The 58,699-nt window shown below is 42.9% G+C and overlaps 2 protein-coding genes across 2 annotated transcripts; both read right to left on the reverse strand.

The window, feature by feature from the left end:
* Positions 1-1,936: 1,936 nt before the first annotated feature.
* LOC119178449 (uncharacterized) lies at positions 1,937-15,124 on the reverse strand. Its single transcript, XM_037429654.2, has 5 exons — positions 14,953-15,124; positions 13,570-13,721; positions 5,024-5,091; positions 3,430-3,516; positions 1,937-2,220 (listed from the first exon to the last, which is right to left on the reverse strand). Exons 1-5 carry the CDS (start codon positions 15,067-15,069, stop codon positions 2,084-2,086), a joined length of 561 nt encoding a protein of 186 aa, XP_037285551.2. The 5' UTR covers positions 15,070-15,124; the 3' UTR covers positions 1,937-2,083.
* Positions 15,125-32,817: 17,693 nt separating this feature from the next.
* Positions 32,818-52,171, reverse strand: LOC119178381 (uncharacterized). Its single transcript, XM_075871939.1, has 5 exons — positions 51,497-52,171; positions 44,885-45,036; positions 39,428-39,495; positions 36,360-36,443; positions 32,818-33,039 (listed from the first exon to the last, which is right to left on the reverse strand). Exons 2-5 carry the CDS (start codon positions 44,911-44,913, stop codon positions 32,903-32,905), a joined length of 318 nt encoding a protein of 105 aa, XP_075728054.1. The 5' UTR covers positions 44,914-45,036; positions 51,497-52,171; the 3' UTR covers positions 32,818-32,902.
* Positions 52,172-58,699: the final 6,528 nt, after the last annotated feature.

Raw genomic sequence — 58,699 nt, forward strand, 5'->3', positions numbered from 1 at the left:
CAATTTCTCGTGAGATTACTTCCACAACTAAGCGAAATATTATACTCACAAGGCAGAATGCCCACTTTTGTCGGGAACTGCTGTGTTGTTTTTTCGTTGAGTGCTCTCATACTTCTCAAGTTGGAATAATGATGAAAAATTGTCAACTTGCCTAAAATTGAGTTTTCAACGACACATTTTATTTTCTTTCTACAAAGCAAATTTCAAAAGCGTTGTTCTGGTTCTGAAATTGGCATTATAATAAATGTGATTGATATCGGGAATTCTGATGAGCGCAGCACGGAAAGGGTTTTGCACAGCATCAAAACGCAGTCCTGGCACGGCCTTATCAGGGGATGATGATGCAGTTAAGAACCAACAATATACGTGGTAATGGTATTGTAGCTATAGTAGTTGCGTAGGCATAGGGGTATACCACATAATGGGAAGAAAACAGCACGAAAGAGAACAGTGATGCTTTAGAGAAACTGACGGAGTTTGATTAGGCTCTGTGAAACCTGGGCTAATCTGTTTACTTTTGGTTGTTATACCTTAGCTAGAGGATGCAGGTTCTGGGATGCTTCTAGCTTATTGCTAGTCCTTAGATTAGTGATAATAACTTGTTTATATTTTGATTCTCTGTGCATATAGGTTTTAGCTAATCCACAGAAAGTGGCAGACAAGGCACGGTTCTGCGAATTTCAGCAACAGCAAATAGCACTGAAACCAAGCGTCTACACACGCCATATTTACGGGCGCAATATGTCGTTGACACAGGCCTTTCGTTGCTTCGGTTTGTTTTCGCAGCCGCTGTTGCCTTGTCCGTTACCTGGTATTCTCTCGTTTTACGTACATGGGATCTTCGGTTTTCCACCATGCCTTGGCAAACATTTGTTGGGCAGTACCTTTTCATTTTTATTCCTTGGGCCAATGGTGAGCCCTCGGAGTTGCACAGAAGGAGATGTTGATGCACGTTGATTTGGGATTTCCACAATTTCTCTGACGTATACCATTTATCATGATGACGTTCTTTTCTAAGCCATAATATAGCACAAACTCGTCAAGATGAAGATGACTCACAAAGAAAAATGTTGGGCTAGCTCTTGACTTCATTTTTTATTGGACAAAAGGTGGGTTGTGGGACTTACTTCGTTTTTGTGGTGTGTATCATCCTTGCTACGTACCCATTTCAGGTGTTGATAATTTGCATTATTACATATCTACATTGCAATTCTATATGATAACATTTCCAATCCTTTTCTCGGTATTATTGCCTGTTTGATATCAATAATAATGTGTCAAACACGAGAAAACGAGTCCTTAAGTAAGTATACAGTTTCACACACACACACACACACACACACACACACACACACACACACACACACACACACACACACACACACACACACACACACACATATATATATATATATATATATATATATATATATATATATATATATATATATATATATATATATATATATATATATATATATATATATATATATATATATATATATATATATGATTCTAAATAGAAAGAAATTCTGTGTGTCCGGTGCTAATATAATTAGGAATAAAGGAGCACACTTACGAAAATTTGATAATTGTTTACTCTACGTTTCGGCCGTGGCACGGCCTTCGTCAGGATTAACAGAAATACGAGTACCTCATACTCGTATTTCTGTTAATCCTGACGAAGGCCGTGCCACGGCCGAAACGTAGAGTAAACAATTATCAAATTTTCGTAAGTGTGCTCCTTTATTCCTAATTATATATATATATATATATATATATATATATATATATATATATATATATATATATATATATATATATATATAATAGTGTACACACTATGTGGATCATACATGGCGGAGACGGCGATGGGGCAAATCCACATAACTGGCAATGATATATTGAATGTCTTTCGACGCACGAGAATACTCTCTTTAGTGTTCTCGACACCTGAGCTTTTATTGGAAACAAAACTCTGACATTATACAAACTTTGTGCCACTGCTCCTGTAAAGCAGAGGTTATGCGCTGAAATATACTCCTGATTAGGAGTGTTAGAATCAGTTTTTTCTAAAGAACACTTAGCGATTATCCTCCAATTGACTGCAGGTGTCTTCGTCATATGCCACCACTTCGACTCCGCAGTGCTGTCGAAATTGGTCAACGCATGTCTCAGGAACGTTGCTCTTGGATTCTTCGGTAACCCACAGCATGCACTCTGCAAGGACGTGGTGATGAAGCTAATTAATGCGATAGGAATAAACACACATTCAGTTTTTCAACGTGGATTTCTGGGCTAGATGGTTATGTGCGTCAAAATGTGGCATAGCGCTGAAACACTGCAGGATAAGCCCTGATATATCACTGTACGTATACTTTCAAATTAACAGTTGAACTAAGTAACAGTATCAGTAGATCCACACACAAAAGGTCAAATCACCACACATGAAAACCTATCGCGTAAAGAAAAGTCTACTTGATTACAGTCATAACCTCCGACGCTGAGACGACGCTGACGCTGACGATCACCAAGGAGCGATATCTCGCACATGTTCTCTCCGCCATGGAACGTTTTGAATGAGGGCGTGCAAGCGGCGTGCTTCGAGCAGTGCCAGTACAAGGTACGTACTGCCAAAAAAACTGGATATACGCTATTAAAGATTGTCCGAAATTATTTTTTGAAAAAAAAAGGCCCCATATCTGCATGTTTCACTGCAAGTATCGCTGAAAGACGATAGCCTTGCGCCTGGAGAGAGTGAAAAAAAAAACGTTTATTTGATGTTCTGTGTGAAAAACATCGGTGAATATTATTCTGACGGCACTGCGTTAAAGAGTCTAGATTCGTGCGGTGAAGGCGAACAAGCTCATGGAGGCACGTTAGACACGAGCGCTATCTAGCACCTATCTTTGAAAGCAAAGAAAGACGTGTGCGCCGGTTTCGGAGACGATAAGGTGTAGAACGCAAAGCGACGGGCATGTGCCACCACGGCGTCGTCTTAGCAAAGCATTGGAAACACTTGCCTTTTTGTGCATTGCGTTGCAATGTCAGCGCAGCGTGATAAACGCAATGGTCCTTAAAATTACATATGTATGCCTTCTATAGTGTAAATCCACACATACAAAACATTGACATGTTTTTATGGTGCCTCAGATATGCGCAATATTTGCTTTTTGACAATCGCACAAGTATGAACGCTGAAAATTTACAATTGTTGGTAGGTGCTGCAGGTGGAGATGGCCGTTTGGAGTATCCCTTGGTGCCGCTTGGTGTACCATTACGGCGGAAAAACAGACAAATGCACAAAAAGACAGACCAAAATAATTGCGTCACAGTACTCCAAGAAAGGCTATAGTCTTTAAAGGCAAGCTCGCATGGAAGCGACAGATGATCAGGACAAAACGCTGCTTCGCGTTATCGTATTCTTACCTTCTCTTCCTGCGTATGGGAGTTGCAAGAGAGCGCATGCATGGTAATCTGTGTAGAGCGTCTTCAGAAGGTGCTCCGTTCCGTCAGCTGAAAATCGAAAGAAATTTCATAAAAGGAGTTTTATTGCAGTCAAAGATTATTTCTTTCATGACAAAAATGCATGTTAAATGGTAATTGCTTATGCACGCAGGCACAGTCGTTAAATAGCCGGGGAATATAAGATAAGAATCGCAAACCGAAACGGGAAACTTCTGACGCAGCTGTAGACTCTTATCTGCGAAACTTCTGCACCTCGATATTATTTCACTCGAGCTTGCTTTCGTTATGGGTATAATGACCTATTGTTCAGAAGATGGCTTGTGGCCGCACATGGCGCTGTCCAGAGCCAGGAAGATTATCACCACCATTTTTTTACACTACACGTATGTTGTCAAAGCCTATCACGAGCGTGGCATAAGACTGTCCGGCTTACTGCTTACATCATGATAGAGGTATGTGATAGACAAGTTTTGTTTGGCAAATAACAAGGAGATTTTTGTTTCTAAAATACCTTGCACAGTACGTACCGCTAATGTTGCCGAAAATTAACGCTATAGATTCTAAAGACCGCCGAGTATCGGTTGTTGTGAAAATGAAAGTTAAATATGGGTTTAGAACGTTCCCTGCGAGACTTGTGGGCGTCAACGTTGAGGGAATGACACGAATTATGCTCAAAATAAAAAATGAATAGGTAAATTTGATGGAATGAATAGAAGGGGCAATGTCCGTGATGGAAGTACGTATGTAGAGCCGTGGTGAACACAGCATAAGATAGTTTCATGTTTAAAAATATAAATCAAAATGAAGCCACGACATGCTTCTCACAGTGGCCTTCCTTCAATCCCTGGCTTTTCTGAAGTAACGATGACAAGTGAACATTTCTTAAAGGCAGCATCAGAGGCCTTTGGCTGCCATGGTCGTAAAACCCTCTGAGGCCATAACTGAGTAAACCTATGGTGGAACCTCCGCCTTCCCATTCTTATATAAATAGCAGTAAAGGGCTTCCCACTGCTTCTCTTGTTTGCACGTATACCTTGTTCGCAAACCCTGATTAAGACCGTTAGATTGTATACGAGGGACTATTGGTCAGCTACCAGCTCGTATTAGGTTTACGTGCTGCGTGACGCCAAACACGCTCAAAAAGAGTGTGCCACACTCACCTTCATGGCTACAGGTGGCACTGACTGACACTCCCACGTTTAAATTCACATATAAACCCAAAGGAGTGGCTGAGGGGTGGCCGCCGTGGTAGCTCACTGGTAGAGCATCGAACGCGTTATTCGAAGGTCGCATGTTTGGTTTCTGCTCACGGCAAGCTGTCTTTTCACCCACTTTTCTTTCTTCATATTTACATTACAATCGGTCTAATAACTTGCCCCATACATTCCTTGGCATTATTCTCTGTTGAATCTCATTATTATTGTGTCAAAAAACACGGAAAGACGAGCCCTTAGCTATATATATATATATACAACGTGTAGGCCTTGCGCCCAGCCTTCGTCGTTTTTCATGTAACTTTGTTGAGTTAGATTATAATGGCACGTTCGGTACTTACTATCATCCAGTGTGAATATGGCCTGATCGGGCGTGGGTCCCGGCTTGAAATGAAATGTGATCTCCCTTCTGAAATCAAAGTTACCAAATTTGCAAGAGTTGAATTTGGCCTTGTTGACGGTGTTTAGTTCAGAAAGTTTATACAAAGAAAGCAAAAAGGTAAGTACGCTAGGGTGACCTTTCAAAGGTTGTTGTATGTCGAGGCTCTTGAGTGTGTCTCATTCGAATAGACGTTAAACTTTCATGCACTAGGATAGCGGAAAGTTACATACACCTTCTAGATAAATGCAGCATCCGCTGCCGGATATACCAAAAACAGGAAACTTGTCATCATGAAAGGTAAATTTGTTTAAAGAAGGCTGCATCAGTGAAACCTGACGTCATATAAAAAGGATAAGACATTGCTTTGTCGGAGAACAAATCGAAATTGAGGAAGTAATACTTCATGTGAGCAGCCCACCATCAAAACAATCCTACATATTTACAAGAACGTGCAACTGTCTTGCTCGATTACATAGTTTTATGACATCTGTGGTATACGTTCGTCATTTCCGCGGAAGCACTGAAATAAAACATTGCACCTTATTCTTTTTCCAGGTTTCATCAATTTGTACGTAGACACAAAACTTAACGCCGTGTAATGAACTTTCTAACTTCCCTGCAATAGGCACCCTTGCTAAGCCATGGATGAACTGGAGAGAGAGAGAAAGAGAGAAACATGTATTGAAAAAGCAAAAGAGAGGTGCAGCTTTTTTGAGGCTCCATAGTGGGTGGAATCCTTATTCTGGGACCCTATTGGTGACACTCACTAGCCTAGCCCTCTGGACCTGGGTTCTTTTGGCCTGAAGGTCCGAGCAACCCAACAGGATCACCTCCCACTCCTCCAGAGTTGGGTAAAGGTTGGAGGGAAGGGCTGAGTGGAGCGGGCAAGCCCAAATGGTGTGGTAGGTGTACGCTACCTGCCCACAGCATTGACAGTTGCCAGTGAAGAAGAAATGAAATTGTCGCATGATTTCTGAGCAAATTGAAGTATTGGTGAAAAGGCTCATCAATAAGCGTTCGTTTGGCTTCCCCAGCCCCTTTGCAGGAGGTGGGTATTGACGATGCTGATTCCAGTGATAGGTCGTAATATTTCTGAATATCAGCAGATAGCCACCTTTGGGTTGAAGGTACTCAGGATCTAAGCGGGACACCCGGTGAACCAGGGCTCGGGATGCCGTGTTCGCGGCTTCATTCCTCATTAAGGTTTTGGTGTCTTGGAGTCTAGACTAGGCAACGAGGGATAGGGTCGATTGTCCGGTTGCTAAGTTCTGTAAATTGTTTCCGCAAGTGTGGGATCCAGCCAGCTTTATATTCGACATGCCCCCCGAAAATCTGATAGAATACATTGAGATCGATGGTCAGAGGCAGCTAGGGCAATAGCTACCTCTTCTGCTTATGTTGTGCTAGGAGCTTTGAAAGTCAGTCTGTATACTTGCTTTTCTTCGTGAATTACCTGGTTGCAACAACGCCCCGAGGTCAAGTCCTGCCATATCCACGTAAAAGACTCCGTGTTTATTACCATAGTGATGTTGCATGGAGACTGCCCTCGCCTGGTAACGACCACTATGGTTTTCCTATCCATGTTTGTGGCGAGGGGTCGAACTCAGATGGCACGTCTGCAGAGTTGGGGCACTCGGACACCCTCCTGAGTGTGAAAGTCGTGTTTCAAGAGAAGCCGGTACAGCAGATGGCACCCCGACTTTGCCTGTGTTATACGCATGTTTTGGTTCGTGAGGTGTGCTTTCTTAAGCTCCTGAAAGGTGTTCAATATTCCCAGCGTGAGAAGTCTCGTGTTAGAAGTTGCAACAGGTAGGCCAATAGCCCTCTTAATCACTTCGCAGATGATTTCTCCGACTTTCTCTGCATCATGCTTCCACAAGTAGAGATAGGAGAATCGAGAATAGAATATGGCTGATTACGAAGGCATGAGCTAGCCACACTGCATGCTAGCTTCGTAACACACCTTTCTTGTTGGAGATGCGTCGGACCATTCGGCCCACTCGGTCACCAAACTTGCGAAGCTTTTGTAGTGTTGTGGCAAGTCTCCTTTGATTGTGGATGGAGAGGTCTAGAATTCAAATCTCTTCTGCCTTGTGTATGGGGCCACTAGCAAATGAGAGGCGCGCGGCCATTCCATTTTAGGGCCTTTGAAATACGCGGTTTGCACTGTCTGCAGCTCATATGCATGGTGTCGCTGTGACTTTGCTGCTCCTAAAGTTCCTGTGTATTCTGTACCTGCAGGTAGCAGAGTTACGCGTTGGTCTCGCTAGCAACCACAGCTACGTGGTGACGTCGCACTCCGTTTTCGCAGGTGACATTCCCACCGTGTGGCCGATTAACGTGTCCGGCATGTCGAAGAACACCGATAAACTTTGACCGTCGAAGACTTTACTGTTAATTCAGTTCACTCCAACGGTCGCGTCAAGAGATACGAAAATTGGCACTCAGCTTCCACGGAATGCATGATTGCTAGCGATGTTTGGAAAAAAAGATTCGCAAATCTGCTAACTAACGGTAGCATATACAAGTAGCCGTTGCGTTCGCCACTTCCATGCAGGGAATGTTAGGTGTGCCTGCACTTGTCTTTAAATTTCTATGTGATTTGTATCGTTTTAACCGTAAGTAACAAGACGACAAGTATAGGGAGCTGCATAGGGGCCGAATGGTCCGACGCATCTCCAACAAGAAAGTTGTGTTACGAAGCTAGCATGCAGTGTGGCTAGCTCATGCCTTCGTAATCAGCCATATTTTATTCTCGATTCTCCTATCTCTACTTGTGGAAGCATGATGCAGAGAAAGTCGAAGAAATCATCTGCGAAGTGATTAAGAGGGCTATTGCATTTACGTTGAGGGAGCTGCATTGTGCTATAGCATCATGTCCTCAAAACTCGGCCTCTGGACCGGACGGCATTACGTACAATATGCTAAAGAACCTTAGGCCCACAGGCACAACTATTCTCTTAGATATTTACAATAATCTATGGACGCAAGAAATAGTACCCGAGTCTCGGAAGTCTGCTCGCATCATTCCGATCTTAAAACCGGCTAAGACACCCTTGAACCTTGAATCCTTCCGTCCAATCAGTCTGACAAGCTGTTTATGTAAGGTAATGGAAAAAATGATTGATGCGCGACTTCAATGGTGGTGCAACAGAACTGGTGTATTCTCCAACTACTTGACAGGTTTTAGGAAACAGAGATGCACAATGGATGCAATACTGGACTTAGTAACGTATGTGGAGCATGAACGCGCCTGTGGTAGTTTGACGGTCGCAGTGTTCTTGGACATCAAAAGGGCATTTGACACAGTCAGTCACACTCATGTTCTGCTGAGTATGTTGGAACACGGACTGTCCGGCAGGTCTTTGCGGTGGGTATCCAAATTTTTATCAGGTCGTAAAATATTCATTCAGACGAGCGAAAGAAAAAGTGCAGAACACGACGTCAGACAGGGAGTGCCACAAGGAAGCGTACTCAGCCCTCTTATTTAGCTAAAAGACTGCCTTCCAGGTTGAAATACTCCTTATATACAGATGATGTGTGCATTTGGGCATCTGGCACGGACATACGGTTAATTCAGATTGCATTGCAAGACGGAATAAATATTATCAACAACTTTTTAAAAGAAAGAGGAATGATTCTATCGCACGCAAAGACAGCTGTATTGCCCTTCACCCGTAAGATGTTAAAGAACTTCAATCTCAATTTAGAAGAAGAACCACTAATGATTGTGACACAGCATCGGTTTCTCGGAGTAATACTTGATAGGCAGCTATCATGGGCACCTCATATAAAGAAACTCGAAAATGAGGTGAATACGCTAGTGAATATACTCCGCAGAATTGCTGGGACATCATGGGGCAGATCTGTATCATCCATGCTCGCTGTTCACAATGCTTTAATACGACAAAAAGTTGCATATTCTGCAGCAGTGTTACACGGCCTTTCCCGCACTTCAGAGGAGCGACTTCAAAGACTATTAGCTAGGGGACTGCGCGTCTGCATAGGTGTTCCACGAGTGACTTCCAGCAGCCTTGTCATAGCAGAGACTCGACAACCACCCTTTCCAGTCATGAGAACAATTGAAGCATGCCGCCATTTTTTTTCGCTTACAGACGCAACACAGGGACCACCCATTGGCACTGGAGATTTTACTAAGAGATAAAAGCAATGCTCATAAAAATGTACAGAGTAATGTACATATATTACCCAGACATGAATTTTGGAGCTCTGAAATGAACTATCCTCCATGGCTGCTTGTTATACCAAGCATTGAATTCTCAGTGGATGGCATTATCAGAAAGAGAGACATGTTCATCCAAGCTGCTCAACAACTAGCGCTTTATCAGATACATATGCGGTATCCAGGGTACATACATGTTTACACAGATGGCTCAAGTACTACAACGTCTTCAACATCGGCATTTATCATACCACAGCTCAATATTCAGGAATCGTTTAAATTATGCCGCATGACGTCATCTACTACATCTGAGCTTTTCGCTACTCCGTATGGTCTAAAGTTTGTAAACTCGGTAGCAGACGCTAGAAAATGGGTACTTTTCAGTGACTCACAGGCCGCATTAAGATCACTCTCCAGTGCAAACAGGACAGTAATAAGTGATAGTATGACATACGAAACGCTGAAGGAGCTCACTAAAGCAAAGAAGGCGCAACATGAGATCAAATTCCAGGGGATACCTGGCCACTGCAACATTCCTGGAAAAACAGCTGCCGATGAAGCAGCACACGACAAGCACATCGTAAAGACGTTACTGTTTCTTTACCAATTTCGAAAAATGAATTGCGTAGTATTATAAAGAATACAACTTTCAGAATGAGCAGAACTGCTTGGTTTGACCAAAGTACAAAGAGCTGCAATTTATATCGCATCGATCTGTTTATTGAATTCAAAATTACGCTGGCATTAGATAGAAGGATGGCAACTCTAATTCACCGATTGAGGCTAGGCACTGCATGCACAAAACATTTTTTGCACAAAATCGACAAAGCTGAAACTCCCGAATGCGATTGTGGATTTATAGATGAAGATGTCTGTCACCTTCTCATAGACTGTCCACATCATGACACGCCGAGACGCCGTCTTAAAAGCGAACTGTTCGCATTGGACCACAGACCATTTAGCATGAAAAAAATTCTGGGCCCGTGGCCAACTGGAGTTTTACAGTCCCACGCTTTAGAAGCATTAACACGTTTTTTACAAGAGAGCGGGATTGCTGACAAGTATTAACAAAGAACAAGCTTTCATTTGTAACACATGTACTTATTATGTACAGTATCATGTGACACCCATCACGTGTGTGTTGTGAAATGAATGACGTGTCGACTATTATGTACATACGAGCGAATGCATCTTTATATGGACTAGACGTGTGCTTTGCTGTTTTGTGCTGGTGAACCGAATATTAACGAGGGACATTTCCAGAGACTTCTGACATTGACTTTCGAACATTTACTTACCATTGTGATATGTCCGTATAAGTTTGTCTTTGCATACCTGTGCCTGAGTTTTCTATTTTCCATGCACTGCTTTGTATGTTTTGCTTCAAGATACGTGTTCAAGTTTCAATCAACGGCTAAGGAGTAGCCGGTGCCATAATGGTGCGCCAACATCTCCTTATATATCATATCAATAAAAAAAACGACAAGCATAAGTTCGCGTCATGGCTTTGAAATTGAATGCAGAAACATGCGTTCGCATAACACAGGCATTCCAAACACTAATACGATCATGCTGTACATTTGGAGGCAAGAAACTTTTATTTGCAATAAAAGGTACATATTAACCACGCCCATCGTCTTGCGGCGAATATATGCGTTTAGACAAGTTTTCTTGGGCGTTCATAAACACTGGAATTAGAAGCACGAAAACGATGGTGCAGTACTGATGGGAAGCTGTTCGCAATCATCGCCCACATAGCGTGTCCCTTTTCGTAGGATAATTTTTGTCGACACGGCATCATGAAGTGTGAGGCACACGGGACGACTTTATGCTCTCCCATAGTAGAGTACCGGGTACTCAAAATTGTAAACCACTCATTTAAAACCAAAACTTTTATTTACAATAAAAACCTATATTACCCTGGCCCCTCCTCTTGAGGGCGAATATATGCGCTGAGAGAAAATTTTTTGGGCGTTCATTAACACAATCACAAGAAAGGAAATGGAAGAAGGCGCAGCTACCAACTCATTCACTTGCAGAAAAAGATGCAAATATTCTGCTCACCGCCTCAGCAAAAAACAAGTTCGCATCAATGGTGGTCAGATAACACAAGATTTTTTGCAAGTTTATGCAATGATACAGATGTTTACGTAATACTACGCATGCCACTTTTTCTGCCAATACAAAGCGCTTTCATCTATGCTCTGGATGTTTGCTTTTTTTAACTGGTGACTGCGATGGCGCATCCGGCATATCGTCGCATGCCTTTTCTCTGCATGTGAAGCTATCTCGGCCGGCTGTAAACATTCCCCCGTGGTAAGCAAGCCTGATTGCCCTGATCAGCGCCTTCTCGTAAGCTATAATCAGGTGTCGTGGGCTTCGTTGGCGTGCTGCAAGTTCACCAGGTGTCATCAACATTCATCAACATCACCGAGACTCCAGTAGTGGCAGCGATGGCGCATCCGGCATATTATCTGACGCATTTTCTCAGCATACGCAGGTTAGTTTCGTGAAACTTTACGCACAATTTTAGTCGTTAGCTGTCGTTGCCATCACGATTTTGTTTCCCTGTACTTTTGTTTTCATAGTTGTTCGGTTGCCGTTTTACTTCCGAAATGCTACCAAACTTGGAACTTGCGAAGTGAATACTTGAGGGTAAATTAGAGAATAAAAGCAGCAAATTCACTGAAAGATTCTCAGTAAATTTTTGTGAAAGCTTCAGTAGGCTGGTCTTGATGCTGTAGAGCTGAACAAACAAGGTAAAAATTAGGAAACAAGTATGAGTGCTTCCAATGGCATCAATGAAATCTGCGTGATGAAAAGCCGAACCTTATAACAGATACCGAAAAACTCATGTCAGAGAACAAAGCTCTGTCGGGAAGGGTCGCTGAGCTCAATTATTACTCTTGAATGAACATTGTTGAAGTCAGAGCGTTCCCTGCACCTAAGGGGAGAACTGCATCGAAGTCATGCAAACCATTGGCACTAAAATTAGTGCCTGGTAATGGCGACTGATTTCGATGTCAGACACCGAGACTTTAATAAAGTTGAAGACAAGAAAATATTGTAGCAGGTTTCTGTTCGTTAGCAAAAAAGTATGAATTTGTCAGTAAGGCACAAAAAACTAAACTTCTTCTAAGTGACATGGGCACTCTTCTCGAAGGAACTGGCTTTGAAAAAAAAACACAAATGGCATTTTTTGTGGATAAGCAACGGCCGAATCAAAGTTAAAACGCTTAGAAAACCAAAGTGGACCGAATAGCCGAGGAAGTGGGCGTCACGAAAAGTAAGTAATCTCATTTAGGTTTGTGTCTGATTTATTCCCATCCTTCCATCATGGCTTCATATTACGCAACGAGCGAGTTAAACGACTTTATTTCAGAGTAATTGCTCTGTTATTTATTTCAATGCGCAAAGCCACCGTGGACTTTATGATGAATTTCATAGTTTGCTTTTGATTTCTATCCTTTTCTATCCTTTCTTTTACTTTTTCAATTACTGACGTCTCAAAAACCTGGCTTAGCTACGTTGAGTAGAACTTCTACTGACTCCCCTCCTACAAATCTGAATTTACCTACCGTTTCTTAGGAATCATAGTGGAGCTGATATCAACATCTTGCCTGATAAACCGTACAGATGTACACACGACCTGACGCGGAATATCCATAATTGTGAATCAGTTTGGTTGGAACTTTATAGCAACTTTCTGGACATATACAACAGAAATTTCGTTTTGAACGTGACGCCAAACATGCTCATAAAGAGTGTTACACACTCGCCGCCATGGCTACTGGTAGAGCTGACTTACACTCTCACGTTGAATTCACATATATACCCAATAAAGTGACTGGAGGGGATAGCTGATGACGTAGCTCAGTTGGCAGAGCATCGAACGCGTTACTCGAAGGTCGCAGGCTTGGTTCCTGCCTATGGCAAGTCATTTTTTCACCCACTCTTCTTTCTTCGCATTTTTATTACCATTCTATCTATAGATAATAACTTCTTCTATACTTTGCTTGGCATTATTGTCTGTTGGATATCAGTAATATTGTGTCAGACATGAAAAAATTGAGCCCTTAAATATACACTTGTTTGCTTAGTATATATATATATATATATATATATATATATATATATATATATATATATATATATATATATATATATATATATATATATATATATATATATATATATATATATATATATATATATTATAAATTCTAGTAATTCTTTGTGCGGGGCCCGTCTTCGTTTCCAAGTGAATGTGTTTGACCGGGTTATTATCGCTATAGATAGATATTAAACAATTTTACGCATACTTTTCTTTTCCATTAAGGCCTTTCAGTTGCCACACGTACGTGGCGCTGGGCGCGTCTTTGTCGAATTCCGTTCGCCTCGCGGTCAAGCAGTCAAGGTCTCCGTCCTGGTCAACGTCGAGCATTGCGATGCCGTACTCATGCTGCTCAAAGATCTGCAGTTTTAATAAAAGTGGGTAATCAATATTTCATTAGTTAGAGCGCTTCGTATACTCCATACATTGCTGACGCAGCTGCTGCTGCTCTTCAGGGGTTCTTCGTAATTTTTGCTATGTGGAGCAAACATTGACAAGTTGACGCTCAGCATGTCTTATCACCAGTTAGGTGTAATTTTAGTGAAGTGTTTTACGTACTATAAAAGCTGTGTCCTTTAGAGCGAAGACCATGAAGTATCTCTGCGGTGAATGCTGGACGAATGGCCCTCAATGCCAAGCACGAATGGTCCAGAATTGCCTTGGGCAGATTATCAGTTTCACCAAAATGTAAAAGCAACATTTGGGGGAGTTAGAAATTGCGTGGCTGTATAAGAAGTGAAGCTATCAGTGAATTGAATAATTATGTAACCTTGCATAGCTCTGAAAAAAGTGGATATAGGGAATTACGGCAGCTGCAAAGAGCAAAGCACCCACTACGTCATTATTAATTATCCATTGATATAAGCAAGGTAGCTGCTACACCTCTTTACATTATGCGCACTTTTTTATGCGGTGTAGATGACGATGATGACAAGTTATGGCTGTATGGTCATTGTATTGTGGTATAAGCCCTAAAGGACTATATAATTAGTAAGTCCACATTGTGTGACGCCCAGTCGTTATTTCATGCTCCGACTTCACTATATTTCATATGGTGACATGACTCTTGTGCAACTAAGTACATCGTAGTTTTGACATGTAAAATACATAAATACATCGTAGTTTTGACACGTAAAATTATAATACGTAACATTGATATACACGCTCAATGCGTCTGATCGACTTTTGGCAGTTTATTTCAGCAGCCATGAGCAATCGGAGTCTCTCTTTTCCGACAAGAGTGACTATCACACCGACTTGAGAAAAAGTGCGTTTGCTGCTTCGATGCTACAAAAGTTGTCGTAGTATACGGTATTTCAGCTTGTGAGTATACGCCATTTCGCAGGTTTGCCATTTTAAGGTAGCAACACACACGCATGACGCCTTCACTATGTTTCTTTATACCTTATGAATCCATGAACTGGTGGCACTCTATCGAACGCATTCACCGTTTTATTGTATTGCTTCCAAGAGCAGTGCAATTGAAATCAACCTATATTGCCAAAGCCGCGTTACGGCGCTAGTTCTGTGCAGAAAACTCCGAAACGAAACGAATGTTTGTCTTACTGCTGGCAAGCAGCGCTATACGTACCTTGAAGGTGTTTAGGACTTCTTCTCTTGACAGTTCTAATGCTTGAGCGCGAGCACAAGCTAGGGCTAACATTACAGTGCAAATCTTCAGGAGGGCTTTCGATCGAACGGGAATCATCCTTAAGCTGTAATTGGTGCAGCTAAAATGAGCACACTGCAGCACTTTTCACAATAATGTCCAGGTATATGTCTCCTGTGTCTCTATGCTGTTTCACATTTGTCACCTGCCATAAAATATATCCCACGTGGCCCAGATATGAAATGATTTCGACGTATTGTTTGCCCTCTGAATGTCACGTTTCTATTGTGGTCATGTACTGCGCGACAATTTATTATGCTTCAATGTTCATACCTGTCCTTTTATAAGGCGAGGCATGGGTCGTTTTTTTTCGAAAGCGTAATATACTCATCTGACAATCGCGGCCAACTCATGTAGTTGCACGTAGAAATGGGAATGTTTTCTTTTTGAGAATCATCCTCCGTAATAGGTGTTGCAACAATTATGTCCAAAAATTTTGATGAATGAGAAAAAATTCAATTATTGCTTCCATTCTTCATACTAGCGCTTTGTTTATAGTGGCAAACATGTTAATATTGCTAGATACAGCAATTAAGCCACAAATTTAAACAAAAATGAATTGTTTCTGTATACATTTCTCCTCCGAATAGCGCCGGCCTTCATAAAGGTGCCGTGGTTTTGGCAAGTAAAATACCAATGTATACTATTATTGCATTCGCTTTGACTGCCAAGGCCCGCACACCAAGTTAACAGCAGCGCCTAATATCTGAATTCTCAATGGATATTTTAATGCTTATTATATATACGCGATAGGGTAGCGTGAAGATCCAATCTAGGAAAAGTCTGCCATTGATCGTGACATGGCACAATCTGTACCTGTGTCACGATCACAAAATTGGCAGCCCGGCATATCTGCGCGGAGCCCCAGCAGCAGCTGCTTGGACTTTACCATTGTCCCTTGGCCATCTGGAAAGAACCGCGGATAATTAGTGAACATAGTCTCATAAAAAAGAAACCATCCACGCACATGGACGAAGATAAGGGCGCTATCGTGTGCAACCATTCTCTAACGAACTACTGGATGATCGGCGTTCTGACTAATTATCAGCAATATCTAGGAAGGTGCAGATTGTTCACCATGAGATTCACAACGCCTAAAAAAGAAGCAAGGTATTATTTAAAAATTTTGACAAAATACAATACTTTTGAAAAGGAATTCCAATGACTATGGCTGATTCGGAGTCTGGAAGAAAATAAATATAAGCGAATCGAATCGGCACACTACCTTAGAGAGGCGAACAGCCGCAAAAGAAAAATCAGCTTCATATTTACGCACTTTGATTTAAACGTGGAAGCTATTGCATGAGTCTTCGGGTCCACATCATCTTTCAGTCAAATACGAAGGACCATTTGCAGACTTCGTGATCGCTCACATCAGCGTTTCCAATTCGAATATCCTGCTCTGAAGCAGTTCAGAAGACAGTTTACGAAGTTCAAGAATTCTTAACAAAATTGCTGACTGACAAGGAACACGTGTGCCCACGCAATAACTAACTTCTGTGCCTCGGAACTCGCTTACGGACGCCTTGTTCTTAGAAGAGGACTGGAAATGACAATGGCGTCTAGCAGGTGCTCATCGTCAGCTGGGCCTGACGGCTGACTTATTCAGCACTTTATAAGCTTAATAAAATTGTTTCGCTCACTCACTCACTTGAAAACCCTGAGGAGAAAGCCCAACACGTGCTGCTAAATGGGTACAACAAGTCTTGGAGCAATTCAGCAGTCTGAAATCTTGAGGATCGAGAGAGCCCAACACGCACTGCTAAATGTGTGCGAACATTTAGAGCAAAAATTTAGTGCCACTAGATTTAAAATTTAGTCATGTCATCCCACTTATGAAACCCGGTGATCTCCACGCCATCTGTGACTGTCCCTACCCACTGCTGTACCCGGCTGTATTGTGAAGGTTATGGCATGAACGGTGCTAACACGCTGGAAAGGCACGACATGTTCCCAGATGCTACGGCGCGCTTACGACGTCGACGTTGCTTCACAAATAACGCTAATCACTAGTTATGTTTACCAAACAATGGATATAACTCGAATGCCTTCTAGCAGCACTGCTCCTGGATATAAAAGGTGCCAAAAACAATGTTACGCGGGGTGCAGCCATAGACTCGTTGATTGGAGGCGGAAACAGTGGCCAAGCGTGAGAGCCGATGTGTGGTTGTGTGACTTGGGAGCCTACGCGACGATATCCAGCTTTCAGGGACACTGACAGATCAGCGCTCCTAACTGCCACGACTGGAAGCTCGCGCATTTTCAATGGGATGGGGTCATTTTCGATGATAAAAAAAATTGTAGAGGGGTCAATTCCAAAATTTTCTTAAGGGATAACATTTAGAAGCTGAACTGCACGTCACAAATGCAGCATCGTTAACGTCGAGGCTTCCAATTATGTTCCCACGACAAATAGAGTGTACGCAATGGGGCCCTATGGAAGTTACCAAAATCACAGCTTGTTTTTCGAGACAAAAAGAAAAGGCCGTATAAAAAATACTAGCCAGAAACCTGTATATTTCTTGGAAGCTTAAGTAGTACAAATACTGAGCTTTGATTTGAGCCCACATTCATGTTTTGCGTGACAAAAAATATGTTCCAAAATGCAGTTTTCCGCAACACAGTCGCATCGTTGACTCGAGTCTATAGGACCATTGCATCTTGGTAAGCCAAATCTTATAACTACGCACTCGGCCTGCGTTATGGCCATGTTGGTTGAGCGAACGAGCTGGTAGCTCACCCGTAGGCGTGGCGTGAGTTCAAATCCCCCCCTCCCCCCCAAAAAAATAATTTCACGCTTTTTTTTACTTTGTTTCTGTGTTTAACAGAATTTCTGTCAGTGGTTACTGTGCTCAGCTGCCGATATGAAAAAAACGGGTTTGATCATGGCCGTGGCTTTAGCGATTCAAAGTAGGCGAAAATTTTAGACTACTTAGATTTAGATGCATGTGTGCAGTGGCATAACTAGGGTGGGGCAAGTGGGGCACAAGTGCCCCAGGCGCCATTTGAACGGCGGCGCCGAGCCGAGCCCGCCCAAAATGTGCTTGGGGGCTGTGCCTGAGGACACAAGCGGAATATTTTAGTGCCCCGCGTCCCGTAAAAATGTCGTCTTTACAGGTTCAAAAGCAGTGGAGGCATGCCACCACACTTTTACAACACTTCTTTCTTCCCTTTGTTCTCCTGTGGTACCATCCGTGAGGTTAGAGCCTCTTTTTACTGATTAAATGTTGCTATTTTTTTTCTGAGAGCCTGGGGCTCCTAGGAACGTGTGGCTCACATAAGCAAAGGGCCCGCAGCTCCTGGCTGATATTTAGGCGCATGAAAATTAAGAAGATAAATAAATAGATGTAAGCCTGTTTCCGCCTAAGCACGATTTCGATCATGAACGTATACGTGTCCATGGTTGTAGACAAAACCTTCCTTCAGGGGTTCTGTCTGCTATTTATTTGTGGTCTGGCATCTCTTTTGTATGTGTGCGCATATATACACATGGACAAATGTAATGATATGGGCGCAGAGAGTGGTTCAACCTGCCAACCCCCCTTATAACTTTCCCACTGAACTTATCGCTTGAAATATTTCTTTTCTTCTAGTTCGGACAAACAAGTTTGTTTTTCAACACGTATTAACCTTAGTGAAAATTGGAAAGGAAAAACACTGTCCATAATCTTGTTGCTGAAGAGTTGTGATCGCGAGGCTCTTTACCAACTGATCAGACAGGTCAGTCTTTATGCTTGCGATGTGCTTTCTTGGGCTGACGTGGGAAAAAAAGGATGAAATGAAAAAGACAAGTATAGGATTTCCTGAAATGTTTCAGGGTTATCTTTCCTGAAATTAGAGAGAGAGAGAGAGAAAATAATTGTGGGAAAGGCATGTAGTTTAACCAGAAATTGGGGCATCTGGTTTGCTACCCTGCACGAAGGCAAGGGAGAATGGTGAATAAAGATGGAAAAGAAGGCAAAGAGCGAAGTAGACGCACGAAAGAGAAAACAAAAAAATGAGCTGGGGTGCTATAGCCTATTCAATAGGCCACTACCACGCAAAAGTTCAATAAGGCTTTCTGCGAAGACAAATTATGTCGCCTTTCCCTGAAACCAGAAACTTCTTCACATACTAATATTATTACCTGGGGTTTAGCGTGCCGAAATCGCGATATAATTATGAGAGATGCTGTAGAGGAGGGCTCCGGAAACTTCGACCACCTGGAGTTCTTTTACGAGCACCTAAATACACGGGTCTCTAACATTTTCGTCTCCATCGAAAATGTGACCGCCGCAGCCATAATTTGATCCCGCAACCCGCAGGTTAACAGTCGAGTGCCATAACCAGTACACCACTGTTGCGGGGCATTCGCATATTGCTTTCTTCCATAAAATTGTGTCACCTCTCCTCGTTCTCCTCTGTGTACCTGTATGTTTTTCCACGGCACTAATCCCGATCAGCAGGCCTATGATGGGGTTGACTATGGGAAATGATATTCCCGAGTAATTTTCGACGAGGCTTCGAGGTGCTTGCGCCTTAATGTAGATTTGGAGGTGCAACGTGTGAACTCCCTGTTGCTCCCCAAACTAACATTTGCGTTCCCAGACCAACGGCAAAGTCGCCGTCTCGGAAATGCTTGCATCACATGATCATTATGTCGGAGCATACGTCGACTGCCGTGCCATGTCTCCAGTGATGAGCCTCGCGCATAATAGCACTAAAGAGATACAGGAAGTGGAACTGCAATAGCAAATTACCCCATTGTGAACACATCCATTGCATTCTTGCCGTGAACTTGGTTTTAACTAGAGAGAAAATTGCGATAAACAAAAGAATGTGTAAATATCGATGTGAAAGTAGTTGTTAACAGCGGTAAGTATTAAAAATGGTATTGCGCGCCTTTCAGTCACCTACACTTATAGGTGTGCAGCATTCCTGTTTTGCATCACTGCACATCTCTACGGCGTTGACTGCACAGCACACACTAGGCTACGTGCTTGCCGCTCTTCGCGTTCCATATTGCATGTCCATAGCACCAACATCTCTTCACGTTTCTCGTAATGATCACAAACGCAGTCCAGCTGTGCTTTGCGGACAGTTAATCATTTTGATACCGTGCACATTCTTTTCGTTGTTTTGTTTTCTTGGTTGTGCCGGTGAGCGCGTTGGCAATAACAGCATCCGCAGATGTAGTATGGCTCCAGTGATGTTGAGATCGTTTATATGAGCCAGCCCCGCAGTGATTCTGCGTCGCATTTCACACGTGTTCTACCGCTGTACCGCCGCGAATTATGAGGCTTCGATTGTTTTGATCTAATGTTTAATTTCTTCTCAATGGTATACTCCCACATGCTCTTCGGATGAGTGCAGCATTCCAGGGGCGGATTGAACAGCTCAGCATGACTCCGCTCTCACTGCTCTACCGTGACGCTGTTCACAGCATGGCGCCTCCGTTCGATTTCTACAAAACAAAAACACCAATAAATAAACTAAAGATTAAATACGCGTGTACATAAACAGTATTTGGCAATCGGACACTTCGCGTATGCCGTACATGAAAATGGCAGAGCCACAGTTCATTTGCAGAAAGAGCTGCTGCCACTCGCCGGTCTTAACTCGCCGGTCTTATCTCTCTCGCCGTCGATGACGAAAGGCAACAGAACAAGCCCAATCTTTAACTTTTTCATTTTTTTTTGCTGCGAAGCAACTCTTTACTAGGCGCGAGATTCAAAAACGTAAGGGTCACGTGGCACGTGGGGGAAGACAGTCGAACTAAACGCTGATGTCCTTGAAAGCTTTATTTATGATTACGTTGAAATACCTAAATACAAAACATCTATTTTTGTCCGTATAACAATCTTAAAGCTTGTGGTATTATACGCAAGTGTATACATATAATCAATGCAAAAATATTTTACGATGTCATTGCCACATACGGAAGCGCAGCCTTTTCGAGAGGCGATTCCCGGTCACTGAAGACGGGGGTGTATCAACATACCAAGTGATATTTCGCGGTACTGCTGAGCCACTTGTTAGTATATTATGGTAGTCCTACGCCCAAGAAGCTCCTCGTCACAGATGGTTGAAAAACTGTCGCTGCCTGTCATCCCAAAATTTCCCGTGACTCGTCGATGGTGATGAAAATGGGGAAGTTCGTTCATAAAAGGGTCTGCCAACACAATGTATTTCGCATTATCTTCATATAGTTATTTCTGTGTTGAGGAGAGGGTATGAAGCGTAGACACGCTAACGATAAAAAAACCAGTTCCGTTCTAGCCTTGAGTAAGACACGTCTCGACACAATGCCTGTTTACAGATTGTGCATCGCAAGCTTCCATCTTCTCCTTCCTATCGTTTCTTTTGTATTTGTGATATAGTTTTTTCAGTACTTGGCATCGTGCATGCCACTGGACACTTCTTTAGAAAGAGTTCAAGAGGTTAATCAGCCAAATGCCGTAAAATCAAGGCGAAACAATGGTGAAGTTTATATTAGCTGAACGGGTTGACCGATGTTGTAGCCATGTCACGGCCGTAGACCAGGCCCGTGCCCCCTTACCCCCTTCTTCTCTCTTTTTTTTTTCGTTATGGCATATTCACCGAAAAGCCCCGCCGCGGTGATCTAGTGGCTAAGGTACTCGGCTGCTGACCCGCAGGTCGCGGGTTCAAATCCCGGCTGCGGTGGTTGCATTTCCGACGGAGGCGGAAATGTTGTAGGCCCGTGTGCTCAGATTTGGGTTCACGTTAAAGAACCCCAGGTGGTCGAAATTTCCGGAGCCCTCCACTACGGCGTCTCTCATAATCATATGGTGGTTTTGGGACGTTATACCCCACATATCAATCAATCAATATTCACCGAAAAAGGCCCATAATAAAAAGGTGCCCCCCTCCCCTCCCCTAAAAAATCTGCCAACGCTCTTGCTGCTGACGTGTAATGACACCTTAGATCATGCTCATTTCATAAAATCGGAGCAATGTCATAATGGTCGTTAAAAATAAGGAACCCTACAGCTTCGCCGTTAGAATTTCGACGCGAAAGCCATCTGCTGTTCCCAGTACGTACTTCAAACACTCATAGCATGAAACCTTTTCAAACCAGCTATGCACCCTCTCCACAGCCTTAAGGAAACAGGTGCCGTAGCGTGTGTGCATTTTGTAGGGGGTTAACGGCTTTAAACCATGCATTCATTGGGATAATCACATGTTCTGGCGCCCGATCGACATGGGCGCTTGTACAGACGGGTCCACTGTTAAAAGGAACACCTGCTTGAGCAGCAGGTTCAGATTTCGCTATCTTGTGTAATGATAGCGGCTTAGATATGCATGAGACTACTAGTGGTTGAAAGTTCCGACTCCCATTGACAGACTATTGACTTGCATGAAGAATGTCTCTTAATACACTTGATAGAGGACCAGAAATATGGATGATGTGCAGTCTAGTGTTCCCTTTGACAGTGCACCATACTGTGAGCACGCATTATTACTGCAATATTTCATGTTGCTTTGTGAAGCATGTACAGAGGACGTGTGTGTTTCTAAAGCATGCCACTTTTACTGGATTTCCAAGGAGAAGAAGTTATTCCTAATGTATCCCTAAGCTGACGCTTAGCCATGTGGCAGAACATCCACTTGCCATACAAAGAACGCGTTTTCGGTCCGCACTCTAACCTAGGCTTTTTTTTTCGTTATTCTTTATTTGCACCTTCCCCAATTTTTCGGTGCCACATGAGGTGATGATTTTTCGCTCAGAACCAACGATAGTGGAGCCAAGACTGCCGCCAGAATTTCTGTAAAACAAGCCCTTTAACGCTATTGCGTTAAAATGGCAGTTGATGGATAAAATATAATGGTGAAGGATTTTACAGGTGAAAGTTTAGCGATTTTTCCTGGTTTATTCGAAGGCACGGATCCCTAATTAAAAGATTGGTCACATAAGGACGAACGCTGTTATTGTCCTTAGTATTGCAGCCCAAATTCACAGACACAAAATAACTTTTTTATAAAGATCTACTCCGCGTTTCTCCGTTATGTGATTGGACATGGTGTCGCAACAGCGTCGAAATGTCCAATCACACGGCGGCTGAAGCGGGTAGGAAAACCGGCGCCACTGAAGCATTGTCAAAATTTATCGCTCCTCAAATCACTTTGGACGAAATTACACGATTACTTTTAGTTCCATGTAAACACGCCTATGGCGGAATGAGAGGATTACCTGCAGGTATGAAAGCATCATTTCTGCGAAATAGAGCCTAGTTACAAACAATTTGTTACATAAGGGATGTGAGGCGGGGGTATTTCATAAGTTCGCTGTGATACCTGCAGCTGCCTCGGCGAACAGGCTCACTTGGCTTCCAACTTTCCTGTACACAGCGATAGTACCAAGAAAGGCAATTGCTTATATGCTGACGTAGGAAACAGAACACATGATAATTTTATGACAGAAACGAACCCTCTTACGGCGACTTTGACTGCTGGAAAACAGTGTCAGTAAAAGCGTACACAAACGTAGATTTACCGCTTTGAAGCGTTAGAGATGGCGCGTTGCTGTTATGTACTCCTCACTAGCCAGCAATCACGTAGGCAGAGGAGGAGGTGTGTGAACTACTTTCAAAATTATCAAGTTTTGTATGTATATACACGACATATGAAAATGTGTGCAGGAGCATACCTATGATATGTATGAATACCCTCACCCTTTCGCTTGGTGACTGCGGGGAAGGTCCACCGCAAAAGCGGAGCGGACTGATGTGCACGGAACAAAGGGCGAAACGGTATAGCCAAGCAGACGCGGAAACGCGGCCAATCGCGGCTGCACGATTGATAGATATGTGGGTTTTAACGTCCCAAAACCACCATATGATTATGAGAGACGCCGTAGTGGAGGGCTCCGGAAATTTAGACCATCTGGGGTTCTTTAACGTGCACCCAAATCTGAGCACATGGGCCTACAACACTTCCGCCTCCATCGGAAATGCAGCCGCCGCAGCCGGGATTCGAACCCGCGCCCTGTGGGTCCACAGCCGAGTACTTTAGCCACTAGACCACCGCGGTGGGGCTCGCGGCTGCACGTAGTGCCCATAGCAACAACAGATATTTCCCATCGGCTGCTTTGCTGCTGGCTTGCGTTTCGTTCTTTGAATTCTCGGCACTCGCCACTTTTCTATGAAACAAACAAAAAAAGATGTCGTAGGCTGATAAGATGCTTGCCATTCTTGAATGGAAGTGGCGGGAGCTTGTTGATAATACAATGGAGAGGCATGCAAGATTTCAGGACTATTTTTGTGAGGCGAAACGACACTGTTTGAACAAGTTCTTTCTTTAGTGTACTATGCTTTCCTGATTAGCGTAATATCTAGGGTTTTACAGTCCCAAACCAAGAGATGACTATGAAAGACGCCGTACTGGAGGGCTCGGGAAGTTTTGACCACCTCGTGTTCACTAACGTGCAGTGACACCGGACAGTTGACGGCCCGCTACCATTTCACCTCCATCAAAATTCTTTGGATCATCCGCATCCTTTGGATCAGCAGCCGAGCTCCATATCCACTGTTCCACTGCGGCGATCTTCTGATAAGCATATTTCCATCGGAAATATTAACCGATGACACTCTTGTTTTGTTACCGCAATACCGTTTTACGCCGTTCAAAGAGCAATCTCTAAGAGGCTAAGTTCAGGCATAGACACAACCATGTCATCTTTACTCCTGACTTACCCGGGACAGGTGTCTATAGGTCAGCACTAATATACAACAGAGAGAATGAAAAAAAAGAGGAGAAAAAATTCAACACCAACAAGCGCTTTTTGCATCAAAGTTCTGCCTATAGATTCGATAAACCAACTGTTTGAAGCTCACTACATACCGACCTCCACAAAGTGTTCTTGAGCCAAACCCAATGACGGTTCATCAAACTAATGAACAGATCAAGCGCGCATTCCTTGTTTGTTTCAAGCTTGCAAGCAATGTTTCGATGCTCACTGATCGCAGGAAAGGAAAGAAAAAAAAATGCCGGCGCAGTGTCGCATTCTGCCGGCGGTCGCGCATCACATTCGCACATGGCGGCCGCTTTTTCGTCAATGCTTTTTTTCTTTTTTTATATCGAAACAATTCTCCATTCGCTTAACGTCAATATTAGTCAGCGATAGCCTGTTCAAGCGACCTTCTTTCGTGAAGAGCCTTCGATCGTGCCTTCAACCTAGATTGGAAGACACTAAACCGTAGCGCGTTGGGAGGCAGTAATTGGATGATATTTCAATTTCGCGAACTTTAGACCGAGGCATGCAGAAATTAGGCAGTGCAGTTATCTTATCGCAGAGTGAAAACTTTATAATTTTTGTTTAAGCGCCACAAATATTTGATTGCAGATTTTTCTCTAGAATTACTATTACATTGTTCAATAGGCAATTTTTGTGAATTGCATAGCTTGGTGGACTGCAAAAATATTCTGACATGCTCTTATGGCTCAGAAGCATACTGCGCTAATTGGAGACGCGTAGTGCTCACGTATATTTTTTTCAATACTTGGCAATTTTAGCTGAAGAATCCTGTAGCTGTGAAAAGATGAAAACTACAGGGTGCAGTGCACCACAGTCAGACCATATGTGCATCGAAAAGAAGCTATGGGCACGTGGTGGACACAAAGAAACCGTGCCGCTGTGCAATGAGTTACCTTGACACATAGCACTTATCGGATTTACCAGCTCTCACGTAATCGCCTTGAAAGGGGAGGGGGTCGAATTCTTGACGCTGGTTCCATATTAGCAACGAATGGTTGTTTCGCTCGCCGCGAGATGACGCCAAAAGAGACTGTGGTTGCTCTCGCTATAGAACACCCTGCCAGCAGCGGCCGGAGCGCGCATGCCATGCACTTCCATATTCCCTTTTATAAAAAAACTGACACTGTACTCTGATTGCTCAACAACGAATGAGTGCTCTTAAGTACTACGCACAAAGAGGAATTCAATTAATATTTTTATATTGTGTAGAAATGAGCAGATTTTTGCAAAAATGGTGGTTTTTTTTTTGCTTCAGGTTTCGTGCTTACTAGGTGCATCTAGAAATTTTTTTTCAGAGTGCCCGAGGGCAGATTTTAACAAATCAACAATTTTTTTTAGCTGCAACGGGGTTCATTTTTTTCGCCCCCCTTCAGCGATGGGTGGAACTTGAGACTTTCTGAGGCCTGGCGTCGATAACGTTTCAACGTCGCAATTATCTAAACTTGAGTTTATCACCCGATCGTGTAGGTTTGCCAGTTGCCGCGTGTTCACGCAAGCGAGGTAAAGTCAAGATATGAGCTAACTCTCAAAAACGTAACCACATGACGTAACCCCGTCGCGTATAGTGCAAGCCCACGGGGGACAGACGATGCCACGCAGTTCTCGCCCAATGAAGAACATTTACCAAGCCTCCATGTTTTGCTGCGAGACTTCACAATAACCTACGCAGGCGACCCTCCTAATTTGTTTCGGATGGGAAATGACCAGTGAGTATGGCTCCGCTCTTTTCAAGCCATATTCTCGTGTTGTGGGCATTCTTTGGCGCCGCTGAAATTACGTCGAAAGTTCGTAAGAATGCGCACCTAGGGGGTCTACACCGGCGCTGTTTCTGTCTGAAATAATATAAAGGTACCAGTTCGGAGCTCCAATGCCTTACCAACAGTTTTGCGTTTATTCGAATTATTACGAATTCAGGCTGGGTTGAAATGCGGTCTGGCTACTTTTCACGGATTGCGCATATGCCCATAGTGACGCAAATCGCTTCAGTCATGTTGATTACGCGCCAGCGGGTTCGTAACCGCATAAAAAACCAGCCCGCCCCATGCTCATAGCGGGCCTCCCGCAAGAGTAGCCAGTTCCGCTTACAATAAGCAGATTTAGACTTTTCTTCCGCGAAGTGGCTTGTAAAAGTTCACAGTTGCTTGTACGTTTTGTGGTAGTTTGCATTTCCTCGGCAATTGTAGTTATTTCAGTGATCGTCATGGACTACAGTGCGCGTTTGTCATTCGCTAATGGCATGTTTCTTGATGGTTGAGTAGTTGGGAGCCTCGAAGTGCACAATGCTTTCCATCGAAAGAGACGAATGTTCCTAGCCGCGCACCATGTCCTACTGCTTCTAATGTATGTGGCAGATTTAGCATACCTTTCCTTTACGGGAGCGAGGGGAGGCACGTTTCTTACCCCCTGCTTCCGTGCACACGCCTATGGTTTCCTGTTGAATTAAAACACACGGGGGGGAGGGGGGACCACCCAGTAACGTTAATCGAGAGCTTGCAAACGTGCCTTCCTTCGAATGAGGTCTATATACCCGAGATACAATACTGAAAAGCAGCTATGCCCTTTCGTTCATAATTTCGCATATTTTCACTGTACAAAGAAGTTAGGTGATTGCCTAAACTTTTCATACTCGAGTGACATAATATGGTTACTAAATATATTTCGAAGAATTCGAGAATTCATTGCTTCCGCTCCTTTGGGTTTCTTTTGTAATGAGTATTCGCTTGTTCACACGGTAGCATTCGACAACACTGCTCTCCGAGCTAGTCTGTGCGTTAACCGGCAATCGTTCATTTACGCCTGCCGAAGGCCGGGGAAAGGCCACGACCCCGCGTTCTGTGGCGTGTGCTTTTTAAGGCTGTTGCAATTTTTCGCCTCGCGTTGGCGAGTAGGTCACCAAAAAAGGCAGTTTAGGAACCCAGGCAGTTTTTTTAACAAGTTGCTCAAAGCTTTGCTTATCGTTTACCTCCACTGCACACACGTCAGACGAGCCTTATTAGATGTTATCATCTGTTATATTGTGGAATATGCTAAGTAGTTTATAGAGTACCGGGTTGCTGACCGACAGCAGCAATGTCTTGCCAAACTTCTTGCATTAACAATTACGCATTGTTGTTTTCGCCTAGACACCCTGAGAAGCAGAAAAGTTTAAAACGCTTAATAAGTCGATATTGGATCGCTGCCTTGAATTTACACACCCAGGCAAGTAAAATATTCTAGGTTTCTGCAATAAAAATTCTATGCTTGTCAGGCTCATCTCTGCCCCACCAAATGACATCACGCTTACGGCTACAGTTTTTGGTATAACGCAAACAAAAATAATGTCGTGGACAGGCTAAGGCCACATTCACACCTAAGAAGTGAGGTGAAAACGAAAAGGCCGCAGCATCTGGAAAACCACGACCACGCGCGTCAAAGATGTTGGCATTCGTTCTGCCTCTCGTGGTTGCTACCGTCGCCACCGCCGTCGCTACTTTGACAATTATTTGGGTTATGCCCGTTTTTCAACCAGACTCAGTCTCGTACCACATTCTAGTTATTTACGCGAAGTACTGAAAAGAAACAACAGCTCGCACCTTTTCAAACGTTAAGCGAGATACACCTGCAAGTACGACATGAGGGAACGCGGTGGCGGTGGCGGATTCAACCGGCTGCGCAAAAAAGCAAGACACATTTGGACATGCCGACTGGCTGCAGCTGCACGTCTACTTCCAGTGTTCTCGGCGATCGTAATCCAAACCACTCTCTCGATGAACGCGTCCTCGTTGATGCCGTGAAGCTTCACCGTACTGCATGTGTATTTTCAGTTTCAGCCGATGCGGGCGACCGCTGATGCCATTGCCACCATGTTGAATCGGCCGCCGGCTGTTGAGGTCACGCGGTTTCAGCTAGCGCAGCCACAGCCGTGAAGCGCAGAGAAGAGCCGCTTTCGCGTGGCGGGAAAAAAATGTATCGGACCATTTTTTTTTGTTCCGGCCTCGCGGCGCATGGTTTTTCGGCCGCTTAAGTGGTGAAGCGAGAGAATTTCTGGTGAGTTTTGCCACTTTTCGACCCCTACGACGCTAAGTGTGAACGCGTCTTAAGCCTCTGTGAACTTACAAAATTAGCGTACGCCCCACCATCAACCCTAACCCCACATTGGTTATTGTAAAATGGTGTGCAATGAAAACTCACATTGGAGGCCTATGGTCTGCATAGACACTCTGTGAGTAGCATACGCATACTTTTACGTCAGCGTTTATTGCCACTGCACATGCGTCAACAGGCACATTTAGAATAGCGTAGAAAAATTGTTTGCGTTAGCGCACAGCGGTGAGAATTGTTAGGGCGCGAACTAGAATCGACGAATGAACTGAGCGGCACTTCGAAGTAATTGGTACCGAGTCTGCCTGGTGGATTTGTCGCAGTAGTAGGCCGATATCGAGTAGCGCACCATCGCGGTTGCACAGAACCGAATGTTAAACGTGGCGACGGTTTGCAAACGTGATACGCCATCGTCGTTACTTGTGCAGCCAGCATCATGAAATTTGCTTAACGTAACACAATCATTTACTTTCCCCCTAGGTAGCGTTTGTGTCACAGCCATATACTCAACTTCTAACGAAGCGCAATTCCCTGCACAAGGATGTTGCAGGTTCCATCAGAGCGACCGGAACAATGATATCGAATATAATGCACACTTGTGCTTTTCAAAATGTCAAAATTGCGAAAATTCGTCGAACAACGACGCTGCTCGGAAGGTATCGGTGAAGTGTAGAAGTTAGCAGGTAGGCGGAGTTTGTAGTCCTAACTGCACGTTTCATTGCTCTAACTACTTTGCTTCGCTGGTCGAGATCGAGCGTGTTGGCAGCATGCGGTGCTCCTTAATATATACTGTAATTGGGCTGAATGCACTGTAAAACAAAAACTGCCTTTATTTTGACTTTGCTGAAGAATATTATACTTTAAGTATAATGAAAGTGACTTACAAGCATTCGTGACTCACTCCTCGTGAGTTAGCAGCTGATCGTTCATTGTCGCTGTAACCCTCGGTGTGTTGACAGCCTTCTAAGTCCAGTGCGAAATCCTTGTCATTACAATGGTTCTTTTCAGCATCACTGCTGGAAGTAATGTGTGGCATTCTCTCCACCGAACATATTCGACACGGCGCCTCTCAACACGTTTATCTGGGCGCAGAGAACATTTCGTTCTGAGACGCGTTCACAAGCGAATTGCTTGCAGTGTGCTTCAACAGATACAGAAATCAACAGATACAGAGATCTATCAACAGATACAGAAAAGGAAGCGGTGCATCATCTGTCATGTTTTCGAGGGCAAACCACGAGCCCGCGCAATTTGCAGCGTACAATGAATGATATGGGATGGTGAGTGTGAACTGCAAAGGTGAGACGATAACGTTTAACTAACTATATGGGTACAGAAAATCTCGCGAAACTGATTGATGTACGTGTGCTGTGCGGGCGATAACCGAAAGTGCGAGTTACCTCATTTTTTACGTCACAAAAGCTTCACGTCTCGGAAAAACAAATCAGATTTATCGTCGCAAGGGCGGTCCAATTTATTCACTGATGCACGGAACATGCAAAGTGGTTAGTGCTCGCTTCTTGCTAACGTGTTAACACAGGGTAGCACCGAGTAACCTCATTGAATAGCACAACCTAACAAGGGAGCGTCTGCCTACTGACCTTCCTGGAGATGGCGCCCTTGAATTTCGCTTGGCAGCGCGACAGTCCATGGCCATTGCGAATCATAAAAGGGAGTTTTCTAATAGGGGCGCCAAATGTTTGGGGCTCTAAAGCCCTTCGCGTGCCCCACCACGGTTGTCTATGGTATACTCGTCTGCTGACCCGCAGGTCGCGGGATAGAATCCCGGCTGTGGCGACTGCATTTTCGATGGTGGCGAAAATGCTGTAGTTCTGTGTGCTCAGATATGGATGCACGTCGAAGAACCCCAGGTGGTCGAAATTTCTGGGGACCTCCACTACGGCGTCTCATCATATGGTAGCTTTGGGACGTTAAACCCCACATATCAATCAATCAATCAAGCCATTTGCGCGGGCTCGCTTTGGGTCACGCAGTAGCTATGAGTTTTCTTATGTGTCTGCGGTGCTTTCGACACTCCCGCTTTTTCAGGTAACTCTTAGTCTTGGACGAGAGGAGTCACTTCAGTGGGTGTCGTCACGCTTGCATGACGCAAAGCTTTCAGAGCAGGCTTTGGGCCTCCCGCTGATTTAGAGAAATGACGCCTCCAACGCAAAACCAAAACCCTGCTTGGGTCTCGTGCATGCGCAGTGGCCTCGACGCTGTTTTTTTTTTTTGGGGGGGGGGGTGGGTGGGCAGGGGGACATAAAATTATTCCGGCCTCTAATAGTACACTCCCTAAAGCGTATTTCACTGGGACATCTTTCGTGTTTTTTTTTTCGGAAACTGGTGGCAATTCAGTGAGAGAACTAGTAGAAAAGGAAAGGCAAGGAGATTAACTAGTCAAGGATAGCGGCACATCCACGTTTCTCAACAAGTGAATCACGCAGTGTCAGCTGTTTTTGCTACGCGTATTGAAAATATTTACCACCCTATTTTTGAACTTTTCTCCATGGCAAACTGCTTAGAAGAGTGACGCTTTTTCCACTTTATTACGATATAAAGCAACGCACTCCTTTCACTCGAGAAAGTAATGGCAGTGCCCACTTCCAGCAAAATCGGTTTTCGCTGAATAACGATACTCGGCAGCAATTCTTGAGAAGCGGCGCGTCATTTTAGGTCGACGCTCGGGGCTCTACTGATCTGAATTGTATGTAGGAGGAACCTCGAGTCGAGAATTGTTTCTAAATGTGAGCGTTGATGATTTCGCTGATCTGAAGGCACTGGCGGGAAGTGGGACTCAAACTATTTTGAAATCGGGATTTTTATAAGTTCATGTATGAACGGCGACCTACAAACACGCAAATGCATGCATGCATGCATGCATACATATGTATGTATACATACATACATATACATATACATATGCATACATACATACGTACATACATACATACATACATAATGTAATGTTAATGTAATGCAGGGTTCAGGGCCTATGGGCTTTCAACGACCTCTGCGGCACAGCCAATGTCACACACCTGATCAGATTTCTGGAGCTTCCCATGCAATTGCGCAGCGTCACCGAGTGTAATGTAGATGTAGTGGAGCTCGGGCGTGGGTGCGTGTGGGGCTTAGTGGAAGGAAGAAAAAGACGGAGGGAATAAGCACAGCTGGCCCGCAGCAAGGGCGTTGTCTCTTTGTTCTCTCACATTTTCTTCACAATACGTACACGTACGTGGTACAGTCTACCACAAAAGTTTACGGACATGCGTACGTACGCATGTCCGTATTTAGGCCATGCACGTATCTGACGTCAAGAGCTGTTCGACGTTCTCGAAGGCTACATTTCGATCTTTTGACACACCCAAGTTGCAGAATCGTTGAGCAAGGCTCTGATGGTCATTGTGATGACCAAGATGTGTGGCAGAAATCTTGGTAGATGATATATCATTCCGAGTAGTCGTCTAACACCGACAATCTGCCGTTTAGAGCTTCCATGGTTCGGACTACTTCGACATTGCCTGAAGATAGCCGGACGTACAGTGCTGACATGACAACTCCGAGGAAGGAGACTTAATATATCCCAAAAGGACAGTTGCCCTGGTGTAGTGTGTTGCCTGCTTCCACAAGTAGAGATAGCACCTGCAGCTCAGTCTGGCGTCATGCTTCTGGTGGTTGCATCAAAGAACCGGAATGTCACCTTTCATGTTGATGGCTATTTCTTTGCGCCTCAGGATTCACGCGATCTGTTCTTGCAAGCACTCTGGTGCGGAGATGATGCCAAAGGGGGGGCAAGCTATTGCAGGGCCGGGCATATGGCGCCATGAACGTTGTGACCTCTTGGGAATCTGCAGAAAACTTTTACTGGTGGAAGCATGTGGACAGAACTTCTAACAAACTTAAGCGTCACTAGGGAGGCCAAGGACTTGATCAACAGTTTGCACATTATGGCATTTATGGAAGGTGACTTTATTGCACAAAAGACGCTCCAACTGCAAGACATCCGAATTTTTACCTTCTTTTTACACATCTCGTGCTTTAAAGCTCGTCTGGAATTTGACTGCAGGTATCTCGGTCATATGAAGGAATTTTTACTTCGCAGCTTTCATCGTAATGCTCGACACAGTGCACTGGAACGGCATCTTTAATTGCGTATAGAACCCACATCAGGCACTCTGAAAAAAAAAACAGTAAACGTCTGTCAAATGACCTGTTTGTTCAGTGTTGTGTGCAAGCTTTGCAACACACAAGCATTTGTGTCGAGCTATTACACAACTACAAACTGGTAAATAAATAAAGGGGGATCACAAGCGAACGTGAGTGTAGCCATATTGGCGCGTCTCAACCAAAGAGAGCCGTTTGGCTGTAATTCCACCGTGGTTATTTAAAAGAAAGGCTGAAAAAAGAATAAATATTTTTACAGCGAAAGCTGCATATGGCCAGGAGAAATGAAACAACGTTTCAAGTGGGTGTGACAAACAGTCTCCATTGGCTGTACAATCAGTTACGTCATTCTCAGCGTCTTACTCAAGAACGTGTGCCATTGGCTGCATGTGAGAGTGACTTTGACCATCACGTCGCAGCTGTGGTGCCAAGCTCACGCGCATCAGTTTCTATAGGCAGCTTACGCATGAGTGGGCCATGGAGAACTGTAGAAGAGCGCAGACAGTGGAAACATGAAAAATCTCGCATTCGCCGGGCCGATGCTGCAGTCCTGGCACAAAAAACGGGCACGGGAGGCCAAGTGCTGGCAGCAACTGTGTACCGATAATCCATTAGCCTTTCAAGCCTTTCAATGCAAGCGCCGGTGGCAGGCGGATCCTGCGAACCTCACCGTTGATCTAGCTCGCGATGCAAAACGCTTGCAACAGCCCTGCACCATACAAGCGGCGATGCGGCGTTAACGTCATGATTACGGGAGCACGTTCACTGGGGCGAACGCCCAATTTCAGCGGGAGTTCCTCCAAGAGGCACTTTGGATTTGGCTGCAACGTCTGTGACCGCTGGTCGTTCGACAAGAATCACCGTGATTAACGCATTGCCACGTGCATTTAACTGCTCACCACACTCCTTCATCACAGTGATCATTCCAGGCGTGATTTCCAGCATGTGACATACACTATGGTAGACCCAAAGCATACTTGTGTCTAACCTAACCAAGAAGCATGTACAAGTAACAAATAATTGTAAAAGTTGTCAGTGCAGTGTCGGGTTGAACGCACTGCTGAACGCGGGGGCCCCATGCACGTTCCAGCTTTCACAGGTTAACAGCTTGTGCGGAGTGCTTGGGCGGTGTTTTTTTTATTGTTCATTGCTATATGTGCCACCAATACACCAAGTATCGATATAGCAATTGTCACATCAAGTATACTCTTTTTTGCTACGCACAAAGGAGAGCGTGTACTAATCTAATATCCAGTAGTCTCTCAGCACTATAAAGAAAAAAATACGGCTGATCATCGAAGCAAGACAACGTGTAATACACGTTCAAGTTGCACTTTACCCAACGTAATATATTAATCCCAAATAAAAGAAAGAACGACAGGTCAGGTAAGTGTAACAAGCCTCTCTCTGGACAACTAAATGACATTTGAGTGATTATTCTTGATAGCTATAAAAAAAAATTGTTGCTCTTTAACGTCCCGAAATCGCCCCGCCGCGGTGGTCTAACGGCTATAGGTTACTCGGCTGCTGACCCGCAAGTCGCCGCATCAAATCCCGGCTGCAGCGGCCTCATTTTAAATGGAGGCGAAAATGCTGTAGGGCCTTGTGTTCAGATTTGGGCGCACGTTACAGAACCCCAGTTGGTCAAAATTTCTGAAGCCCTCGACTACGCGATCTCTCATAACCATACGGTGGTTTTGTGACGTCAAACCCCACATATCTCATTATCAACGTCCCGAAATCAGCATATTATTATGAGAGACACCGTAGTACAGGGCTCCGGCAATTTCGACTACCTCGGGTTCTTTACGTGCCCCCAAATATGAGCATACGGGCCTACAGCATTTTCGCCTCCATTTAAAATGCGGCTGGCGCAGCCGGGATTTCATCCGGCGACTTGCGGGTTCACAGCCGAGTGCCTTGGACACTAGACCACCGTGGTGAGCAGAATATAATATATTACTCGTCACATCAATTTCGTAACAGTACCCTGAACCTTATTATTTTTGCCCCTTCATCGCTGCAGTGCTTATGATATAACTCAGCGTTTCCATAGAAAAATATTCCTTACTGCTCAACATAGTTTATTCCAAACTGCTTTTTTGTACCACATACGTTTGTAGGGTCACTATTTATTTACCTAGGCTGCTTTTTGTAAGCCTGCTTTATTAGCTGAAGTTTAGGTAAGCGTAGCCGAATGCTGGACAGCTTTTCTTGCAGGCAGCCCTTTAAAGGATCACTAAAGTCAAATATTAATTTACGTCAGAGTGAAAGCTCAATGAATGACACCTGAAAAAACAATGTTATCAACAACAGTGCCTTACTTAGCGAGAAGTTGGGGTAAGTGCACAAAAACACATGCACCGCAGTAGGAGATTCTCAAAAGGATCCCGATGACATCAGACGGATCACCTACAATTATTCACCGGTAATCGATCTTGCTGCACTAAATAAAAAAAACATTCCGTGCATCAAAAGGCGCAATAAAATGGTGCTGGTTCGTTTCCGTTTGTTTCATGAAAAAAAATCAACCGCCGGAGGTTACTATGCGCAATGGCGCGAGTGGTTCAGAAATTCATTTTACGCTTAGTCAGACTGGACAGGTGTTGTCATCTAGCGGAGTGCAGTTAAACAAAAAAAAATGGCTCCAATCTTGAAGCCAAATGCGGAAAATTTATTAATGGGTGCTGTTATTGCTGTGGCTTCCGCTGCTTTTGGTCTGCTCCTTCTAGCACAGTAAAGCCGAGCAACGTTCTGCACGGCAACAGTGACGCGAGTCAGTCCTGTCAGTCTGCTTCTTGAGGCGGGTAATTTAAAGTATGCTAACCTGATTCGGACCACCAAAACATGATTTTATTTCAAAATAGGCCCCTCCTTGGCACAAAAGTAACCCTACGAGCTTTCTGGACCACTATTTTAACAATCAACGTCAACCTAATAGTTGCCCTTATTGTCCCTTTAATGCCAATTAAGAGCTTCAATAATGGTCGTTTCATTATGACATCCAATTTCGTTTCTGTTCGAGAATTTGGTGGGTGAGAAACAAGATTACGAATTTTATTTGCTGTAAAAACAAATCTAGTCTGTTCTCTTCGAAGTGGTTTCTAGTGGATTTAAAATTTTCAGTAGATAGAGCACTAATATCTGTCACCTGGAAAAAATCTAAATGAATTTGGTACCGAAACAAAATTTTCAGGTATGAAGTGCGTCTTGAATCAGTGCTGTGAAGTCTTTTTAAGACCCTATTCTTTCTTTCAAAGAAGCGTCAAAAATGCATGAATATTCAAGCGTAGAGCAAGTGTCACTATCTCTTATGTTTTTGTAAGTTTACCTTTCCTTCCCTTAAAAGGAAGATCGACGATGGCACATGCTTTGTAATCTGTGTAGAGCAAGGTCATATCCAACTCTTGATCATCTGGAACAGTTAACACAGATCAATAACTTGTTTCGAGACAACGCCTAGTACATCCCATTGACAGAATTTTAAACTTTGCCTTCTACGCCCAGCAAAAGTGATGGACGTGATAATGTGTTAGTTTTTCTGTTATGCGTAAGTCCTCGAAAGTATCTTTGAAACCACTCAATTGAAATTTGATGGCAGTAATTGCTTTGCTTTTGAACTATCCTAAGCTGTTTTAAGCACCAGTGAGGGCAGTGTATTTTTTTACTGCCTCCAGGAATGCCCCGAGTTTGTTTTTGGCAACAATAACTCCAAATACTTCTTTTTATTGTCCTTCTAAACGCAGTGACCAATCGAAAGCTGTTTTTTATATAAAAACACATATTCAACGAAAGTGAATCATGTCATTCCTAATATTTTTTTTTCAGGTGAGTTTCATGTATATACAATGCAAGCTAATTCTCATCTTTGAAATTCCGAATATGTGAGCACCTATTCTGACTTGCATGTTTCACATGTAAGACTAGGCCTACTTTATTGAAACAGCATGGTTATAAACTCACGTGCTCTGCACTCGCACGGAATCATATGTCTGTCATCTTTTTAATGTCAGTGCAAAAACCAATTCCTCAGATAATTTGTTACAGCCTAAGCATTTTCTCAAAGCTATTAAAATTAAAAGCTTGACAGGGATCTTAGCCTACTCGCAATCAAAACAATAACATAGTGTGTCAAGCATTTGCATTTAAAAAGTAATCAAAAAGCGTCATGTTTTGATGCATAATGTAGACTACCAATTGTGGCCTGTTGTGAAAATTACCGCAGTTTGAAACTATAGTGCTTTGGCCACCGTATTATATTAGTCTGACCTAATCTAGGTAGGTTCTGTTCTTTTGTGGCAGCAAATTTTATATGGTTTCCTGTTTTTTCTTTCAGCTGAATATTTCTTGTTTCCAGATCTGCAATAAGCAAAACATGAAAAGCGGGATTATGTCATCCTACAATTTCAGCTTGATTTTTTTAAGGTTCATAATGCTCAAACTACGATGCCAACTTATCAACCTCAAGAACGGATCTTTTGACGCATCATTTACTCACTTTACACGCAAACGATGCAGATTCCGCACAGCGTAGCCGTTTGAAGATTTTTTTAATGTATATCAGTTTTGGATTAAGAAAACTAGCAATTGTGCTGTTCAAGTTCGTTGCAGCATTTCTATAACTATTTCAAAGACGATAGTCTTCCTTGGTGTACTTCGGCGCAAAAATTTCTATCTATCTATCTATCTATCTATCTATCTATCTATCTATCTATCTATCTATCTATCTATCTATCTATCTATCTATCTATCTATCTATCTATCTATCTATCTATCTATCTATCTATCTATTTATCTATCTATTTATCTATCTATTTATCTATCTATTTATCTATCTATTTATCTATCTATCTATGTATCTATGTATCTATCTATCTATCTATGTATCTATGTATCTATCTATCTATGTATCTATGTATCTATCTATCTATCTATGTATCTATGTATCTATCTATCTATCTATGTATCTATGTATCTATCTATCTATGTATCTATCTATCTATGTATCTATCTATTTATCTATCTATCTATCTATGTATCTATCTATTTATCTATCTATCTATTTATCTATCTATTTATCTATCTATCTATTTATCTATTTATTTATCTATTTATCTATCTATTTATCTATTTATTTATCTATTTATCTATTTATCTATTTATTTATCTATCTATTTATCTATCTATTTATCTATCTATTTATCTATTTATCTATCTATTTATCTATCTATTTATCTATTTATCTATCTGTCTGTCTGTCTGTACGTTTATCTCTTTGTCCACCGTAATGATACACCAAACAACTCGAAAAATTACTTCAAATGGCCAACCACATCCGCAGCGCCAACCAATATTGCTCAGGTTTCATCGTTCATACTTGTGCGATTGTCATTTAAAAAGCAATTATTGCGAATATCTAAGGCCCCATAACAACACGTCAATATTTTGTATGTGTGTCTTTATATTGAAGGAGGCGTACATAAATAATTCTAAGGACAATAGCGTTTATCACGCTGCGCGGACAATGCAACAAGAGGCTCAAAAAGGCAAGTATTTCCAACGCTTTGCTAAGAAGACATGGTGCTGGCAACTGCCCGTCGCTTTGCGTTCTACACCTTATCGCCTCCGAGACAGGCGCGCATCTTTCTCCGTCTGCGCGCATGCCTTCCTTCGCTTTTGAAGATAACTGCTTGATAGAGCTCGTGCCTAACGTGCCTCACTGCGCTCGTTCGCCTTCGCTGCACGAATCGAACAAACGCAGCGCTTCCAGAATACAATTCACCCATTTTCTCGCACAGAACATAATATAAACGTTTTGTTCACTTTCTCCAGACGCAAGATTATCGTCTTCTGACGGTATTTGCAGTGAAACTTGCAGATACGGGGCCAATTTTTTATTCAGGAAATCAGCTTTTATGCAGCTTGTATTTCAACCACTTAATTGTACAAAAAACTGAGATACGCATCAGAAAAAAGCGCAGTGGGGCCTAGGATTACAAATTTTTAAATATGGGTTGTGTGCTCGAGCCCACGTTTTCACTAATGAACCAGTTTTCAACAAGGCTAGTTCTAGCCTTGAAGAAGAAAAACCTACCCGGGGAAACGGCAGCTTGAGCACGTAAACCCTGTTTCCGGATTTTTTGGGGCATTTTAATCTTCCCCTTACTACCGTTTTTCACATTTGCAGATAGCCTATCATGAACAAGGTACTACGTCTGAAAAAAAAATTGTTTTCCATTACCAAATTATTGGAGATAACAAGTAGGCTTGGGTCACGGAGCAATATACCTAGCTATGCAAGTGTGACAGGATCAAACCAAGTACATAATCACGAATCACTGCGCGTTTCCCAGTTAAATCTGGTCGGTATATCATGGCAAATAATAAAATTTTGTTTACCATCATCATAGGTGAATAAAACTTTGTCTGGTGCCGCTCCTGGCTTCATGTGAAGAGCGATTTCTTTTCTGAAAAAAATGGCGTGTCAGTAATATGTGTTCCTCTGTGGCGGACATGACCATCAATAAATAAAACGTTGCTACTAGCAATGAGAAAATCTAGCGGGTGGCCTACGTTGTCGGTGTATTTTTATTTACGCGCTGAGTTTGTTCTGAAAATTTTACTTTTATGCAAGCTCGTGATTTCTCATGACAAAATTCATATCTTCCATGGTTATGTACGGATCTTACTTCTTCAACGATAATATAACGGGACGTGAAGAGGGTGAGGCTCGGTAGAGAAGACGAGAACAAAAGTGAAGCTGCGGCGGAAGCGGCACATGTGGTGTGGAGAAAAGGAGAGTGCAAGGGCTGGATTGGTTGTGCTGTTGAATGAAAACAACCAGTGATAGCGTGTGCTCGGGCGCAACTGGTGCTGGTGACAGAAAAATGGTGCGCTGAGTGTTAGAGAAAGCGGATGAAAAGCGAGGTAATTCCACGAGCTCCGATGTTTTAAAATAGCCTTCGAGACGTCAGGTCCATTCAAGAATTCAAGCTTCTCATAAGTTTTTTTTCTTCGCCCCAAGAAGCTATGGAATATGAATATTTGCGGTGGCACAAATCTTCGCCCATGCTGATACTTCAGCGCGTGTTGAAAGTCCCCAACTCTCCTTCGTCTGCGAGTTACATTTTTTATACAACCAGATAAACGGAGACGATGGGAGGGGAGCAGCCGCATACCTTGTTCTCATGAAGCATTCTTTGTAAAGGCAAACGTCGCGTCAATATGCTGCCTGTTTGAGTGGTATGCCATTTGTTCAAAATAACATTATTAATTTCTGTCCTAAATATATGCGTTCGTTCAAAGGCTTCGCCCAGCCGTTGACTTTTGATACTCATCTCGTCAAATAAGTGTAGAGCAAAGGCACTCATGGGATGACAATAAGGATGCTGTACTTGTCAGCCCCCCTCCATGCCAGCCCACTATGCTACAACTGAGCCGTGCCAGCTTGTTTTCTTTCTTCATTGCCTAGGTACCTGCTTACAGAACGGACAAACAAATATCTACCAGACAAAAAAAAATGGAAGAAAGAAATTGTACACAAGTATGAAAGCTATCAGATTTTAAAATTTCTTCTACTGTGGGAGACTTCCCATTTGATGAAGCCACTCAAGTACATATTGTTGGACCTTTTGTGTTCCAGAAATGAAAAGAATAAAAAAAGTGCTGTTGAATCCACCACGCGTTGTCGGCATGGCGCACTGCCATTTTAGATTGTCTTATACTGGGCAAGCCCCGTAACACAACGAGATCAAAGGTTACTCCTTCCTAGTAAGAAACTACAGAGCACAAAAAATCTCAAGTGTTATGTTGAAAAGGAACCGCGTTAAAATACGCGACATAACGGGGCAGAAGAGTAAAATAACAACCAGACGTAACAGAATGCGAATTGTGTAACCAGGCGTCATACAATATTATTTGTATCACGAGCTGGTTGTTGAAGGTTTCCAATTCGTTACAGACGGTTCAGCCATAATTATTCTTTGTTTTAAGCCACTTAATCAATGAATGCAGCACATTGCGTCCTGCCAGCGCACCTGTAATTAGTAGCATCAAGAGTTTGAAATGGGTTTTAGAAATGGCACTATTCCACCTTTCACAGTGACCGGTGCGCTATCCCGCTGGCCTGGAGTTGCTTTTTTGCGTTTCTTAATTTTTCGTGTTTCTGCTGTTCATTGCTTCTGCCATTTCTCGTTGAGAAATTGAAAAATGTATCAGAAGTCATTGTGAGTTCAGGCGCATTCATATCAGGTATTGGCACGTTTTGAGAAAAGGCAGGCTTCGCAGTGGGCGTCGAACAAATATGCAGTTGCATTTGAAAAAGAATCGTATCGTAAGTGAATAGCAGAATGACTTCCATATTTATTAGACGCTTCCTCTTTTTCTCTTGACCACTACTGCGCTATACCATCCTCGTGTTGTTCGTTACAGGCGTTCTCATTCCTAGAGAAAGTCGTGGGACAGGGGCGGATGATATATCACCACATCAATTGTGTCAGTCTTGTGACTTTGTGGGGGAGCGTAGCTTTCAATCTTGTAGTTTCAGCAGATGCCTTGCATATGAGAAAATACGCTCCTTTTGTCACTGCTCTAAGTTTACCTGGTTGAGATGCCAAAAAATTGTGTACAAAGTCCTTTTCTCGAAGCACTGATGGAAGAAACGTGTTTTAATCACGAACTAATCTTGTCCAAGCTTCATGCAGATTTTCGGAGACGTTGGAGAGGATATTGGGGTACGATGGTGAGCCATGTATAAAGAAACAAGCTGGGTAGCTTGTGACTTCCTGAAATGTTTCGTTGTACTGTGTGACAATATCAGACAGAACACGCTTCCGTGGTTTTGAGAGGTCATCGTTGATCTTACAGCGGAGGTGGGTTAACATGGAAATAAAATTTGGCAGATCCCAGAAACCTAAGAATCGGCGTTATGCGAAGCATGCGGAGAGAAGGTGACCACGCTGCAATTTTTCATGGATGAAATGACGCTAAATAAATGTACAAATGTTGCCACGCACAAATATATTGAGGAGTTGCAGATGTTTATATAACCATTTGTTTGCACTTGCGCAACGATGTCAACCGGAACATTCGTATTAGCAACACCGGAAGCTGATATGAAGCGTTTATGCTCGCGAAGATGTTGGTCCTGGACACTGCTACATAAACTTCAGCGCATGGCAACTGACTTTAACCCCACGAGACGGGTATCAAAAGAGTACATATGTAATGTTCATAAAAATGGATAGGCATCACTGCAATCACTATTGACGTTTCACGAAGATTAGCGTCTTTTGAAAAGTAGTTCCGAGACCTGGTGTAGCTCTGCGGTATAATGTTTCATTACCGCACAGGATGTTTGGGTTCGATTCCAACTGGGACCCTGACATTTATTCTTTGCATTTGTAAGTTCGACGCTATCTGTGTCGGGTAACTCTCAATGCTAGCGCATCTAAATTATGTGTGTACTCGTCGTTCCTGGGTAGATACTAAGTGTAAATCATCAGTGGCACGTATCCGCATACCAGCAGCACATACCTGCCCGTGGGTATGGGCCACTATTTGGCGCGAAGTGTTTGACGACGTACGTGACGAGATTGTGACAATATTCATTTCTTGACTAGTGCGTCACATTCGTCAAACCATCTTACCCTACCATGCAAATTTTGTTTCACGCCAAGTTAAAGAGGTGACCACGAGAGCACCCAAACGTAAGCGGCTAGATAGATAGATAGATAGATAGATAGATAGATACATAGATAGATAGATATATATATATAGATAGATAGATAGATAGATAGATAGATAGATAGATAGATAGATAGATAGATAGATCCGCTCAAGGTAACCGAAGTTTGCCAAGAAATGCTTCGCATTAAATAAAAAATAAGGGACGTTTGAGCTTCGCCTTTGAGTTGAACAAGATACACACATCTTGTTTCTAGTGCGTACTTTAACCATTTAATGCATACTTTTTCTTTTATGATGCTCGAGAAGTTTAAATTGTGGATCGCAAAGTAATCAATCAAGCTGGAAGCGGGTTGGGTCAGTAAAGCTTTTGCATATAGCCCCTGAAGTACGCATAGAGTTTTTATGAGCTGACACGAACGCCCTGCCCCGCTGCGTGATGCGCAGCTACATACTTCAGCACAAGACCAAACGGGAGTGGCGACATCAGCGACTTCACAAATTAGACCCGGTAATAAGGTTCCGCATGCCTCCTTAATTGAAACGGCAACTCACAAGTACGATCCACCGCATTCGTCTTGGTGTGGCGTACACCAGACGTTACGCGCATATAATCGATCGCAGTAAAACCGGTCCTAATTACGAACACGGTGATGCACCAGAAACACTCAACCACATATTTTGTGACTGCCCAACATACGCACGTGAACGAGAACACTGATTTCATCTACTGAAAGATATCGCAGAGGGTCATAAACTAATGATGAGATCGAGTTGGGCTCTTGGCCAGACACCAACAGTGCAACTGTGGTCATAGAAGCGGTTATAGCCTTTTTAAAGCAACTGGACTACATGCACAGCTATAAAGTTTTTCTCAGCTACGAAGAATTTTATATACTCACCTTGCTATCTTAGCATTGTCATCAATTAGTCTGTCTTCTCCCCTTTCCCCTCCACCAGTGTAGAGTAACAAGCGAGAGTGACCTATCACTCTGGCCAACCTCTCGGCCTTTCTGTAAATAAACCTGTCTCTCTCTTAAACCACTGAGAGTTATGCACATGAAATGCTTCCCAACTTAATATGTGCCCACTACCTGGTATTAAGACAATACACGCAGTAATATGTGTGCCTTGTGTAATGGGCAGCCGGCTTGTTATCATAATCAGGTTCTGACGCCCGACGACAATGTATGCTTGTTCCACAAAATAGTAGTGTCACACAAAATAGTAGTGTGACGCTCAACGTATGTAGTTCACGTCTCCAGGATGAAGCCGTACTATTCGCGTTGACTGCAAGTCAAGAACTTTGTGATGTGGCACTTGCCTTCAAGACAATTGTACATTTCTTTCTCGCTTCTTTCTTTTTCATCTTGTCCTTTTTCTTCTTAATTGACAGACATTTTTACTACCTGTTGTTGTTTTTTGGAGCCGCGGAATACATGCGATGTGTCTTCTCATTTTTTTTCTTTTGGGAGACGGTAATGCCACGCTGTGTTGGTGGCAGAAGAAGAGAGCGAAGAAGTGAATGGCTGCTGTAGCTGAAAAAACAGTCGTCCACTTCGAGTTCCTGTCTAGCGTGTCTTCTTACGACAATATATATATATATATATATATATATATATATATATATATATTCCTGCTCACGGCTGGTTATCTTTTCATCCACTTTTCTTTCTTTTTATTTACATTTCATTGGTTCTATTAACTTCCATATTAACTTCCTATTAACTTCCAAAACATGAAAAAACGAGCCCTTAGGTATACACTTCTTTCCCCTATATATATATATATATATATATATATATATATATATATATATATATATATATATATATATTAGTCCAGTAGATCCTCCGTGAGTGGTCCCAACGTGGTTTATTCCGACGTTTCGGCCTAGAGTCTGGCCTTCATCAGGATTGATATATATATATATATATATATATATATATATATATATATATATATATATATATATATATATATATATATATATATATATATATGCATGCGTGTGTGTGTGCACGCGTGTGTAATAAGTGCAAGTCAAAAGTTTTCTCGGGAAGTTCGACTTCAATTACAAAGCTCACATTGAGGTTGCCACTCTGTTTAACAACTGCATATGAAGAACTAGTATAGCGAATAGAAACCACAATTTCTGTATTATCATTTTACCTTTCAAACCCCTTCAAGCCCTTTAGCATCCAGACATATGTAACAGAAGGGCCTTCGGGGTTGAATTCTGTACGCTTCGTTGTCAAACAATCGAGCTCGCCATCTTCATCAGCGTCGAATACAGCGACACCTTAAGGGTGTTCGCTGAACACCTGTAACATGAAAATAAAAAAAGTATTAAAAAGTTTTCAGTGTATATTAGACGCAATTTACATTGCACTTGGCCCTTGAGCGATTCATGATAATCAGTTGTTTTCATAGGTGTCGTTTAAAAGCATCCTGTCCATGTGAACTAAGAGTGCATTCCATTTCGAGGGAGACTCATATCAGCAGTTATTTGAAGCTAATATTCTTTATAGTTCGTTGTCACAGGCTAATTGTTTGAACAACATGAAGGTCAAATCTTCATTATCAAATACAGCTTTGGCATCTCAGCTGCTGAATTATTTGTAATCGTATTCTCTCCATATCATGCGATCACAGGGCCCCATAAGAGTCTTCAAAACTTATCACCTTAAAAGCATGGCTCCCTCATAACGGAGTATTGGTATGTATTGCACAATAATAATTAAAAACACCTAAGTCTTCATTAAAATCTGGCATCATTGCGAGTTCGCAATTCATCAAGGTGAAGTCACCACCAGTGTTTATTTTCGCATGTTCTGGCTTTCGAAACATCTCCTCGCCACAAGAGTACTGTTTCAATACGTTGCAAAGTTCCAGAAGGAGAAAAAAATGTTGCTGATCCCCCTATATGGAAGAGGTATAAGACGAAAACGTGTCTTTACAGAGGTAGTTGAGCGTTTATTGTACATTGTTTCGGCAACAGCAAAAAATTGCGAAGTCACGTTAGCAATGGCAAGCAGCTCGAAACCTGCAGCGCACTCCTAAAGCAGAAAGCACGCACAAAATTAGCATACACAAGAAGATTGCGGACTCACAACAGTTAGAGCTCGACAATCAAAGCACGTTGTTCGAACAGAAAGACGTACGAAACGAGTGCACAAGTAAGGAGATGACAAGCGCGAATAACTCTCACAATTTTTTTGTGCTCGTCTGTCAGTAGCGCGCTCCTTTCGTAAACGCGGTTGTGGCAGCGTGCGAAGTGACCTTCGTCCTCTCCTGAATTACGAGTATGATAAACGCGCGTGCAAGAGAGACCGCGCTCCATTGAGGCTCCCTGGCGACGACCTTAAGAGCGCGCCCAACGGTAATGCAAGGCGAGCCTGTCGATAACAAAAACGCACTAAAATTTCGAAACTCTGAGGACTGCCAAACGATGTATCGTGTATATAAATGGCTTGCTGTTAGCATTCAGGACAGCATAGCTCTGCGACGTAAGGCTTAGCGCTGTGGGCTCAGAATCGAGAGGTTGGTCGTTCCATTCTGTGGGACAGATGCTTTCTTTCTTGTTTTTTGTTGTAGTCTCGGTGTATATATTAAATGTCACTTCCGTCACAAAAGAACGTCCGCAGAGCCGTGGGGGACCCCGGCATGAAACACTTTCATGTTAAAAAGATGGAGGATCGTAAGCTTCGCCTTTAAGAGTTGAACGCCATAGCAATATCTTGTTCCTGGTGTTTTCTGTGTAATGGGTAGCATGCCTTAAACGAGGAGCAATGATTCACCGGATTTCTATTGGAACTTCTTATGCACCAACTACGTGACCATAAGAGAATAGGCGCATATAATGTGTGTGCCTTTTCTAGGGGGTGGCCGGCTTCAAACCAGGAAGTCAACATATTAATTACATGTTCAGACGCCCGGTGACAATGTATGGTTCTACCACGCATTCTTATTGCGATATCAGGTGTGGCGTTGTGAAGCATATATACAGAACGCGTGTTCGTTTTTAGCAGAAAATTTCCTTTCATTGCATCTTAAAAAACACATGGCTGTGTGGTAGTAAACCTGCTTGTCACGCAAGATACAAGGGTTCAATCTTTACGCATAGCCAGAAATTTTAATAATTTTAGTTGCATCTTTGCATGGTGAATTTTCGCTCACAACAAATGACGCCTGTACTGACGCCGGCACTAACGCCGGAAATTTAGATAAAGAGCTCTTTAATGCTATCACGTTAAAAGTTCCTTCATTCTTTGCTTTCGTGCCTCTTTCATAACTTCTACAATACGCAGCACTTAGAAGGAGTACCAGAGAAACGAATGTTTGCTTTAGCATATATACTAAGTCAGAAAAACTTGGTAATTGCAGTTACTGTAACACACGAACTGTATGAGGCAGCTCTGTTGCAGCATTATTACAGAAAAACTTGGTAATTGCAGTTACTGTAACACACGAACTGTATGAGGCAGCTCTGTTGCAGCATTATTATGTACTTATTCTGTCAAATAATTATGCCAGGAGTAGTATTACTCCTCCTTGCAGATTGGAACATAACTGGTACTTCGTACAAAAGATAGCAAGAAGTGATATGCTGAAAGTGTATATTCTTTACAGGCTGTCATGGTCAATCAATGAATGTATTATTTAGTTTAAGCTGGCCAACTGTGTGCAATGAATCAGATTGTGTATTACAACTCATCAAAAAATAGCAGTCATCGTTATGTGGTTTCAACTTCGTTACCATTCCTGCTTAGCTAGATCAGTTCACCCTGAACACAAGAAATATATATTTGCTAACACTTGCATACTTGCTGGCAGATAGTTTTTTTCCAAATGAAGATTCTGTGTAATAACTCTAATCTAGACTAAACTCGAGCCCGTGTGTGTACGTAAGCCACTATGCTTCCATGAAGATTAAGAGCACTGCGCTTCGAAAATTGAGTGTTGTTATAATGCTCTCACTGCACATACATTGAAAGGTTTCAAACAAAAGTGGCCATCATCACGTACGAGGTTCCTTTACACGCGACTAAAATTGCGTCTAATTACGCCTGGGGGACACCTTGATTCAATATTCAAACAACGATAAGGCTGTATATTCGCTGTATATTCTGCTAAACAGTTCCGATTGCATTAGCCCCACGTTTCTACACGAAAAAACAAACTAAAATAAAAATGAACAAAATGTTACTATTCACCTAACAAAACAAGTTTCGGGGCTATCATTGGAGGTACATCTTTATATAAAACATTTTATCACGCTTTAGGAGTACCACACCCAAAAGAACTTGACAGGACCGGCGCCGACTTGAACAATTTTTATAGAAACGACCCACATAACACTTTGAAGTGAGAACAAGAAAACTGATGCATGCGCAATCATGAAGGAACAGCAGAAAGGGTGCCATTTGCACAAACTCTCACGTTCTGTTTAGTACCTCAAAATGATTTAAAATGTTACCCTTGACCATCGTTGTTAGGGGTGGGTGAGAGGGTGAAAAGAAACGCAGGCGGACGAGATGTCAAATTTTAGCATTTCTGTTAAGCAGATGAAGTGCCACGTTCAGAGGGATGCGGAAAGTTTGTACTTCTTTTTTTATTTTGTGCGGTATACTTATTCATTATCACGTCACTTACCACATCAGTTATGAAGGTGCAGTGAAGTATGATGCAGCTGCACGAAAATACAGGCAGTGATACTGGCGCAGCAATGGCACTTAGTAGGGTCACTTATAAACGAACGCGCAATTACTCAAATCAATTCACTGCATTTTCACTTGAGGATGGCATACTGATTTCTTTTCTATCAGAGAATAATGTTTACATTTCAATGCACGTTTTTTTACAAAATGTTTTTGATAATGACAATGCGTGGTCGTCTTAGCAAATCCTTCCAACTGACATAGCTTTTGCGCAATGAACGATCTTGCAGAATGCGATGGTGCTCCCCTGTTCGTCGAAGCGGGCGGCTGATTGCATCAAATGCTAGAAGATCGTTGCATTTGCTCTAGGAAGGCACAAAGGTGAAGCTCCCAATATCTGCTGCGTTATCACGTTTAACCAACATGAATCGGAATGTTTGCGGCTATGAAGAGACAGAATGGAAAGCTTGACAGTTACAGATTTCTCTTATCAACTCGATTGGAAAGTGTTTGTACGGGGTCGAGCCAATCACGGCTAACTTCTCAGGTCGTATTCATTGCACTTCTTTACAACCCCGTTTTCATTCCCCACCGAAAGCTGGTATCAATTTTCAACGCTGAAACAATTGCCAGAATACATTATCAGCGATGCTTCGATCAGCCGGAGAAGTTGCCGGTATCTTGTGCTTCCAATAGTTGCCGCAGCCAAACACAGCACAGTGATAGCTTGTCGAGCTGTTCTCGTCCAAAATTCAATTTTCCGCCGCCAAATTTTTTCAGTGCTTCGAAAGTACACATTAAGCTTTCGCAGCCATGCAATACATTACGTGGTGAATCACACACACCAGTGACATTGGTAGGTGCCTGGAGAGAGGGACAGAGAGAGAGAGAGAGAGAGAGAGAGAGAGAGAGAAAGAGAGCGTTGAAAATGCACCGTTTTGAGTTCAAGCTCGTCCTCTCCTCGAAAACAGTCTATGAACCCCAAAACTATTTCGTGTTTCTATATATTGTGTTCTCTCGACGGAAGGAAATATTTAGGCACCACCGCGGTGGTGTAGTGGCAAAGGTACTCGACTGCTGACCCGCAGGTCGCGGGTTCAATTCCCAGCTGCGGCGGCTGCATTTCCGATGGAGGCGAAAATGTTGTAGGCCCGTGTACTCAGATTTGGGTGCACGTTACAGAACCCCAGGTGGTCAAAACTTCCGGAGCCCCCCACTGTGGCGTCTCTCATAATCAAATGGTGGTTTTGGGACGTTAAACCCCACAAATCAATCAAGGAAATATTCAGCCCTTTCGGTGCGATGTTAGTCACAACACATTTCAAGAGTGTTTTATACATGGCCAACTGACGTCATTTTTAATAAAAATATAAACCCATTTGGTGGCCCTTATTCTTATTCGGACTTACATTGGAAGCCCCTTTGATTCGCCAGTAAGAAGTTATAAATCATGAATATTCAACTCTTGTACTCTATAAACGTTTATTGCACTTAACAGCACTAGGCCTCAAAAGTGCGCTTATTATATGCCTGCTTCAGGAGACAAAATTTGAGTCCTCAGATTCGACTCAGTAGGCGGGTGCAGCTGGAGCCGAGGTTTCGATAAGTGACCTTGTCTTGAATGTTGCATCTGCTTTTGTTAGCGCGCTTATGCATATACTTTGTACCCTCTCATCCAACTCAAACACAAGAAGAGGAGAGGGTGAGGCTAAAAACAGGAGTGTAGATAAGGGGAAACAGGGGAAAAGTGATTCTTGAAATGAAATAAGGTGAGAAGTGGGGTTAGGGGATGCAGTCACTATCTCTCAGGCGAGGACAGCTCAATCGTGAATCTAGGGGGTGATGCAGGGCTAGCGCACCGAATTCGGCTCATCAAAACGAAAGAGGTGTAGTCCGTGAAGAAGAAAGGGAGCAGGAAAGAGGGGGTGCATATTCGTGTCGAAAGATGGAAAGTGAGTTTGACGTATCGTGGTAGCCATGTGGAAGCATCTCCTAGCAATAATTTCAGAGAAAAAAGCATTGATAGAAATTTTGAGACAAAAAAAGCATAGTTTTCCCCGTTTTCGTTGTGGACGTAATAAATCGAACAAACTAAAAAACTTCTTTTGAAGCATCTAAACCTGTTGGCTGGAGTGTAATAAACTTCTGAATAAGGCATGTCTCTTCATGTTTTTTGTCGCTCAGGGACCTGAAGTATGACTGCAAGATGATTGAATTAAAATGCTGTGACACTGCTTTCGATAACTTCTTTACCAAGTCCGTGGTATGCCTGTTTCATCTCATATTATTTGGCTTTCCTGCTTCACCACTGCACTGTTTGTGACAATATGAAGTTTCGATCATGTATTCACTGTAGGCAAAACCATATTTGATGTATTTGACTGATTAAAACCCGTAGATTTTAATTAAAACGTTATGATAAATGTATTTGCAGCTCTTCCATTTTTGACCAGAACAACGTAATGTGTGGCCAGTTGAACAAAGATTTACTTTTGTTTAAACTAACACGTCGTTGAAGCTCTCATTGCGGCAACAGGCGACACTTGGTATACTTCAGAAAATGATTTTATAAGGCACCCGTTGCTTGCTAGAACTGAATAATACTTTTGCTGGCTATTTATGTGTCAGAGATTATGTGAGTATTTGGTTAAAAACATTAGCAGCTGGTTGGTCTCTGTTAATTCGGCACCAGTAGCTAGTATTCATTTTCTGAAGAGAAGGCTTCGTTGTATATGCCTTGTTTAGACCATCGAGCGAGTAATTTCTTTCATCTAATGTTTGCTTTGGGTTGATAAAGTATATTGACCAGTCACCAGTGTTGCTACAGTCCCTTCGCAAGCGCTCTGCTTCTCCCGAAATTATTCCTTGTATGCGCTGTCGTGGGTGACGACTGGTGTAATCTGGTTATTGTTGGCTGTCTCTTCACTGTGTCAATATTCTTAGCTATCGTTTGCACAAATTTGTACAAATGTTGGCTTTAGTGACTGCGCACGTTTTAAATTTACGGTCACTTCTTGCATTTCATGTTTCCCTCAATTTCTGACAGTTTCGGTTTAATGAAAAAGGACATGTGATTGTTTTCAGCATTTACATCATATATGAGGTAAAAAGTGCATTTTCTCACCTTGAAAGCATCTGGAACTTCGTCCATCTTTGGGTCCATGGCTTTCACCCGACCCACTGCCTGGGCCCATAGAAAAACACACAGATTCACAGCAACTACTGAAGCAACCATCTGCATTTTGACTGGGAACTGTTCACTGGGTATAGCACATTGTTAGCCGTGTCTATACAATGTACAAAACGCTGGCTGTGTTCTGCGGTTCATGTAATCCTGACATTTCGCATTTCATCTGACGCTGTTTTTTTGTCATTTTCCCTGACACCTATACATCTAGCAATATAGTGTCATGGCTATTTTCTCACAGAAGTTTCTTTTAATATTTTATATGGAACAATTTTGAAAATTTGATGTACATGTCATATGCGTTCGTCATGGTGGCAGGCACTTTCAATTATAGTGACTGGTTTATCAACTCACGAAGATATGTTGTGCTGGAAAACACCTAAAAATAACAGCACCTATTACTTTCACATTCCGAGAGATTATTTCTGGCAAAGCACTTACAAAATTTTGACTGTATATGTGACAATAGTATGGCAAAGAGGACAAATGTTTCTCTTGTCATAACTGGCAGTAGACGCTACCACTCGCACCAACTGCAACTTTGTTATTTGCTGCACAGGCCAGCTAACCATTCGAATTTCTGTTAGAGAGAAGAACATCCTGCTACTCATTTTCGCCCGTGCTCTTGAATTGATTTTCGAACATTCCCTTGTATATGGTAATATACTAGGACTGCGCTATGCTGCCGGAATTTTTCGATAGAATAGTTTTGAGACTGGAAAGTATTTCCATGCAAAATGTACGCGAGTGAGTCGACCTGCAGTTTCTAGTGTAGTGGAACATTGACCGTGAATGAACCATTTCACAATGACGATGAAGTCTGCATAAGTTATGCGAAAGTATCCAAAGACTCCACAACTTCTAAAATGTGAATACTGATGTATTAAATGTTACAAGGAAGTGGTTGGAATCATGCTAGCTTTCAGCTGTGCGCCGGACCATCCGAATTGACCCTCTACTACATCTGACTCACCTCTATTATTTTTCTGTATCGCGTGCCATTATTGAAACCTCAAGAAAAAAGATACCAGAAAATTAAGGCAATCTGCACACTTGTCAGAATTACGGGACACGGAAGCTAGGAGAAAGATCTCGTCCTTTTCTCCAGCTCTGGCTATGATGCGTGCCGACGGAATGCCTGGAAACTTCTAGAACCCAGCAGCAAGCTACATGAGCCAGCGGCGGAGGTATATATGCAGGTCAGGAGATGAGTCGGTGTGTAATATTGCCTGTTCTGGCAGCGTGTAAGTGGCCGATGGTGATGCCAGCGAAGTTTCCCTGTTTAAGTGGGGTCAGTTGAACTTGAAGTGTTTCGGTGTGGACAAATTTCGAAGAGCGTTTTCTGGAAGAGAAACGTTGGACGCAGTGGGAGGACATCGGCGCCGGATTTGGTGGGAGTGCTTCCTGACAGTGAAGCACTCAATCTTGGTTCCAGGAACGTTAGACTGGATGCGTTTGACGAACATTCTAGTCTCTATCTGTTTTTGGATAGTTAATGCATTGCATAGCGTTTTACCGCGAGTTGTTGTTTGTGCCCGTTGTTTTGAATGTACCACCATACCGTGTGAGTTGTATCTGATAACTGCCGAATGTACATGTTTGTACGTTGTTTGTAGTGCCTTATCCTAGAATATAGTTTGTAATTCTATCAACTCGCGACCACGACCCGTGATCGCTCGTGCACCAAATGGACCAACACTAAATTGTCCGCGCTTTTGTGGTGTGTCCCATGGCTCAATACGTCAGCGTCCTTGGAATCAGCCCGGTGATTGCATCCAACTTAACGGGATTAGTGACAATATGTGCACTTAAACATAGTAGCGTCATTGACCGCAGCCAATAACAATGCAGCCAGTATGGAACACTCGTATTAAATGCGAAACATTTCTTGGCGAACTTCGGGGACTATCTATCTATCTATCTATCTATCTATCTATCTATCTATCTATCTATCTATCTATCTATCTATCTATCTATCTATCTATCTATCTATCTATCTATCTATCTATCTATCTATCTATCTATCTATCTATCTATCTATCTATCTATCTATCTATCTATCTATCTATCTATCTATCTATGTATCTATCTATGTATCTATCTATGTATCTATCTATGTATCTATTTATGTATGTATGTATGTATATGTATGTATGTATCTATCTATGTATGTATGTATCTATCTATATATGTATGTATCTATCTATGTATGTATGTATCTATCTATGTATGTATGTATCTATCTGTCAATCCAGCCACCTACGACTTTTAGCGCTCCTGGCCGTTTGTATAATGGTATCGATACCTAACTTGATATGATATAACATGACAGTATGACGAACATAACTAACTAGACATAACATGAAAATCAGGACATGTTTGCCATAAATGTCATGATTTACATGTCATGGTAAAGCTGCTCTTGCGGTGGTTTCATTCACATATTTTGCAAAACTGGTATGGTATGACTCGACTACATGGCGAACACAAGCGACAGACCCTAACATCAAAATCATGATATGCGTGTCATGTAACAACATGACTGCATGCTACACTCATAATGTGCTCATGACCGTTTCGCTAGCTTTGCATTTACCATATATGCTATTACGGGACGTGAATGGATGACAAAGGTATGTTACAGGGGCAAACATGATAATCATGAGATGGTTGTCATGTAACAACATGACAACATGCCATGCTTACGATGTGCTCGCTCCCGTCTCGCTAACTTTTCACGAACCCAATTCGGTATTACGGGACGTGAATGAATGACGAAGGTATGTCACTGGTAAAAACATGATAATCATGAGATGCGTATCATGTAAAAACATGGCTATATGCTACGGTCATGACGCGCTCGAGACCGTTTTCCTAGCTTCATATGTACCAAATTCGCTATTACGTGGCGGTAATGAACAAATGACACGTTGAAACATGATGATCATATGCGTGTCATGTCACAACATGACTACCTCCCACACTCAAATGCGTTCGCGGCCGTTTTGCTACCTTCACATATGCCAAATGTGGTATTACGTCACGTGAATGAATGACGAAGGTATGTCACTGGTACAAGCATGATAACAATGAGATGCGTGTCACGTAAGAACATGAATACACGCCACACTCAAGGCGCCAATACACTTGGACGTGAGCCGGCACGCTTGTGCGCCGGCGTTTGTTTTATCGCGTCACGCTGGCGATGCCTCTCCAGGTGCCAATATCCCCCTAGTACAGATCCGTGCATCTGCCCACTGACCTTCATTGTGGATCTGCATGCCATATACTTGAAGGCACACGACTATAAGGCATGCATATACTCGCGGTTACCCCACGCGGGATAACTTCAGTCATTCTCTATTACACTGCTTATACTATACCAATCGGCCTCATTTCGAGTGAGACCGCTAGGGCACCATGAAAGTCTAAGGACGTGCACCTTTGATGTTGGTGACAGACTTCTACGTAACCAAGGGCAACGTAAATCGCTGCTACTTCCGCGGCCAACGATACTGATTAGGGTAGTATTTTAGACACCCGTCTTGAAGACAACGAAAGTTGTTGAAAGAATTTGTTTAACGACAAAAGAAAGCTGCAGCAATGCCTAGGTTGTCACTGCGTACAAAAGGCATAGGTAAATACTTTAACGTAGTTCCAAAATACTAGAAATAGATGTGACTGGGGCAAGTGAAAATAGTGTCGAAAAGCTTGACCACACTCCTGGGTTCTTTAACGTGCACCCAAATCTGAGCACACGGGCCTACGACATCTCCGCCTCCATCGGAAATGCAGCCGCCGCAGCCGGGATTTGAACCCGCGACCTGCGGGTCAGCAGCCGAGTACCTTAGCCACTAGAACACCGCGGCGGGGCCATTGGTTGCCTAAGTCATTCTGCTCTCTTCTTGTCACCTAAGGTTACACCTATCATTTTTCTTTCCATCGCTGACTGCGTTTGTTGGCGCCATGATGTAAGCTATGTGTTTCGCTAATTATTGTCTCAGCTTAAGTATGTTTTCACCTTGAATGCTATGATCGATGTTTCTGTACAGACAAGCCCTACAGGTGCACCAATGATTTGTACTCTCATGCGGAATGTACACCTTTGCAGTCTTCGCCGTGCCGCCTGCTTTGCCTGCCTATTTGTCTATTTGCCTATTTCTCTATCTTTCTATTATCTATTTATTATCTATCTATCTATTTCTCTATCTAGTCATCTATCTATCTATCTATCTATCTATCTATCTATCTATCTATCTATCTATCTATCTATCTATCTATCTATCTATCTATCTATCTATCTATCTATCTATCTATCTATCTATCTATCTATCTATCTATCTATCTATCTATCTATCTATCTATCTATCTATCTATCTATCTATCTATCTATCTATCTATCTATCTATCTATCTATCTATCTATCTATCTATCTGTCAATCCAGCCACCTACGACTTTTAGCGCTCCCGGCCGTTTGTATAATGGTATCGATACCTAACTTGATATGATATAACATGACTGTATGACGAACATAACTAACTCGATATACCATGAAAATCAGGACATGTTTGCCATAAATGTCATGATTTACATGTCATGGTCTAGCGGCTCTTGCGGTGGTTTCATTCACATATCTTGCAAAACTGGTATGGTATGACTTGACTACATGGCGAACACAAGCGACAGACCCTAACATCAAAATCATGATATGCGTGTCATGTAACAATATGACTACATGCTACACTCATGATGTGTTCACGACCGTTTCGCTAGCTTTGCATTTACCATATATGCTATTACGGGACGTGAATGGATGACAAAGGTATGTTACAGGGGCAAACATGATAATCATGAAATGGTTGTCATGTAACAACATGACTACATGTCATGCTTATAATTTGCTCGCTCCCGTCTCGCTAGCTTCTCACGAACCCAATTCGGTATTACGGGACGTGAATGAATGACGAAGGTATGTAACTGGTAGAAACTTGATAATCATGAGATGCGTATCATGTAAAAACATGGCTATATGCTACGGTCATGATGCGCTCGAGACCGTTTTCCTAGCTTCATATGTACCAAATTCGCTATTACGTGACGGTAATGAACGACATAGGTAAATGACACGTTGAAACATGATGATCATATGCGTGTCATGTTAAAACATGACTACCTCCCACACTCAAATGCGTTCGCGGCCGTTTCGCTACCTTCACATATGCCAAATGTGGTATTACGTCACGTGAATGAATGACGAAGGTATGTCCCTGGTACAAGCATGATAACAATGAGATGCGTGTCACGTAAGAACATGAATACACGCCGCACTCAAGGCGCCAATACACTTGGACGTGAGCCGGCACGCTTGCGCCCGGCGTTCGTTTTATCGCGTCACGCCGGCGATGCCTCTCCAGGTGCCAATATCCCCCTAGTACAGATCCGTGCATCTGCCCACTGACATTAATTGTGGATCTGCATGCCATATACTTGAAGGCGCACGACTATATGGCATGCATATACTCGCGGTTACCCCACGCGGGATAACTTCAGTCATTCTCTATTATACTGCTTATACTATACCAATCGGCCTCAATTCGAGTAAGTCCGCTAGGGCACCATGAGAGTCTAAGGTTGTGCACCTTTGATGTTGGTGACAGACTTCTACGTAACCAAGGGCAACGTAAATCGCGGCTACTTCCGCGGCCAACGATACTGATTAGGGTAGTATTTTAGACACCCGTCTTGAAGACAACGAATGTTGTTGAAAGAATTTTTTTAACGACAAAAGAAAGCCGCAGCAATGCTTAGGTTGTCGCTGCGTACAAAAGGCATAGGTAAATACTTTAGCGTAGTCCCAAAATACTAGAAATATATGTGACTGGGGCAAGTGAAAATAGTGCCGAAAAGCTTGGTCACACTCTTTGCGTATTTATGTGAGAGGCAAATGAGCAGGAATGGTGCATTTGATGTGCCCTTTCGATGTCTTTAAGGAAGTTGTTTCATCCGAATGGATAGTAATGCAGAAACTTTCCTCATACGAGAAAGTGACCCTGGTTTCTGGTCAGTCTGCATTTTTAAAGACAACTAGTGAGCTTCAGTTTGCAGTGGAAGCGATTCAATCCTGCAATATAATCACTTCAAAATTTGGAGTGCTACAAGGTGATAGCTTTCAAGTTGAGACATTAAATCATTGTTTATTATGAGGCAAGAAAAATAAATCTTTGGCCCACACCACAGGCATATAGCAGGCAAAGCAGGCGGCACACCGAAGACTGCAAAGGTGTACATTCCGCATGAGAGTACAAATCATTGGTGCACCTGTAGCGCTTGTCTGTACAGAGCCATCGATCATAGCATTCAAGGTGAAAACATATTTAAGCTGAGACAATAATTAGCGAAACACATAGCTTACATCATGGCGCCAACAAACGCAGTCAGCGATGGAAAGAAAAGTGATAGGTGTAATCTTTGGTGACAAGAAGAGAGCAGAATGACTTAGGCAACCAATGGTCCCGCCGTGGTGGTCTAATGGCTAAGGTACTCGGCTGCTGACCCGCAGGTCGCGGGTTCAAATCCCGGCTGCGGCGGCTGCATTTCTGATGGAGGCGGAAATGTCGTAGGCCCGTGTGCTCAGATTTGGGTGCACGGTAAAGAACCCCAGGTGGTCCAAATTTCCGGAGTCCTCCACTACGGCGTCTCTCATAATCGTATGGTGGTTTTGGGACGTTAAAACCCACAAATCAATTAATAGGCAACCAATAAGAATTAAGGATATCATGCCTAAATGAAATAAGAAATAGACATGTGGCGGACACGTAGCGCGTCTGGATAACCGCTGGCCATTAAAGATCGCACTATATTTCTGGATAAGGCAAATGCATGAGGTTGATTTATATGTGGCTTTTAACGTCCCAAAACCACCATATGTGAATGAGAGACGCCGTAGCGGAAGGCTCCAGGAAATTTCGACCACCTGAAGTTCTTTAACGTGCACCGAAACCTGAGCTTACGGGCCTACACCATTTTCGCTTCCATCGAAAATGTAGCTGCTGCATCCGGGATTCGATCCTGCAACCCGCGGGTCTGCTGCCGAGAACTTGTGCCATAGACCACCGCGGCGAGAGAAATAGAAACGCGTG

This window comes from Rhipicephalus microplus, chromosome 1 (genome assembly GCF_043290135.1).
Source record: "Rhipicephalus microplus isolate Deutch F79 chromosome 1, USDA_Rmic, whole genome shotgun sequence".
Classification (NCBI taxonomy): Eukaryota; Metazoa; Arthropoda; class Arachnida; order Ixodida; family Ixodidae; genus Rhipicephalus; species Rhipicephalus microplus.

Coding starts and splice junctions, on each gene's coding strand:
- LOC119178449 (XM_037429654.2), bottom strand. CDS start 15,069: ATGATTCCCGTTCGATCGAAAGCCCTCCTGAAGATTTGCACTGTAATG. Junction 13,722..14,952: donor AAGTCCTAAACACCTTCAAG/GTACGTATAGCG, acceptor TTAAAACTGCAG/ATCTTTGAGCAGCATGAGTA. Junction 3,517..5,023: donor CATATTCACACTGGATGATA/GTAAGTACCGAA, acceptor TTCGATTTTCAG/CTGACGGAACGGAGCACCTT.
- LOC119178381 (XM_075871939.1), bottom strand. CDS start 44,913: ATGCTAAAGGGCTTGAAGGGGTTTGAAAG. Junction 39,496..44,884: donor GGCTTGAAGGGGTTTGAAAG/GTAAAATGATAA, acceptor CATTTTTTTCAG/AAAAGAAATCGCTCTTCACA. Junction 33,040..36,359: donor TCCTTTTAAGGGAAGGAAAG/GTAAACTTACAA, acceptor TTTTTTTTTCAG/AGTGCCTGATGTGGGTTCTA.